The sequence below is a fragment of the Megalops cyprinoides genome, chromosome 10 (genome assembly GCF_013368585.1).
Source record: "Megalops cyprinoides isolate fMegCyp1 chromosome 10, fMegCyp1.pri, whole genome shotgun sequence".
NCBI lineage: Eukaryota > Metazoa > Chordata > Actinopteri > Elopiformes > Megalopidae > Megalops > Megalops cyprinoides.
In genome coordinates, this window is record NC_050592.1 from 14,532,218 (window position 1) to 14,592,287 (window position 60,070).

The 60,070-nt window shown below is 39.2% G+C and overlaps 4 protein-coding genes across 5 annotated transcripts; 3 read left to right on the forward strand and 1 right to left on the reverse strand.

Annotated features, from left to right (window-relative positions):
* Positions 1–1,832: 1,832 nt before the first annotated feature.
* ankmy2a (ankyrin repeat and MYND domain containing 2a) lies at positions 1,833–10,223 on the forward strand. Of its 2 annotated transcripts, none has more exons than XM_036539461.1 (10): positions 1,833–2,062; positions 3,361–3,425; positions 4,721–4,859; positions 4,972–5,070; positions 5,785–5,945; positions 7,270–7,484; positions 7,724–7,859; positions 8,013–8,141; positions 8,414–8,543; positions 9,056–10,223. In XM_036539461.1, the coding sequence occupies exons 1-10, from the start codon at positions 1,996–1,998 to the stop codon at positions 9,196–9,198; spliced, it is 1,284 nt and encodes a 427-aa protein (XP_036395354.1). In that variant the 5' UTR covers positions 1,833–1,995; the 3' UTR covers positions 9,199–10,223. The 2 variants fall into 2 exon arrangements, with proteins under 2 accessions (XP_036395354.1, XP_036395355.1); XM_036539462.1 differs by having other exon boundaries at positions 9,059–10,223.
* On the reverse strand, positions 9,201–15,416 carry LOC118784476 (leucine-rich repeat-containing protein 72). The gene is made up of 8 exons (XM_036538718.1): positions 15,399–15,416; positions 15,225–15,298; positions 15,057–15,126; positions 14,498–14,579; positions 14,135–14,248; positions 13,520–13,609; positions 13,112–13,227; positions 9,201–9,419 (listed from the first exon to the last, which is right to left on the reverse strand). Exons 1-8 carry the CDS (start codon positions 15,414–15,416, stop codon positions 9,201–9,203), a joined length of 783 nt encoding a protein of 260 aa, XP_036394611.1.
* A 4,968-nt stretch (positions 15,417–20,384) lies between these two features.
* Positions 20,385–22,394, forward strand: sostdc1a (sclerostin domain containing 1a). The gene is made up of 2 exons (XM_036539793.1): positions 20,385–20,589; positions 21,892–22,394. Exons 1-2 carry the CDS (start codon positions 20,385–20,387, stop codon positions 22,326–22,328), a joined length of 642 nt encoding a protein of 213 aa, XP_036395686.1. The 3' UTR covers positions 22,329–22,394.
* Positions 22,395–24,882: 2,488 nt separating this feature from the next.
* Positions 24,883–59,635, forward strand: crppa (CDP-L-ribitol pyrophosphorylase A). Its single transcript, XM_036539500.1, has 10 exons — positions 24,883–25,703; positions 26,719–26,995; positions 29,215–29,364; positions 31,239–31,343; positions 32,187–32,232; positions 37,090–37,187; positions 41,681–41,758; positions 42,692–42,784; positions 45,099–45,230; positions 59,304–59,635. The coding sequence occupies exons 1-10, from the start codon at positions 25,474–25,476 to the stop codon at positions 59,406–59,408; spliced, it is 1,314 nt and encodes a 437-aa protein (XP_036395393.1). The 5' UTR covers positions 24,883–25,473; the 3' UTR covers positions 59,409–59,635.
* The last annotated feature ends 435 nt before the right edge of the window (positions 59,636–60,070 follow it).

Consider the following 60,070-nt stretch of genomic DNA (forward strand, 5'->3'; position numbering starts at 1 on the left):
AGTGAAATATCCGAATGCAAATTGACCACAAAAGATGGGGCAGTCTTCTACTAAAGACAAGTATTACTTTTGGTGGGTATATTCTGTAATTATAAATAAATGACACATCACTCATTCTCAGTATAAAACATTGGGAGTATAAAGAGCCAAGTTTTTCTCTTGAGATATAATTTTAACAAAATGGAAGAAGATTATACTCCTAGTCATCAGAATAATCTTTAAAAAGTCTTTACTACATAGCTGTGAATACAGCCTTGGGCTGTGGATTTGCTGGATATTCCAAAGACTGGACTCACATGAGGAATCTGGGTTAGGATTTTTTTTTTTTTTTAAATTTTCAGATTCATGACCTTCTTCAAGACATGTATATGAGCAATAGAAATGCAAAGGAGACAAAAAGATGTATGTATCACATTAATTGGGGCACTCCCCTTGAAACTTGTAGAAGTAGTTGTCAATCATTAAATGATTCCATTGCAGAATGAAAATGTACAATTACGTTGACAATCATAACAACTGTAAATTGGACATTTTAATGCTTTTTACCTATTTTGCAATCCTATTCTGGCCTCAATGATATTACATCTAACTTCCCTATCTATGGCAACCTCTACACTCAGCAAAGGGTGGGATGTGGAACCCTGGCTGGCCTACTCACCTCTATTATAGGTGGAGCAAAGGCAATTAATTCTGCTGCTCGGGGCTCCTGGTTATCAACAGCTTGTTATTAACCCTGAACTCAAGACCAGAACCTTCTTCTGCCTTAGCTGTTAAATGTCATATGCTTTGACAACTGGTAATGACTGGAGAAGGATCTGGAAATTGTATTTCAGTTGCCATGTTGAAGGAGTACCCCCTTGTGGCCAAATACAAAACTCTAACCATGAGCAAGTCCTTATATACCTGTTGCAGTCCACTGACACAAACCTTTGTGCAAACGAGTTTCTTGTCTAGGTTAGCCTTCCTCTGAGTTGAAGTGACTGAACTCCAGGATCTACACGTAAACTCTGCAAAGAAATGATTCCTGTTGGATTCCAGTTCTAACATAATAAAACGTTACAGGACAGTCATTGTTACTCCATGAATGAACGTGTTTAAGTGTAGAAAAAGTTTTTAGTTTTGTAGAAAGGAAGAAATGTCTATGACAGAAAAGAAATATAAAGACAAGACTAAATTGCAGTCAACCCACAAATGCATATTTGATTTTACTCAAGCTGCTCATATTATTCAAGCTCACATTATTCTTCACACCGTAATCAAAGGAACAATAATCAAAATACTATTACTACTAACTACTAAATACTAAAATTGTGTATTGTGTAAGCAATTGTGTTGACAATGTTAGATATTTCTCTTAACCACGGCTCAGAATTGCCTCTTTGAAGCAGCTGTACTTCTCAGCTGTTCAGTGCAATTAAAACCGTTGGCCTTCTTTGATGACTGCTAAGATGACACTAAAGAGGCTGGTGAGTGCAGTAGTGAGCAGGCTTTATATTGGTTTACTTCACAGAAATGTGAAAATATGGGATAGGACTTCCAAGTGTACGCAAACAGGGAAAGAGCCAGTAAAAATACATACCAGACATCATCCCAAATGTTGAGAAAATGGGTAGAACAAATTTATGTTACATAACTTTTTTTCCAAGATAATGTGATAATGCATCAGTAAGTTAATATTTCATATTTTATATAAAACACAGTTATTCGTACGTGTATACGTCTGCAGGAACCGCTTAAAGTGTCTTGATATACTTTTAGAAATCAGACCACTCCTCCCCTTCATTTGCTCAGTGGTACGTTCCAAGGGACAGCTCAACACCCGTCGCCAACCGGTGAATGGGGACGACGCAAATTTTGCGCCGCCTTAAAAGATAACACGTTAGCTAGCTTGCTGGCTAACTTTCATAGTTGCTAGTTTATATTTCTCCAAAATTTGTCCCTATCTGGTTATAAAAATAGAAGACAATTACAAGTGAAGTACACGGACAGCACACCATGGCCTCTCCGAAAAAGGGAGATCTTTCTGCCGCCGAGAAGGAGTTATTCCAGGTTATAGCAGCAGGTAATGTCTGTTTAACGTAACGTTAGCTGTCAGCTAACGTTAGGAAGTTAAGCTACTGTACTGTATAGTTAGCTAAATTGAAAAAAAAAAAACATCTAAATTTTGTTTGCTGTTTTTGGACATTTAAAACAAAGGCCACTATGTTTTAGAAAGAAGATGTCACAGCTGTAGCTTCTGGTCAGTTTAGCTTACTCGCAGTCAATCTTATTTGCTGCCTACCACACATTAGCTAGCTCAAAGACTAGCTGCTAGCTAGCTAACTAGCTAATATCAGAAGGCCAGACGTGACTGCGATTTGACAGTTTACCAGGGCAGTTCTACTAGATCGTTACGTTGTTACATTACCGAACTGCAGATTGCTGTGAAATATATGCACTATGCACCATCGGCAAATAACTAGGTGTTCTGCCAGTTGGTGTTACCGAGCTTGCATCAAGTTAAATAAACGTGGGTATGTTTATATTTATATAAATGTATCCTACTCGGCAGTGTTAGTTGAAGTGGAAGGCTATAGCTAACTAGCAAGGATTTAAATGGGATTGGCTAGGATTTAAGTGCACCTAGCTCGCTGTCTAGACTAGCATGCTTTCTGTCAGCGTAGCATCAGCATTTTGTGGATAATTAGGTAGGTAGCAAGCAAGCCTGCCTGCTATATTCATCATTCTAGCAATTTGATACCAAACTAAGATAGCCAGACAGGTGACTAGCACGTGAGCCACACAGACTTTTCCGAATCATTCATATGTGCAACACCAAGAGGCCAGCTGCTCAGTGAATTGATCAATTCAGCATCTTATGTGCATGAAGTCATGGTTAGCTGGCTAGCTTCCTAAAATGCACATTTTGTAAAAAGGGAATATCTAACTAACTGAAAGATTAGTTAATTGTGAAATACGAATTTTCAGGCGAACTTCTATTTATTTAAGTGTGTTTATTATGCAAATGAACCCCACAGAAGGTCACTTTCGCAACTCTGTGCCTAACTCATTTTGGGGGGGGGGGGGGGGGGGGCTCATTGGGGGTAGCTACTTCATAAATTACACTTAACACATTTGTCATCTATTAAATAGACGCTCATTTCTATCATAACCTGCATTGGTTTGATTACATGACTGTAATTAACTGTTATGACTTTTTTGAGTTCACAATAGGCTTCCTCCGACAACACAATAGTTAGCTATAAATCAAGCATTACGATGCATGTAAAGTATCCTCACAGACAGATTCCGTTTGATGTACAACTTCTCGCTGAATTATTTGTGTGAGCCTACTTACACCTGGATTTCTCTTTGCCCTAGGGAATGTACAGGAAGCTTCACGATTACTGGGATGCAAGGATGTGCGAGTAAACTGCTTGGATGAGGTAAGAAAAAACTGAAAACAATGAAGTATTAATTACAACGGAAGATTGCTGACAACATGCAAATAGGGTCATGTCACTGTGCAGAACCTTGCAGGCCAGCTGTTTGCTTATGCTTTTTTATTGCACTTATTCTACACTATATGTAGGAAAGGAACTTCTGTCATTGCTGTCTATTATGTAAGCCAATGCATACACACTCCGCGAGCATATGTCGTCTATTGTGTCGTTAACATATGGCGGCGACTTGAGAGGCAGAGGTAGCACTTAAAGACTCATGATAATAACAAGATGCCACTAGATGTAACATACAGGTTTCTTCAGGTGCTTTTTGTCAGGGAGCAGAATAGTTAAAAACAGCAGTTTTCGATTGTCTGTCTGTCAGAATCAGATGTGGCTGCCTTTACTGCTTCACCAGTGAAAACGTTATCCTTTGTCTCAGCAGATCCTTTTTTAGCTGAGTATTGTTGCTTTCTGAAGTTGTGTAGTCTCCATATATAGTTTTTCTGTATGGTGAATATTACTATTACCAGTGTGGTTAGCAGAAACTTTTATCTATAGATGTAAATATTCTGCAGTAAACCTATGACATTTGTTTTCAAATTAAAATGACAGGGAAATAATTAAGCAAAGCAGCAGATGTCACATAATTCATAATTTGAAAACTGGTCTCAATAATATAAATACTGCTGTGAGAATGAATGAAATGGCATTTTGTCTGAAACCTTTTTTTAAAGAGATATGAACTTCGATCAAATGTGTGGTCAAGTATTCAAGGACTCGCTACCGTTGTTTGATTTACTATTGAAGGGAAGATATTGCTATGCTCTAGTTACTGCATGTTGGATGCAGTGGTTACTGTATTAGATTTTCTCCAAAACACAGTCTTCCAGAATGTGCCATGCAGTTCATAGAGACAAACAGTTATAGTCACAAGCGATGGGACCTTTATATAACAATCACAGATACTTAAAGTTCAGCTCCAATACTTAAACCTCCAAAAGTCAGAAATACCATATAGGGCAAATCTGTGATTTCTGAGCAGTAATTTTCACTTAACATAGTTATTTATTTGCCAGCTACCTGGACCTGGGCTAGATTGTATGCCTTTTATATGCCACCCATTTCAAACAGTTTTATGCTAGTTGCTTTGGTGAAGTTAACAGTAGCTTTGCTAAGTCTGGGGTTTGAACCCACAGGCCTCTGATGGGATCGGAGGTGGCACAGTGTCATTTTCATTTGCTGCTCCCCCTCGAATTCAGATTTGAACTTTCTCCGCGCTGTTCTCTCTTCCTCAGTACGGTATGACCCCGCTCATGCACGCGGCGTACAAGGGCAAGGCGGACATGTGCAAGCTGCTCCTGCAGCACGGGGCGGACGTCAACTGTAACCAGCATGAGCACGGCTACACCGCGCTCATGTTCGCTGGGCTCTCAGGTACGCCTCCAAGCGCTGTGAGCACGCCCGTGGAACCCCTGTCAGGGGTAGACAGTGGGTTGACCTGTAGCGTGTTATTTCAGCAAACGCGCTTTCCCTCATTCGCCCACAGGAAAGACCGACATCACTTGGATGATGCTGGATGCTGGGGCAGAGACGGATGTGGTGAACTCTGTCGGACGGACGGCAGCGCAGATGGCGGCCTTCGTGGGTAAGAGGGGCCCAGGATACAGACAGTAGATAAGAACAGTGCCAGGGTAGCTGGTGGTCAAGGTAGCGGTCAGGACAGAAATGTGAAGTAGTGATAGTCCCAGCTGAATAATGTCCATAAAAGATGTCTGTTTTTCAAAACGGTCGTTAAATACAGTTAGCCTATAATATCAATCACTGTTGCAAAGTAGTTTATAGGGAAAAGTATAATTTATAAGCTCATAATTCATAAGCTCATAATGGAAGCTAAATTTAGAACTGGAGACGTTGAATTGGTACCATTTAATATTTCTATACATTACTAATCTATATTTCCAAACATTTGAATGGACTTGCTCGCTAAAAGAAATCAGTTTATTTGGTTGTAGGTGAAAGCCAATACATGGTTATATTGATTCAGCTGTCACATTAGTTAGGCCTAGTGTTATAAAAATGTAATTAGGATAAATGCATTACTGAGCAGAAAAACCTTCAGAAGGTCTTTTTAAGTCTTTTTTTGACCAACCATAAAATATTCAGAGAAATTTGTTGAATTCGTTCACAGAGTTGATCAAATGGAATAATTAACTTAATGAAGAGGCATTTGTTTTCTGTTGTTACCTTTGATGCTACACAGCACAGATTTACACCAGTACAGATCATGTGATATGATTTGCAGTAGAGGGTAAGCCATACACCATCTCTCTCTTCACATTTTGATCTTTCCTGCTTCCAGGTCAGCATGACTGTGTAACAGTGATCAATAACTTCTTCTCCCGCGCGAGGCTGGAGTATTACACCAAGCCCCAGGGGCTGGAAAAGGAGCCCAAGCTGCCCCCCAAACTAGCAGGACCGCTGCACAAGATCATCATGAGCACCAACCTCAACCCGGTGAAGGTAGGAGCTGCAGCCAAGGCATGATCTTTGACTCAAAGTGTGCCTCATGTTGCATTGGCCAGGTTGGGGTAGGGCCCTATACTAATGGCTTGTTTCCATTATCCAGGGATAACTACACTACAGCCTCACTGGACCAGTGAGGTGCAGGTTGAAATGATGGCTTACAGTACAGTTAACTTTCATTGGGCTTCTTCATAGAGGATGTGGATGGGGAGTTTGTTCTATTAAATCCTATTCAAAGGACTCTACAGAGACTATGGGGTTTAACATCGTTGGTCTTATTAATCCAGTATTTGCTGTGAAGCCGGTTTGCTGTTTCAGACAAATGCATTGACTACATATGACACTTGACAAATTCATTATTCAGCCTAGCTGGCATCTGTTCCGTTTTGTGAGATGGTCTCTTGTGCATTCATCCACTGCATATAATCCACGCTCCTTGCATTAGGCCAACATTTTGTCTGCATCTCAATGCATTTACATTTACATTTACATTTATTCATTTGGCAGATGGCGCTGTATTGGCGCTGTATTGTAATGCTAGCCCCTGCTGTATCATTCATGTAGAGAAAGGAATTCTTGGAGCATAGGCAGTGGTAAGGTATTGCTGGGCTATCTTTTCCATACACTGCAGCAAATTAACATAAGCCAAGAATAATTCAGCAAGAGCCAATTCTAGCCCTGGGAGCAGGCAGGGGTGATGCCATCATGCTGTAGAACGTAGGTCTGTGAGGCCCCAGGAAGGTGCTGTGAGCAGGATATGTGCAAGGGTCAAGAAGCACTCTTCTCAGAGCTTTCACTACAACAACACCAAATGTTGTTATAATCTGTAAATTGAGAATTAATCACCCAACCTATCAGTAAAAATGAAACAACTATATCGTATAGAAATGAGTCAAAATATCTGATATGTGATGATCTTCTTACAGCTTGGGTTATCAGATGAGAGATGTGTCCTCTCATTTCTACAGTAGTGTTTCAGTGTAGGGCAGCAGAGCTGAGGAGAGTGCATCTCCTTGTGGTAGTGAGGAGCAAGAAATGCTATTACTCACCGTAGGCTGTTTTGTTACAGTGCATTCATATGAGACTACAGTACAGTACTCTCTTGCTGGATGTGCCATTAGAGCTTAGAGGGGCTGGAAGATGTTACCTCTCTCTTTATTCTAACCTCTTTAGAACAGCCAGTGTCTGTGTCCATCTCATGGTGGTGCCATTTCATAAGTCGCTTTTCTCTTTCACTGATATTGATGCGATGTTATTTGCCATGTTAACATCACCCTCCTTACCCTCTCTTCCTCTCTCTCTCTCTCTCTCTCTGTCTCAGATGGTGATGCTGGTGAAGGAGAACCCCCTGCTGGTGGACGTGGATGCCCTGGAGAAGTGTTATAGGGTGATGGATCTGATCTGTGAGAAGTGTGTGAAGCAGCAGGACATGAATGAAGTGCTGGCCATGAAGATGCACTACATCAGCTGCATCCTGCAGAAGTGCAGGACTTTCCTCACGGAGCGAGAGGACAAGCTGGACGGACTCATTAAGTGGTGGGCGTTCAGGGCTTCAGGATGGCACAGCACAGTTATTTGTCCTGTACTATATTGGCAGAACACTTTTATTCACGCAGGTTTACAGTGGTTGCAGTTATGTGGAATAGGATCTGTAAAGCTCTCTTTGCCATTTCTTTTTTCCAGAGCGCTACATGAAGTAAAATGTGACATGAAGTAAAATGTGAAATGGGGAGATATTGCATTAAAGGCTATTTTTCCAACTTTTTCTCTCCCAGCTTATTGAAAGGTCGGGACAGTGATGGATTTCCACAGTACCAAGAGAAGTTTATTCGTGAATGTATCCGGAAGTTTCCATACTGTGATGCGACCCTTCTTCAGCAACTAGTCAGAAGTATTGCTCCTGTGGAGATAGTGAGTATGCCTGCTTTTGGTGTGTATTGAAGACTGTTATGCCGCGCACTGGTTTGGAGAGAGTGCTGAGTCGTGTGTGTTGACAGCGCTTGTGGCATGGGCGACAGTTTCCTGCTTCATACTGATTTTGAACGCTTCCTCCCTTGTTGTCAGGGTAACGACCCCACAGCTTTTTCGGTTCTGACCCAGGCCATCACGGGTCAGGTGGGCTTCATGGATGCTGAGTTCTGCACAACGTGTGGCGAGAAGGGGGCAGAGAAGAGGTGCTCCATCTGCAAAATGGTACCAGTACCATTCTGCTTCCTGTCCCAGACCAGCTGAGAGGCATAAAGCTTTAGTCTTGTCTGTGATTAGATAAAAAGCTGTCATATGGGGACTCAAGAGCAGGAGAGTACATTGTGTGCAAAGAGAATATCAACACACCCATATGCTGTTGAATCTGCCGTAGTTAGGCGGTGTAACCAATTAAGTCTTTTAGTCACTTTGTGTTGAAGTAAACCCTCAAGTAAGAGCTCTGTGAAACACACCTCTCATGCCACTGCTTGTGTTCCCAGGTAATTTACTGTGATCAAGCCTGCCAGAAGCTCCACTGGTTCACACACAAAAAGGTGTGCAAGAAACTCAAAGAGCAGAGAGAAAAGCAGGAGGCGGAGTCGGCCAAGCTGAAGGAAAAACAGCTCAACGGTATGGACTGCTCTTTGGAGCGCAGTTTTCTCTCTGCTGGGAAGGGACTTGTGTTGCGTTGCTACACAGATGTTTCTAGTTTATTTGCTTAGCTGATGCTCATAACCTGTGAGATTAGATATCTTAGATTTTGTACACAGCTGGATATTTACTGAAACAATTTAAAATGAGTGCAAGACTTGAGCGCATAATGGCAGTGCCCCACTCAAAAACCAAACCTGCAACCCTCGGGATGCAAGCACCCTTCTGCTTACCTGTTGCTGTTTCTGTAGGAAAATAGGAATCAATGTGTCATTGTAAATACGACATAGTGCAATGAAATTTGGACTGTCTGATCCTGTCTGAAGCAGTGCCGTGATACTCGAACAAGGTGTTTCAGCTCTCTTGAAACCCTCACATACCTGTATGAATGGGTTAAAGAATAATGAAAGGTGTTCACGGTGTTAACAGTGCACATTGCCATAAATACGTGTGTCTGCTGGGGTCAAGTGACAGCCGTGTTCTCTTTGCAGCAGAGGACAGCACGGCAATAGAGGATGCTAGCAGTTCCATGCAGGACCTGTCTGTGGGGGAGGGGGAGGGATCACCCTCCAGCTCCGCCCACGTCCAGGATGACCCAGTAGTTTCCGATACCAATCCAGCCAATCAGGATTGATTCTATGTTTGGAAGCAGTGCTGCCCCCAGATCCCCACACACCAGCGTGACAGTAGCCCCCCAGAGGACGAATGGTCTGCGCAGAACAGCTCACGAGTCTGCTGGATCTCACTCTGAGAGAGCACATCCCGTGTTACAGGCTGTTCGGCTCCTCTGGGAACGGAGCACGGCTCCGTCGTGTAACACTGATGGAAAATCGGCACCAAAGCATCGCAGCTCACCTGGACATGAGGGACGGTCTGAGTCAACAGAGTGTGAACATTATCTCTGTTCAGCAGTTCTGGTTTACTTTTTCCACTTTTCCCACATTGGCTAAGCTGGTGTACAGCTGGATAAATGGTAAATCTCGCCAGTAATTTAGGTACTTTCACTCTTTTTTTTGTTTGGTCTCTGCAGAAATTAGAAGTAGGATTATTTTCCAATGCTTTTTGAATTCTAAAAAGCCCTTGTTCCTCTTCAGAACTGGCCTGCATTGAGTTGAGTATCTGAATGAGGTTTGCCTTTTTCAACACAGTGTTTGAGGGTAGATAAAGATAAAGTTAAATTTCTGGAAGACCACACTGGTCCTCTCTGAAGGTAAACTATATTTGATATTTACAAGCACAGTTGCAATTGTCTGATACATAGCTAACTTTACATTATCAAGGAGCTCATAAATACTTGATCATGTAGCCTACAGCAATGTATGAAAGCCAAATCAAAAGCCACTGCATCACTGCTTGTCACTTATTTTGAATGACTATTCATTTTATTTATTTTTTTCTTACAACTTTTTGAAACTACATGCATCATAATTAAAATGCATTGATAAAGAACATAATATGGAGATTCTCTGGGTTTGGAAATGTGAAACATTAATGTTAAAATAGGACAATCGATCATTGTTATGAAATGTGCAAATGTCTATGACAACTGGCATAATAACATTTCATCGTAGTATTGGAAATATTTAGTTTGTGGGTGTCTAATAACCAATAAAAATCTATATGGAGTTTCTGTTGTGGAGGTTAGTCAATTTTATTCTTGGTTCATTAGTCTTCTCTTGCATCTTCTGTCCATGTTTGGAGAGAGATCTTAGACTAAACAGTTCAGATTTTCAGTTACTCCATTGTCTATTTTTCACAAAAGTAAATGCTCTGCTCTGTGAAGAAGTCTGTACAATAAACTTGTTAAATCATCTGTGAAGGGGGCTTCCGAGTGGCTCATCTGGCAAAGGTGCTCATTCGAAGTGCAGGTGGAGTGCAGTGTTTCACACTGTTAGAGTGGAAAATAGTTGTTGTTGGCATGTGAAGATGTTGTGGTAAGGTGAGCCTAATGTACTCTTGGTAACTGCAAAGTTAAGGTGAAGAAAGGGGATAATAATGGATAAAGATTATTTGAAAAATAAAACCACCACTGACACATGCTGAGAATGATGATATGAATCAACATACCATACATTACATTTTATTATTTCAGCTTATACACCTGAATATATGCTGACACAATACAGGTTGTGCCTTGGTCAAGAGTGCACCAGCATTTCTGCACCTGGGATCGGAAACTAACATCTATATCTATCCATCATGTATCTCATTAGAAACATGGCTACTCCACTCAGCCAGTGTTCTACTTCTTTGCTGGCTACATTACTGTTTAATGTATTTTAAAAATGTATTTGATATTAGAAATGCAAAATACAGAAAACGATGAACGCATAAGTCACAGGTGGGAATGCTAGCCAGTTTTAATGAAATGTTTCACATCTAACAACATTTACATTTACATTTATTTATTTAGCAGACGCTTTTATCCAAAGCGACTTACAAAAGTGCATACAGTAGGTACAGCGACAGTACGGGGACAGGATGTGTACAGTTCCACAATGAGACAGTTCTCAGCTGAGAGCAAGGTCTGTTTGAGGACGCAGTACTATCAGATTTTTACAATTACAGCCTAAAGGGCAACTAGTACGATATACTTTCGAACGGCAAACTTCAACAACTTCAAAACGGCACAATGAGCGTCAGGGTTAAGGCGGCAACAAGAGACAAAATTTAAAAGCACAATTTAAAAAGCACAGCAATTTTTAAAAAAGCACAGCAATTACAGCACTGATGGGCGGGGGGGGGGGGGCAGCAATTGTGTGCTGGGTCAGTCCAGGTAGAGTCTGAAGAGGTGCGTCTTCAGGCCCCGTCTGAAGGACTGGGGAGAAGGAGCTGTCCGTAGCGAGACCGGGAGTTCGTTCCACCACTGGGGAGCGATGTAGGCGAAACGCCGATGTCTGGCAGAACGAGCACCTCCTGCCTTGACCATGCAGGGAGCAAGGCGTCCAGTTGCTGCTGAGCGTAGGGGTCGGGCTGGTGTGTAGGGCTGGATGAGTTCTTGGAGGTAGGCAGGGGCTGTCCTGTTGACTGCAGAAAAGGCGAGGGTCAGGGTCTTGAATCTGATCCTGGCAGCGACAGGAAGCCAGTGGAGGGATTTCAGCAGGGGAGTAACATGGGAGAATTTGGGGAGGTTGAAGATCAGTCGGGCAGCTGCATTCTGGATGAGCTGGAGAGGGTGGGTGGTGCATGCTGGGAGGCCTGCAAGGAGAGCGTTGCAGTAGTCCAGTCGGGGGAGAACTGTGGCCTGGATAAGGAGCTGCGTCGCGTATGTGGTTAGGAACGGGCGAATCCTCCTGATGTTGTGGAGGAGGAATCGGCAGGTCCGTGACGTGCGAGCAATGTACTCCTTGAAGTCCAGGTTGCTGTCGAGGGTGACGCCCAAGCTCTTTGCTGTCCGAGAGGACAGCAAAGAGTCATTGTTCTGTGAATACAGAAGGGGTTGCTGAATTCAACTGGCACAGGCGTGAGACTTTGAAAGAAACAAAGTTATGCTGTGTGAGTAAAAACAAAACTGCTATTTGCAGTTTTATCATGGTATAGTTTCTGCTTGGTTCCTGTGTACCTGATACTCTCTGACTGGACCCATGTGGTCTTGCAGCAAATCCAACGCTTTATTTGACTGAAGACGTAATTAAAACATTTCTGTAATTTGGGTAATGCTAATTCTGCATAATGCGTATGTCTGTGGTAGTCCTGTGTGGACCCACAACCTTTATCTTAACTAGACAAGGGCGTGTGGTGCTGCTTTGGTGTGGATGTACAGTGATCATGTGAACCTGATGGCAAGAGTGTTCAATATATTGCAGGTTCAATTTTTCCACAGGCAGCTGATCAATAAAAGGTTAGGGGATGGTTAAGGTTAGCATTCAGAGTGGGCGAGGTGATCTTAGACCTGTTGTTAAGGGCAGAATGTACCAGGATGATTCAGTCCTCTTTTGGTCTCACGCACCTGGTATCGGTTGAGATGCTGGGATCTTCAAGAAATGTTGCATTATGGGTCTCTGCATGAACCAGCACACAGGCGGAAGGGCAGACATGTCAAATATGGTCTGGGAATGGACAAAGTTGTCACTGAACACGCTGGCAAAGAAATATGAAAGCATCTTTCACACTAACGAATGCACAGGAGCATTTTATTAACAGTGAAACCTTTCACTATTAGATTTGTATTTTTCAGTTTTTGTTCTTGTTTCCTCCATGTAAGCCTAATTGCATGTTTGAGAGCAGCCAAATTTCATATTTTATATTACATAAATCTAACCTAAATACCTCTTTAGTCCCACCTGCTACAACAATAGCAATTATACATTATCCATAGTGATCAGAATCAGAATCAAGCAATTAACAGTCTAACTGCTAATATATCATACTGTTTTTAATTGAACATGCCTGGCAAGAAATTTTCAGTTTTACATACAGGTGCACTATTTCTGTTTAAAGCTCAGTAGTAGATTTTCTCCCCTGTTGAATTCCATTATACCACTTTTACACATTTATGATTCCCTCACCATTCAACATCCCAGCTCCTTCTACATGGAAAGTGTTACTTCCTGTTGTGTGTTGACAGGCTCTGCCCTTCTGCCAAATGCCAGAGACTGCGAGACACGATGCCGCTCGGGATTGAAAAGTCGAAATGCAGTGTCCCTCTCCTTCTGCTTCACCTCTGCTGGGACATTTTCATTTTGGAAAAAAAATCATCTGATCCATACAATGTCTGTGTTTCACAAATATTATTTTCTTACAGTACATAAAGTTTAGACCCATAATTCCCGCATTAAAAAGGAACGTGCCTTCATTTCTCAGTTAACATTAGATGCTTGAAATGATAGTGGGCTTGATTTTGCTTCAGGTACTTGCATGGAACCCTCCACTGAGCAGATGGGTTTTGGAAATTCATTACAATAGTATTTTGGAATGTGATTTTAGGAACAGAGATTAAATGTTTTGAAATGTACCTCTTCTATCCAAAATCTGAACAGATGGCAAGTGATGGATGATATAGGGACGATATTGAGGGTCATGTGTGAGGGGGTTCAGGAAAAAACCTGGAGGTAAGTACATTTCACAATGGCAGACATATCAGTTCACACTCACATTGCTTTCTTTTGATGTTATGCCTGACAGTGCTCTGACATTCAGACTACATGGTGTTAAGTTACTATAGCTAGATAACAATTGCACATTCCACTCCCCAGTGTAATTCTCAGCCTTCTAGTATGTGTGTAATTATATGCATGAGTATAACAGAGGATATGAGGTTAACATTGTACATTACTTAATATTAACTGGGTATCAACTGGTGTATGTGAATGTTGACTGTATCTATCTATCTGTTTATCTGTATCTGTCTGTCAATGTATCCAGTCCATTAGACAAATCACCATTTCACATTACTGTTGTGATAGATCTGCATTAGTACTCAGCTCACTCCCTTGGTCTCTGACAGATCTGGTCTGGTACTGGACTCACTCCTTAAATCCCTGATAGAACCACACCAGTACTTGGCTCACCCCCTGAATCTCTGCTGTAACTGTATTGGTACTTGGCTTTCTGGTACTTGGCTCACTCACTGGTAGTGTGGAGGCACTGCATTCTCCTTAGCTCTGTCACTGACTCATCCAGCCTCCTCAACTGGTTATTATGCAGCAGGAGAACCTGCAGACAAGTCAAGTGGCTCAGGGCACCTGCATGTGTGAAATGGATGAAAACAGGATCGTCACAAGATCTCCATGTGTTAATATTTAACACCAACACAGACACACACCCACATACACACTCATATACTTCAATATCCACATACTGTATGAAGAAACATCTCATAAAAGAGCATAGTCAGAGACACTGTTCACATTTAATTAAACAGTGCCAAAACAAATAAACACATATTTTTGATTACTATTACTCTACTACTACTATTACCTATTATAATGTACCTGAGATAGAGGTAATTTCATTGTTGTGCAGATGAAGTTCAGTCAAGCAACAATTGATGGTTTGGCAGGAAATCTTCTTGATCTGCAGAATTTAATGGGAATTTTGATACCACCAGTTTATTTTCATAAAAGCTGCCTTCATAGCTGCCATTATTAAATGCTCCTGAGCTGAGGAACATAATTTGATTATAGTTCTGCCAATAATTGCTTCCATAGACAAACATGTAAGTTTTATATACACATTTAACCTATGGTCACATATTACAAATATTAAATGGACTTTTGCAATCCTATACACGTATACATAGAATCGTCTTGCTGTAAATTAAATCACGTTTATTTTTTCAAGAAAAGGAAAATTTGGCGTGGCTGCTAGAAATGTGAACGAAACTGCAGTCTTCTTTTTCTTACAATTAAGACGATTGCATTACTAATACCTACGTTTTAACTTTTCCCCTTAAAATGGTGAAATATCTTTCTTTACATTACGATTTTTCGAAATATTTTTTCTCATTCATAAAGATCAGCTTCGGTTGATGTGGAATATCACTATGCCCACCTTATTGTCATTCAGCCACAAATATCTCAGCATGGGAAATTGTGACAAATCAGGCACATAGACAATTCCTCTGTAATAATTAAAGAAAGAAAGACAGAAAACGTTTACAATTAACAATTCGAGACAGTACTTGGACCGATCTAGCGTAATCTAACTTTGTGATCATACTTCTTGCCGAGGTAGAGCTGAATTACGTCGATGTTCCTTTTAAGGCCATGCCTGCGAAGAATATCATTGATTTCCTATAAAGATATGAAGTTATTTAATATTACTCTGTAAGTATAATCATACAGACGCAATTAATCCGAAGATTCCGTTTTCAGCATTAGTCTGGAGGTTTACCTTTCCATCCGTTTCCATTCTTACCGTGACGTGAGTTTGGCAAACTCTGTTACTAAGAGACATCACCCTCTCTTTTGTTTAACTGCAAACATGCAGATTAAACCAGGAAATAGTTCCTCGTATGTTACTAATGCATGTTGACACTAATTGTAAACGTCGTTTCAGAAGTGGTAAGACTTAAGTTAAGTAAAATGTGTTTCAAATGCTCAAAGTATACACAACTTTGACAACTTTGATTGGCTGGGATATTCAGCTATGCAGAGGATAAGATATAAGATAATGCATAGGCCTATCGCAAGAATGTCACATTAAATACTACAGTATACAGTGGCTTTGGAAAGTATGCAGATCCTTTCACTTTTTGCACACATTGTTGTGTTGTGGACTTAATCTAAAATAGATTAAGTGTATTCTTTTGGCTGTAAACCTACACGCAATCACCCATAATGACAAAGCAAATACTTTTTTTTAAAGAATTTCTTTGATAATTATAAAACACCAAAACCTAAAATATCTTATTTACATATGTAATTCAGACAAATGTCATTCAGACCCTTTGCTATAGCATTCCAAATTGAGCTCAGGTGCATCCTGCTTGCTTTGCTTATCCTTGGAATCCACCTGTGGCAAATTGAATTGACTGGACATGATTTAGAAAGGCACACACCTGTGTATATAAGGTCCCACAAGTGCATGTCAGACCAAAAACCTAGTCATGAAGTCTAGGGAACTCTCCATAGACCTCCACAATCAAATTGTGTCAAGGCGCAGATCTGTACAAGGGTATAATTCCATTTCTAAAGCTTTGAATGTTCCCAGGAGCACAGTGGACTCCATCATTGTGAAGTGGAAGACGTTTGGAACCACTAGGACAGGACTCTCCCTACAGTTGGCTGTCCGGCCAAGCTCGTTAACCAAACAAGAAGAGCCTTGGTCAGGAAAGTGATCAAGAACCCAATGGCCACTCAAACAGAGCTTCAGAAGTCCTCTGTGGAGGTGAGAGAACCTAGAAGAAGGACAGCCATCTCAGAAGCACTCTGTTAATTAGGCCTTTATGGTAGAGTGGCTAGACTAGACAGAAGCCACTCTTGACTCAAAGGCATATGACAGTCTGCAGTTTGCCAAACGGCATTTAAAATACTCTGAGCACATGAGGAAAAACATTCTCTGGTCTGATGAGACAAAAAATGAATTCTTTGGGTTGAACTCCAAGCACTACGTCTGGCAAAAACCAGGTAGCGCTCATCACCTAGCTAGTATCATCCCTACAGTGAAGCATGGAGGTGGCAGCATCATGCTATGGGGCTGCTTGTCAGTGACAGGGACAGGGAGACTGGGCAGAATTGAGGGAAGGATGAATGCAGCCAAATATAGAGAGTTCCTTGAAGAAAACCTGCCCCAGGTTGCACACAGCCTCAGACTGGGGCAAAGGTTCACCTTTCAGCACAACAACAATCTGAAGCATACAGCCAAGACAATCCTGGAGTGACTAGGAGAGAAGTCTCTGAATGTCCTTGGGTGGCCCAGCCAAAGTCCAGACTTCAACCCCATCGAACATCTGTCAAGAGGCCTGAGGATGGCTATTCACAGACGTTCCCCATTGAGTCTAACGGAGCTTGAGAGGATCTGCCAGAAAGAATGGGGGAAACTGCACAAATCCAGGCGTGCAAAGCTTATTGAGAATTACCCAAGAGGGCTCAAAGCTATGATTGTTGCCAAAAGTGTTTCTCCAAAGTACTGAATAAAGAGTCTAAATACTTACGTAGATGAGATTTCAGTTTTTGGTTTTTAATTAGCAATTACCTAATTAGCAAACATTTCTAATGTTATTGTGTGTAGACTGACGGCCAAAAGAATAAATTTAATCCTAAATACAAAGTGTGCAAAAATGAAGGGGTCTGAATACTTTCCGAAGCCACTGTACGCGTGCAAAGGTTTTTCGAGATAAAGGGAAATATTTGGAAGTCGCAAGAGTATCTTACCGCTAGAGGGCAGACTTTCTCTTTCAAAGTTGAGAATTTTGCTGAAAACGAATTTATCGGTTGTTGCTATGGTGACCATAATAATTGCAATATCCATATATTTGTCACATTGTTTCATAATGTTTTAATAAGCAAAATAATCGAAGTAGAAACCCATTATAATAGTGTTGCCTAAACAGTTTACCTTCATACACGAAGTGCATAAATCAAATACATGTACATGAAATCAAGCTCGCATAAACACCACGTATAATGAACGCAAAGATGACAATATTGAGCATTTGGACACAGACATCCCAATAACAATTATGGGAGTTATTTACTTGGATCTAAAACTGGCTCTACTGCCACAAATATTATCAGGAAAATGTTTGTGAAACTCTGAAAAGCTTTGAATAATGTGAAGTATTCAAAGCAAACAAATGATACATCTGTTAAAAGATTGATAAATTCACTATCTCATTGTACTACTCAGGTAATTAAAATCATTAAACATGAGAAATGCTGAAATCTCAATGGACCTCTCAAAAACAGTGACAGAAAAAATCAAATCTTAATGAAAAATAAATGGATTGTGACTCATTCTTGAAGTACTCTCCCTTGGGGATTCAAATTTAATTCTACATACCTATGACCTTTTTTCATGGCTTTGTTCTTGCTACACGCTTTTTGTCCTGCACGGGTCCCTTGGCCACACCTGTTATTTCCACATGGGGTCCTTACCTGGTAATGAACACGCTTCTGTCATGTTGCTTGTCAATATATTAATAACTCATGCCTTCTTTATCTCTCTCCCTCTATTATCTCACTCTCTCTAGGCCTATATGTCACAGCCATTGTGGTCACTGAGCGCATAAAAAGGGTTATCTCGGCTTTCTGCTTTTTGAGATGTAAAAAAAAATAAAACTGCACCGTATCATATGTACTGCTCTGATATTCCCCTTTCTTAAACCCGCCAACCAGACGTTTCTGAATAAAAAAGCCTTCCCATCTTTGTTTTCCATCAGTCCCAAGGGAATTCCAGCAGTTTTCTCTCTCTTTCTTTTTTAGGGAAGTGAGGTAAATGAGTCATGAAACCTCTTTTTTATCAAAAATGAGAACAGGGTTCTGAATGTGGTACCCAGTTTCAAGCAGATTCACTTTCATGAGAGTCAAGGATTACATATAACAAAAAGCTTTTTGTAACATTAATATATTTACAAGGTGACAATGTATGAAGACATGAAGTGAGATGCCAAAATTTCAAAGGCACTGGTATATCTTTTAATTAGGAACAATTCATAGTTGTGGTATCATAAAAGTTGAAAATGTTCTTTATAATTCTGTGTACAGCAAGGGTATAATTCAGTTTTATCTGTCCCATTTGTTCCTGGTCACAGTCTCAGTGTACACAGTATATTCAAGAGATAAATGAAAGATGAAGGCTTTGGGGATGGCCAAGTATCACAAGTATATGATGAGTCATATGATGACCTACTCACAAGTATCAGTTTTTTGAGTTCATTAGCAGATCTTAATATGTTAATATGAAGGAACATGATGATACAGTTAATGCTGACAAGAACTGAATTATTGCTTAGCTTCCAGAAACTCCCCTGATCGCCAAAATGCACAGCTTTCTCCTCACCCCTCCCCCAGACATGGTCTCAAACATTGCTTGGGCCCCTAGCTCTGCTACTTAATTCAAGTTTTTTTTATCACTTGACATTATGTGTGTTCTTGTGAAATAGATTTCTTTGATCACATGACTCAATTCTTAATCAGATATTGACTCTATACTGTCTGCCAGCTTGATGAAACAATGAAAGGTCCTCATCAGATTTACCTCCGAAATCAATGTACTTGAGTGCAATTGCTATATTGCCTTGCATGTCATATTCATTCATGTGAAATCAATGCCTTGTCATAAATCAATATGAGACACAGGCACACTAAGTAAGAATCAGACCAATGCCAAACATACAGTACTATGTAGTAACTAGGTAAATTTGTTGTTAAGTTTGAGTACAGATGTGAAACTTGAAAGAAAACAGTTACTGGTTAAAAGTAAGAGAAAAGACAGTATTAAGGGATTTATAGAATCTTTGACATTCTGTGAGAATATTATTGCGATATAGGTTCAATGGAATATTTGCATTACATTTTATAAATGCTAAGAGTAATAAATGATCCGGCATGTCACCTCAGATTTCAGTTTCAGATTTCTGTCAAATTTGTTAAGGATTTATCTTAACAGGACTCTCTCTGTCGGAGTTTAATTTCCTCTTAGGACACAGTCTTCAGACAGTACATACGATTCATCGATTCAACATAAATTGGCAGAAATGCCACAGGATGAGACGGTTAAAGATGGCTTCGTTTCCACTTTCAAAATAATGATCTTTTCTGATATTTCCAGGTGACTTACTGTACACAAGAAAATATACAACCTGTCACTTGAGCACAACTGACAACATGTGTTGAACAATTTTCATCTCTAAATCTAGGCCTCCTTTTAATTATGTCAATACGTACAGTTATTCATGCTCTGGATCAGTGTATGTATGTGTTTTTAATATCTGTGCGTAAATATAAGATAGGCAAACGAGATTAGTAACTGTAATGAGTATGCAGTAGCATAGAAGATTAATGTCTGCGTTTTTAAATCGCAAACTCTCATGATATTTGAAAGTGCGTTAGTATTGCTATTTATGCCACAACCGACCGACGTATTACAAGCACACACAACGAAAAAAATATGTAATTTGTAGGTCACCGCATTTATGTAGCGAGCTGCATTTGGTCTTCGGTGCACAGGACACGGGGCGTGGTGACGCGTATATGGTTACGCCTATGTTTAATTTGAAACTTTCCACGGTCCGCACATGAGGCAGCTGCCAAAACAAGAGGCGGTATATAAAAGTACCAGAGAGAGGTATCGTAGTACCTCTGCCACAGAGATCTGACGCTAAGCATCACTTCACTGACACAGGATCCTCTCATTTTCTTACCCCCAGAAGCAGTCATGCATCCGAACACTTGCGAATCGTGCCACTTTTTATTTTTGTTATGCATTCTGTTAAAGAGTTGTCAGACATTTAAGAATGATGCTACGGAGATATTGTACACACACGTGGTTAATCCGGTACAAGAGACTCCGAGTAATATATCTTTAAATCGAGCAAGAAACGGTGGAAGAGGCGTTGGTAACACTGCATCCGAGAGAACTGGTGAGTTGATTTGTTTTATATTGTAATATTTACGGGACTTTGCATGTTAATATGTAATTTCACTCAGTTTGACTGATTTCTCCTCATCAGTTTTGACAGCCTCTCGTCAGGTCGCGAAGTCTCGGCATCCCTTGCCTTAGCTACAACACTTGTAGCCAACCTTAATAAATAGGCTTAACGTTAATAAATGTTTAGATGCACAGGATTATTCAAACGGCATTGCAATATATAGCTAGAGGAAAAATATATTTTTCGTTAATGAAACATTGTATTCACGTATTGGGAAAAAAATGAGGACATTTTTCACTGTCGAGATATGATTGTTTGGGTCTGGTTGGGAGAAATCCGCAAATTTCCCATGATTGACTATGTTTATTTAATACACGTAGCGTGTATGGTTTCCAAGATTTGTGCAAGGTCTGCGGTTATCCCATAACGTAATTTCACATATGCCATACAGATGCTCCCAAAAGATAAGTTTGCAGTTAATTTCTCAGCAATTCGTTAAAAGGGTCCGTTAACCACACTGGAAACTATCTTATTCAGTTATCTTTTCATTGTACTGTTAGCCTGGGTTGGTTCCAACTGGCCATGCTAATGCACTCTGGAGACAGTATCAGATGCCTTCACTTAAATGAGATGAATTAAAATTTGGCGAAATGATCCACATTACATATTCTCCTGGCAGACGCCCAGGCGTGCGGGAGACATGAGAGAAACACAGATAATCCTTGACAGGAGAAGGTGTGTCTGTGCAAGTGAATGGAGGTGCGCAGCCCTCAGCTGCACAGGAAGTCTCCGATTATGGAGATGTTTGTTTTGAACCTTTACCTGGAGCCGCAAAGGCCTCTTCTCTTCATTCATCAGGCGCTGTTATTGAGAAGGGGGTACATTGTCTATGAGGTGTATGCAACAGTGTGAATGAGGCGAGAGTTGGGTTACAGTGTGTGTAGATGTAGCCCAAAGCAGAAGATTGTCCATGGTGTCACCACATGGTCTTTGATAATCCTACAAGAAAACCCTCTGCATTGACATGCTATGTATGGATTCATACTTTCAGTTAGAATAACCTCTATGAATGGAGCAACTGACTAGAAGAATTAAGGTGTCTGTATACTAGACAAAATATCTGTATTACATATTATATACAGAGGGTGAGTATGTTACATATTTTTCCCACAAGTGAAAGGAAAACCTAATAAGCGCAGCCAATTAAATTCATGTGTATTCCTCCAGTAATGTTAGAGAGAATAAAACATTTATTTTAAACGTGTGTATGCTTATTTGTTCTCCCTGTCACAGAACGTGCTCAGGTGGGATGCAGAGAACTACGGTCCACCAAGTACATCTCAGACGGCCAGTGCACCAGCATAAACCCAATCAAGGAATTAGTGTGCGCTGGTGAGTGCCTCCCGGCTCAAATGCTGCCCAACTGGATTGGTGGAGGCTATGGGAGAAAATTCTGGAGTCGGCGGAATGCCCAGGACTGGCGCTGCGTGAATGACAAGACACGCACCCAGCGGATCCAGCTGCAATGCCAGGACGGCAGCACGAGAACTTACAAAATTACTGTGGTCACCTCCTGCAAATGCAAGAGGTACTCTAGACAGCATAACGAGTCCAGCCACAAGTTTCAGGAGCCATCCCGGACCCAGCTCCTTCGCAAACCCAAGGCCAAGAGGAGGCATGGAAAGAGCAAGCACAGGGAGAACTGGCATGAATCAGAGCCCAGAAACTAAAGACTCTGACCATGGCCGTGGTCCAGGATTATCTCTCATTTGGACTGGTTTGCCACAGTATCTATGGATCACCCAAAGACCATGTGTGTATGGTATCGGAGCCAAGGCCATACAGTGACTGTATTATTTCCACTACTATCCCCTAATGTGGTTAAAGAATTCTGTAAAGTGACACTGAATAACAATGTGGTGTGGACCAACCTTATGACCTTCCTTGCTTTTCCAAATATTTCAACATTATTTAAAATATGTGTATAAATATTAAAACCTTTTCATTGCATGCAAATAATATTGACATTAATGACCATAACAGAAATAACAGTAGATATTGCATATCAAAAGACCCTTCATATGGCATTCAACAAACACATCACACATTGTAATTGTAAATATATGTAAATATATATTATAACTAGTTACTTTCCACAGTATGTTTACATTTTTGTATAAACTAGTGGTGGCCAGTGAGCAGGAAAGAAAATTTTTACTCTTAACTGGCAAATATCCTGAAGCAGTTTTTGAGTATTTTTCACAAAAAGCAAGTTTGAAAATTTAAGTAAGTCACCCAACAGCTATTCTTTTTAACTCAATTTGGTTTAATGTTGTACCATTGTGTACTTCACATAAACTATATTGAATTATAACAGAGATGGTGGTTTACATAGTTTACATGAGTTTTATCTTGAAACCAGTTAAGTAGCACCACCACAGATGATAATTCAGTAATAGGTAATCAAATGCTAATGCGTAATTGTTATTTAAACTGGTATGCTTGTTGATTGTGAAAAGCAATTATATCAAATTAAGGATAACTGTCAAATAAAACTAAATTCTCAGACTCCATTATTTGCCACTGGACATCAGTGATTTAAAACTTCTCAGCTTAAAATATTGTATATGATGTAATATAGATTTTGTACTGTGACAGTCAATACATTTATATCCTTTTTATATTTGATTAATTGTATCTAAGCACCAGTACAAATACTGAGGTATAGTTTGTAAGATTTATTTGTAATATCCACTGGTGTTGTTTATATTCACAACATACATTATGTCTTTCCAGAAAATAATAAATAGTGATATTTAATTGTGGATTTTTGTTGCATGTTATACTTTCTTCCCATTGTGCAATCACATAAAGTAGTATATTGCCAACACCGAAAACAGCTTTGTTATAACTAATAGACAGGAACTTCATAAGTCAACAAAACAGGTGTAAACACTAAACAAAGAGAAATGCAAGTAAAAGGGGACAATCAATGTAACCATTAGGGCTCTCTGTCCTAAACATTTTTAATGCATTTAAGGAAATATTCTGGTTTTGTGGTGATTGCATAATATTGTTAATTTGACTTCTGACAATTTTTAAATGTAAAAAAGTATCACATTTAGTCAAAGACTAAATGTATTGCATGCTCCCCTATCAGAGTAGTCCACACAGTTTACACACAAGATGACTTCATTCACCTCTTTTTTTTTATTGGGCTGTTCTGTGTAGTCTCTGATATGCCCCAGGAAGTATCTGCTACAAAGTACAGGAGGTAATACCCTTAATTTGCACCGTTAAAAGATTTTGTTCAAAAGAGAAGATTACAGTGTCTTTTAAAATGGAAACAAAGTGGCAAAATTCCCAAAGGGGGAAAAAATCCTTAATATATTCAACTAGAAAGAACATGCGCATGCTTCTTCTAAATGCTCCAAATACCGTGATCTTCAAACGCATACCTTATAAATTACGATGTTTAATGGGGATTCTAAAGTATAAGTGTCACATCCCTAAGGGAAATGTTTTCTTTGTTTTTTTTTTTAACATTTATCAGTTACAGAGACAATAAAAGCAACAGCACATTGCACACCATTTCGGAAGCAGGGGGTGAGGATGGCAGCACAGGAAAACACACTAAAGACGTTCCTGATTCACTGGGTTAAAACTGTGGCCTGGGGACAGATGTATCCTTGTCTACATTTTACAGATTTATGAGCCATGCAGACGGTTGAAAGTATAGAGTTCCGGTACAGCTGTATGTGCAAGCCACCCAGCCCTAACTGTGACATAGATTACCTGAAACGTGCCAAAATGCTACATTCAATACAGACAATTTAATACTGAATAAAATTTAATATTCAGGCTAACATGTTGACATATACCTATACTTGTAGGCTTTAGGAGAGCAACATTTATTTTAAGTAGAAATAATCTTTATATTGTAAAGATGGGTACATTTCAAAAGTGTATAGATTTCATAAATTAATATTAATAATTAATAATAAAAATATGTATTCACAAGCTTGGACCACACTTTATTTATATATTGCTATGATTCCAGTACAAACTGAGAAATCTGCAGCTGCATCATAGTTGCCACCGGGCATCAAATGTGTTAACACGCCCAAATACAAAAAGTGGAAAGTCATTAGTTGGGGAGTCAAAGATTTGATCCGATTTTAAGGCAAGTAATTTGACAAAAATATATAATTAACATTCAATTGTTAAAACTGCATTATTTACAAGCTCTCCGTGTAATAACAAGCACAATAAATAATTAAAAATTATACCCTTGATTTGGAAATAACTATGAAATTTCTCAGGCACGTGGTAATTGTACCTTACAACTATGCAGAGAGTTGCCTGAATCATTTTCCTTATATTGCCAGTGATGAGTAACAATGATAAATTAAACTATTTTCATGCTGTAATTTTGATGTTCGTGGGAGATTAGTCCAACAGTCAACACAGCAAAACGGTGATACTGGAAATGCTCTTCTGTAAACAGACATCACAGAGAAAATACCGGCCGGCTACCTACTATGCATGTGAGAACATGACACTATTAGCAAAAATCTCTTATCACACTACGAGGGCTTGTTAAACATGTTAAACAATAGACTTTACATTTATCAATAAATTCTGATTAGCAGCTTAGCTAGCTAGTTAGCTCCTTGGCGCAAGCTTATTAACCGACAGAGAAGCCGACACGAGTGGTTGTTGTACAGTAAAGCGAAGATACTGCCACTGTCAGCTTATCTTTTAGTTCGGCTAGGACTATGAACCATATATTAGATCGATACGAGGCATTAATTCTAATCAGCTGTGCCTCCCGCAAGTTTAAGTAAGACACCAATTTAACCGATATATCTGAAAATGGAACGTAAAGGAGACAACATAGACAGGCCTCTTCATCCAGCGGGTTTCGTGACATGTGAGACCGGCTCGAACGAAGGGCTTCCGGAACGTGGCAGCATTGATTTCACGGTCGCTGTGGTATTACCTGCCGGCGGATCTGGGGAGAGAACAGGACTATTAACCCCCAAACAGTTTTGCAAGTTCCTTAACAGACCATTGATAAGCTACACTATTCAAGCTTTTGAGAGGTAACTGAGCGATAAAAAATGTTTTGCTTCACAGTTTATTGACTAATGAGTATTGCTGTGATTTGAAGTTAAGTTAGCTACGTTAGCTGTATCTAACGTCAGGTATGTGTCACTTCTTGTAGCAACAGTCTAGCGATGCAGCTTTTTAAAGCTTCTTTCTTAAGTCTTAAACCCTACCGTTTGTAAAGCGACAGGTCTGTCATCCCCTCGAGTCATCCTATGACTCGAATATACTGCATTAGGCTAGGCAAGCTAGCTACGTATTCTCCTGTAAAATGTACAGCCGCGCACTCTGGTTAGCAGGCTAGGTAACGTGAGGAGTGACAATACTTACTGTACGTAGCTAGCTGTAGTTAATTAGCTTGCTTGCTAGCTAGACAATTTTGTATGAGTTGTGGAATGTTTTCACTCCCATTTTGAATAGGTTGTTTCTGTGGAGGTGGTGTAATGTCAGGTTGTTGGCTAGAAAATGTGGGCATCAAAATACACAATTCTGCAAGTATAATTCATTATAGAACACTTAAGTTACAAAGTGTTATCAGGTTAAAATACCTGGTTGGGGCGGAGTCCTGCACCCTGCAATTTGTGAGAAATTAGTACAAACTTTGGATGCATACCATGTTTATACAGTTCAGAGAATTAACCAAGCAAAATGTTTTCTTATGATAAAGTCGGCACAGAGTTACACAGCACGGACTTTAGCAGAGTAAAAGAAATTAAGTGTGAAGGTAGACATTTGTATAGGCATATATGACATTTGTATAGGCATAATGATAAATTATGTTGGATATGGAAATACTTTCCTTGATAGTAAGGTAGGCATGATATGCTGAAGTAGGTCTGCAGGAGCAGATGCACTCATACAATGCATCTTAAAGTACATGACGTGAAAACATTTATCCAAATAGAGACAAATATGAAAATATAACAAATGTAATTTTTTTTTCTGATAGGGATAGAATTAATACTTTGTCATGAAGTATGCATTGGTAATCCTCTTTTTCTCCTGTTACAGAGTAGCCTGGATTGAAAACATTGTTGTTGTCGTTGCCAAAGATAACCTTGATCTGATGGTGAACATTGTTCAACAGTTTGGTCACAAAAAAGTTACAGTAGTGCTGGGTGGATCAACAAGACATAGGTCCATTTTCAAGGGACTTCAAGCCTTCCAGGGAAGGGGAGATGAGTCGCCACTGACAAAACCAAAGGTGGTCATCATCCATGATGCCGTCAGACCCTTTGTTGAGGAAGACTTCCTTCTCAAGATAGCCATCGCTGCTAGAGAACAAGGGGTGGGTCCATCATTTGCTGTGTTTTTGTGAGTGTCTGCCTTGCTGTCTTTTTTCAGAACATATCTCTAGTTTCCCACCTCTGATTGTTTAACAAAGTGAACTACAGCAAACCTGAAGTGAGTTAGAGTTGCATTGGTCCCGGGGATGAGTGTGGGGTGATGCAGACTGAATGCTCTTTGCTGTAGAATGAGTGCAACTGAGATGGCTTTTGGTCTGTGCTCTGTTGGTTTGATCATAACCACGGCACTTGCTTGAATGCTTCATTGCAGGATTGCAGGAGCTAACTATATGATCCAGCAAGGTGAATGCGATAGTCAAACGTTTGCATTACAGAGCGCATTTGAAACAGAAAGCATCAGACAGAAGCAGATGGATCAGCTTTTTTCAGGTTGCCTGTAGGCTCCTCTGTTTTTTAATCCATCAGGATGCAGTGCTACCTATTCTGTCAACACTTCAGACATTATCTTTTTCAGTCAGAGTGGCATTGGAACAATTACATTCTCACTGGCTTTTGAAAGAGTGTTGCTTGCTTTGTTTTAGAGCATGAAATATTCAAATCTTATAATTACCTGCAATTGGAAGGACTTTTAAGCCATTGCCTTACAGAATTTAGGCAGATATGAGCTGTATTCTTACAAAGGTAATACAGGCTGGTGTAATTATGTGGCTGTAGGATTCTGCAGATGACATTAATGGTTTGAGGCTCATGTCTGAATCTGTATGCATGCTTATACATGTAGATATACTTGTAGAAACCTGTAGTAGATGATACCATTTCTACTCTCTTTTTTTAAAAACAATGATTGTTTGGTATTGCGTGCTCTGCATGACATGCATGAACCCATTTCACCAGGCAGTTGCTCATGGTAATGAGCCTCTCAGAAATTAAGGATGTCATTAAATCAAAGATAGTGCCTGAAAAGTACAACACAATTATCTGTGGAGGGCACACACCACAAATGAAATATTAGGTTGTTATAAAACTCCGTAATACATTTTGTAAAATGCATTATGTGAAATACCTTTACAGGCACTTCGTAAACATTTACAAACTCTTGTGATAACAGACATTTCGTGCCATGGTGGTAATATTGCTTAGGGACAGAGCATATCATAGTTTATGACCCATGATTGTTTATGTTACTATGTGGCACAAGTGGGAGTGAATGCAGTGAATTAAAATAAACAGTCATGGGGTAATTCATAGTTCACTATGTTATTAGATTGGCCATGAAAATTGCACTGCATTTGAACTTAAGTGGTGATCACTGTGATGATGGCCACTGGTAGCCAGTAGTACAAGGGGCCAACTATTGCATTTATCAACCCATATAGCCATATACCTCATAAGGGAAATGACACCAACTAAGCCAGTTTACAGGGCGTAATGGGCTCATTGACAGTGGGGAAGGTCTTTCAGGGGGGCTTTTTTTAGTATTTTCTTGCTTGTTCGATATGTGACTCCTTAAGCCAGCAGTTGTCTGGATTCAATTAACATGCAACTATCCCAGATCATTCTGGGTTGTGAGTCTCCAATGGGGACTATGAGATTAATATTGATTTTAACAGCATGTGGAACACATACAAAACATTTGCTCCTTTTCCATGTCTAACTCACAGAGCCAATGATATTAAATGGACAAACATTTTGGAGTTAGCATTTACATAGTACTGCAGAATGCCAGACAGGTGATTAGAATTTAAAGTAATAATGTAACTGTGATTCAGCCTGTATTTCACGTAGTAATGGAAAAATTTGAAAGTATTTACTACATGTATGGTATAAATTATGTATTCTGAGTTTGCATCTGAGTCTTCAAGTCATGCTGTACTCAGAAATAAACTGGCTTTGAAATATGGTTTATTTTATATTCAAGTGTAAATGTGTTAATATTGAATAATTCAGAATTCAGGAACCAATTTGTGATTCAGCTATTTTTTTTGTAACACTTTGTATGAAGGGTACTACATGAGACTGCATTCTCATCCACATACTTATATGCTCAAATGATACCACAGTGATATATGTGTACCAAGTTAAAAAAAAGTCATGGTGATGTCTCCTGTTACATCCATGCTGACATAGCTCACTATAACAGTCTGTCAGTTGCCATAAGTATTTATGAATCTTTATGCGCTTAGAAATTATTACGTAGACAGTATGTATTTCTTATGAAGGACTCTTCATCGAAAGTATTTTGTTTTGTTCTGTTTTCTAGGCCTCTGGAGCTATAAGGCCTCTTGTCTCTACAGTGATTGCTACAACATCTGAGGGGTATCTGGACCATTCACTGGAGAGGGTCAAATATAGAGCGAGTGAGATGCCTCAGGGCTTCATGTATGACATCATCTACCAGGCTTATGTGCAGGTGAGGGGCTTCTGGTTTCCATATTACTGTTATGTGCTTAATGAAGGCACTTGAAATGGTCCTGTGAAACCCCTCTGCATTAATGAGTGAAACACTGAAGCAGAATACTGTACATATACTGAGAAAATAGATGAGTAACTGACTTATAGGGGGCAAGATTTAATTTTGTGATTTTATAATTGGCAGGTATCTTGAAGGCTCTTAGCAGTGAGAACCGGGAAACCACTTTAATTAGTTTGTTCCATCACAGGTATCCCTAACCTTGGTCCTTGGCAGAACCAAGTCCAGTAGGTTTTGATGGTTCCTCCCAAATAACTGTTTGAAATGTTTCCCAAAGCACAGGAAAATGGCCGTTAGAATAAGATTTATGCGTGCAGAATAATTACTGCCTTGAAGTGCCTCTAAGATGACAAAAGGCTTTATAACACTCATACACCACACCAGTGCTCTGCCATTGTTCATTGTTCACTAGATGTGCTCAAACCTGCAGGCTTTCACATTGAAGGTTTTGTGGAATAGTTGCTATCTTTTTCACGATGGCTTGATTATGTCTGGCTGAAAAAATAAACCGCACAGTAATTCTGGTCTGGCAGAGTGCTGAATGTTTGTGCTTCAGAACAAGAAAGTCACAGTTTTTCCAAAGATTAGGTTCCTTCAGAAAGTAATTAACATTCTTGGTGATTTTAGAAATGACCATGTTAATACTGTAACTGTAAAGTGAGGTTGTGTTTCATGAATGTTTATGAATATTTTTGAGAGAATAATAAAAACAAAATGACCTTGTATGTACTAGTTGGTTAATATGATGGTTCCTAGCTGAAAATGCTGACTTTCCATTTTTTTCATGTCACGTAATATTAATTTATGACATATGTCGCACGTTCAGTGGTTTTGTAATTTAGCACATCTGTTGTTCTAACAGCTCTGACTCTCTGGGATTGCTGTGTAGTGCTGACTGAACCTAACTTTGCCTGATTTGAACAAAATTTGTTTTCAGTTATTTTTGTTCCTTGTGCAGATATATTTTAGTTTGAAACCCTGTTTTTCAGAAAACCAGAACAGCTCTTTCTGTGTTCTGACAAGGGAAGTTGAGGTAGTGTTAAAAATGAAGGAAAAAAGTAGGCATTTTCACTGAAATCTGTGTGAAAATTGAACTGGAAATGAAGCTAAAGGAATGGGGGGGCTTTGTGCAGCAGTTGGTATTATATTAGTATGACCCCCACTTTTTTTCCTTTAAAGGCACAAAGGGTAAGGTGTCTGTCAGTTGAACGCTTTAGGACATTTAAAAAAAGTGTCAGAGTTTGAGAGAGCCGCACATTTGCTGTGTGAAGGCCTGACATGTATTTGAGACTAGTGGTACTCGGGGCTGAACAGACAATAGGGGGACACACAATCCCGTCCCTGATGTACCCCTTTGTGAAAAGGGAAGCGCTAAAGGTTCAGTTACTCCAGGACCATTCAGATTTCTCATTTTATTTCCCTTCCAGTAACCAAGCCCAATGAAAACCCCATCTCTTTAAATCACATAAAATATTGCTCACTTATTATCTCAGGTAGCATCTGCACCATCCATTAGGTATGAGGTAATTGTGCAGGTAATCTGGTGTTCATTACAATCCCTGGTTTTTAAGCATATCTGGAGAGGAGAAGTGTAGACTGTGTCTTTTCTTCATACAGTCTGTTAGCATTATGCACATTCTGCTTAGATTCCATGCTGTATGCACAGTAAACCCAAGTTTATTCAAGTATTTGCACATAGTGGATAAGCAGTGTTCCCTGTTTATTATGATGTCAGAATTTTTGAGGGTTCCATGTGTGGCGACTGTGCAGTGACATTGTGAGGATAACTCAGTGGATTGTGTTTCTGTCAACAGTGTAGTGAAGCAGACTTTGAGTTTGGGACGGAGTGCCTCCATCTGGCTCTACAGTATTGTGGCACCAATGCCAAACTCATCGAGGGCCCCCCTACACTGTGGAAGGTGAGCTCCATTTCCAAGTGGTGCAGGGCACAAAGAGGACAGGAACTGCTGCTCTGTGTGTAGTTAGCAGTGAATCACTCAAACACACGTGGCAACTGAAACAAAAGAAATTAGAAATGGATTGAATACCTGACTCAGAGTAATTCAGAATTAGTGCAGAATTTTGTTGTTGTCAGGAAGGTAGTGTGGAGCTGTGCTCAGGACAGCAGTGTGGAGCAGTGGTCAGGAGGGTAGTGTGGAGCTGTGCTCAGTACAGCAGTGTGGAGCAGTGGTCAGGAGGGTAGTGTGGAGCTGTGTTATGGGCAGCGGTGTGAACTGTGATCAGGATAGGTGATACAGTGAAACATTGCTTTTGTTTTTGTGAGCAATCAGCAGCTATGTGCAAAAATTTCAGTCTAAATAAGCACTTACCAAAGGATTTATTTGCTCATAGAACAACCTTGTTTACCTCTTTACTGTCGTCAGCAGAACACCCATATGAAAATGAAATATATTGTAATATATTGGGAAATATGTTTTTCAGCTGAAGAATATATTGCAAATACATTTAAAATATATATTCAAAACAGAAATATATTATACCAACATGCCAATGATTTCCATATTTTCTATACAAAATATAAAAATATATTTTTATGTGTTGTTTTTTGGATGGGAGTATTGCACAACATTTTTGTACCACTGGTTTTAATCTGTTTCAGAACAACTGAAACAGCAATTTCCACATAAAAATAGAAATATTATATATATATAGAACAAAATATTAACAGTATGAATATGTTTTTAGGCAAAAGCTTGGTTACTGTGTTTACTGTTTTAAAACTGTTTTTATTTTCCCACTAGGTGACCTACAAACGAGATCTTTTTGCAGCTGAATCAATAATTAAAGGTTTGTCTCCCCATGTCTTTCTGTATTTTCTGGTGAAATTATCCCACTTTCAGTACCACTGGGCTACCATAAAATCCATGGCTCAGGGATCAAAAATACTCAAAAGTAACAAAAACTTGACCTGGACCCTGACTGTATTCCTCTTGTCACTAGTGGTGCTTAGAATTATTAGAATGAGAAGTTAGAATTCTCTGTTTTATTGTAAAATTTTATCATTATGTCAGTCTTCTTATTTTAATCTTCAGATGTGAGTCAGTATTGTGATTACATTATTTATATCATATATGCCATAACAAACAATTATATTTAATAAGTGCCTGTATTAATGTTTTGGAATTGTGTTAGTTGAAAGCTTTGAATGCTGACTATTATCCCAATGTCAGCACTCCAGGCAATAAGATTAGCACTCCAGAGTTTTGTATCTGGCGAGTATCATGTTCCATGCTACTTGAATGAATAATTAAAAAGAGGTGGAAAATGCGTTTTTTTCAAGCAGGCCTGAGAGAGAGAGAGAAAGAGAGAGAGTGTGTGTGTGATTGTGTGCGCATACACGTGTGTGTGTAGACACAGTGAGGCAGTGTTAGTCTTGGCAGCCAGAGGGGGTGTTTGCACACCAAGTAGGCCTTGGCAAGCAAGTTGAAGCAGGGTGGAACCACAACAAGACAAATACAACACAACAAGACAAATACACAATGAAATAACACAACGTCTCATCTCTGCCTGTGTCTGGGCATGCACGGTGTGCCAGGGTGGGCCCTTGACAACGATGTGAATAACACAGAATCTCAATGTTTGTCCAAGTAGTGTGAGACCACCAGAAAAGATGGTCTGCAAAGAGCTGCAACCACTTTGGTGGATCTCTGCATCATCAATGCTGCTGATAAGAGTTTGGCCAACACAACAACAACTCGGAGTGCCATTTTCACTCTCATTTTTGTATTTGGTCAAGCTCTCTAAGAGGTGTTGGTAGTTTTTCTGATAGCCTAGCTGAGCTGTACCAGATATTATGCAACATATCCCACATGTTGTAGTTTGGAGAGTTGACTTTTGATGTATTTCTTGAGTTATAAAACAACTCCAGAGATGTTGGGAGCTATATATAGACACACTTCCTCCCTGTAAACTAGCAAGCTATCTACTCAAATAAAAATTAAGAGCACAGTGTGAATGTGTCATTCAGTATGAGCTTCAAACTTAAATCAAGCACAATTAAACTATGTGTCAAATATTCGAAAATACATTGCCTTAAACAAGGAGATAATAAAAATCAGAAACCTTGGTTTCTTACTGTTGACTGCACTGAAGATACTTTTATCACTAACCAAAACAATAATCATGCTTCACTTAGCATGTAAGCTTGACTGATGTGTCTGACAAAGAAACATATATGACTGATTGACATTAGGTCTGGATGTCTTATCACTTATTGCCAAGGGTCAGCAGGTATTGCCATGCAGTGTGAAAGAGTAAAGAGGACAGTCCTGGTGTGCAGGGTTACTCTGTTTAGTGTCCTGTAACATGTTTTCTGTCCTTATGTGTTTATCCAATCATGTCCATTTTGAATGAAATCCGAGTTGATTGGACTTTATCTATGACTCCACCTATGCTAAAACAAGGTATTCACTCTGGAAAAACCCCTCTTGAGTCAGTTGATCAGTGAGGGACACTGCTGTTTTTAGGGCTCCATAGTAACAGTTGCAATACTCAAGCATTAATGGTTCTCAATCCCCTGTCTTGAGATTTTTCTACAACTTTGATTAGCAGATTTAAATGCTACTCTTCTGTCCTCTGTACAACATATACGCCATGCTATTGGTAGAAAACTAACAAAATCCTGTATCAGCATAGCATAAATGTGTTAATTTAGGGCAAACTGCAGGACCTGCTATGCCACACTGTTGCCCAGGCAGTGGTTGAATGTTAAGTATGGCATTGAACTCATAGCAAGAGGCCTGTGAGTTCAAATCAGAAGTGAGAAACAATTATGCTGCCTCTCACAAAGGTAGTTTTCTCACCTGAATTATTTCATCAAATATCCAGTTCTGTAAATGATGCAGTGCTTCCTCTTTACAACTGCTGTTGGGATCCAGATTTAACAGAGTTTCTGCTGTGTAGAAAAAAAAAATGTATCATAATTTATGATGGAAATATGTGAGACACTCCTTACATTATGACAATAATTATGTTGGATTATGAATTATGAAATGTGTCATAGGGTGGTAAAGGATCTGCAGGGCTCCATCCTATAAAAATCAAGGAACGTGAATGAAAAAGAGGGAAAATAATAGGACTTGAACAAGGAGTCTGCAATGCAAGTAATTCAGCTACATGAACTACAGCCTTATGGGTGGGTGTGTGTCTGAGTGCGTCAGAGCCATACAGCTGTGCACAGATCCCACTCCAGGGGCTGCTGCTTGTGCCAGGCTATAAAACACTCCCTTACACGCTGTCTTTATCAAGTGTAGGACTGGATGTCCTTCTGAAAGCTCCACACCCCAAACCAGCTCTTAAATAACGACGTGTTATCAGTGAGTTACTGTCTGACACACAGTGATGTTAACTGTTTTTTTGCAAACCTCTCTCAACATCTGTATTCCTATGTGGACATAGGAAAGTAAACTACTCTAATTTCATGCCAGATCAACAATTAGTTGACTGAGATATTGACTTGATGATGTACAGGTGATAGATGAAACAACGGAAACACCAAACAACATATGAATGTTTTACTAACTAATAAGGAGCTGGGCCTTTGCCTTCAGAGTAGCTTCAGTCATTCTTGGAATGCTGTTATATACAAGTTTTCAACTGTTTATAGAGGGATATTGGCCCATTCTTCAAAAAGGAAAGCACTCCTTGAAAGTTGAAGGAGGGGGAAATCCACTCTGCATTCTGAGTTCCACAACGTTCCATAAAGGTTTAATGATGCTTACATCTGGTGACTGGTTAGGCTATGGAAGGTGTCCGACTTCATCCTGGAATTCACAAAACTACTGTAAGATTTTGGTCCAGATCCCTAAACCACTCAGTGCAGCATAAGATAGCACAGATCCTCTCACTTAAGGCATTCAAATACGTGTATACCAGACCTCCTGTATTTCACCACCTGTACGCTAATTACTGTCGACCCTGATCAAAGCTCTGTATCAGTATAAAGGATGCTTTCACTGAGTGCTCGGGGTTCAGTTGGACTCCACTGAACCCAGAGTGCGTTTCACTTAGTTCTGACGACTGTCATTCCTGTAAATAAAGAAGTCTTTTCCACGAAGATCGGAATTGCACCTTGTTTTTCCTTACACTACCCTTGAATCCACTTAGCAGTGTTTATGGGGGCAGAGTTATTACCAGACCCTGTGAGTCCCACAAGTTGGTGGCCCACACCATCATAGATCCACCACCACATTTAACAGTTGGGAACAGGCAATCTCAGATGTATGGAAAAAATGTAGGAAAAAGTAAAGGATTACTTGTCAGACCATATTACTTTCTTCCACTGCTCAGAAGTCCAGGTTTTGTGCTCATTACATGGAGTAATGCACTGTTGCTCATTGGTCTTGATTGAAGGCGGTTTCTGAATGGCAGCCCTACCTTAACTATCAGCTTTGCGACGCTCATGACATACAATTTTTGTTGAGAGTGAATCACAGAGGTGTAGATTCATTAAATAATGAAATAATTTTAATTATTTAACATTACATAATTTTGCTATTTCTGTGACTTGACACACCTGCAGTCGGGGCACCAACTATCTGACCTTTCAAAATCTGTTCTCACATTGCTCTAGAAACTCATATTTAAAGTATTGACTTGAAAACATTTATCATAGCAGAAACGTGTTGGTAGCTAGAATTGACATCAATATAAAACACATGTAGACTCCTTTTTAATTGTGATTTATTTGCTTCAAAAGTCCTTTTTCATTTGGAGTTTCACTTATGGAAAGCCTTTAGTTTATCTTATCTATAGTTTAACATAATATTGTTTAGAGATTGAACCTAATTGTGAGATTTTTGGGAGAAAAATCAGAAGGTGTTCTGAAAGTGACTTTTACTATGTATACATGTATGTTCCATAATAAAGAGGCGGGTTACAGTGCAATAGCTAGCCTGATCTAGAATGTCAACATTTGTGAATCTTACAAGTGTGCGGCAACCATGAATGCATGACAGCTTAAAATTATGTTGAGTAATACTGACACTAAAGTAGTTTGTTTTGTATTTTCTTGCAGCTGTAAGTATTTGATTTGATTCAAGTGACTCATCATTCCCAAAGTTCAAAGAATGGCTTACAGTAATACTCATCACCTTATAATATTGGGTGGTACAGTGTACTCTACATTTTTATGATCTGATGAAAGTTCTCACTCCAGTTAAACACTTTCTAAATATAACAGGCATTGTTATAGATATGGAAAACACAGACAGCGTTTGGTCAATGACTGGAGTCCTTCCTGCTAAATAGCATATTTTAGGACAAAATACAGAAAAATTAGCACTTTTTTAAATAAGGTTGGAAGAATGCTTTCACAGGTAAACCTATCATTATAGTTAAGATAAAATAAAAATATTTTGTATTTTGGAAGCTTGTTGACTTTAAAAGGAAGGTTAACAGTAATTCTAAACATCTAAGGTATGCTCACCTCATAGGGGAAAGATTTTTTCATCTTGCACTTTTCAACCTTGAATTTAGGCATTAGCTTGGAGGAAATCCATGTATTGAGTGTGCTAAGTCGCTCTAACAATGTTCTCTCTTTTTGTCAACCACAGAGATGTAGGGAACTGTTCTGAGAAGAGATTAAGGCCTGAGTCAAATTCAAACAAAAGCCCCGAATTTTCTCTCTCTCCCTCTTCCTTTCAGAGACTCTTTCCCAGACGGCCTGTGTTGTCACAGGTGTGTGCGAAGAGTCTACACAGCTAGCACACGAGCTGCAGAATCGTCTTGGAGCGCTGGATATGGTACGTCAACGATGGCAACTTGCTGCCTCAAGACCTTTGAGATTGACTTTGGCTTACCATTCTCTTTCCCCTGGCTGTGAATGTCCTGGTTGGATCACCACAGTAGCTTTTACCCAAGGGCGTAATTTTGCATATGGACGATATGCAAAATACAATATTATTGCATATACAATATTTGAGCGAACTCGTTCGCATTATCTTTGGAGTGAAATCATATTACAAAATTCCAATGTCCCCTCGGTTGTTGTGTCCCTACCAATGTTGAGACCAAAACTACCCCCTTGCTTTTACCCCCCCGTCGGCATCAGATGTATGTATCTCAGTTGGGTGGCCCTGGTCGGTTCGGCATCTGTGAACAAATTTGCAGTGCAGCTCAGGGACGGCTAACACTCATCTCCCCTTCTATGCGTTCACCTCTTCCTCCCCCAGCTGAGAAAGAACAGATGAGACTCACTGTGCTCATACTTCATGGGAATTAGGTAAATCCCCTATATATAGCAGTACGCACTATTTCTCCTCCTTGATTTTAGAGATGACCCTCTTCCAAGATGGTCCCCTTGTTTTTTTGTAAAGGCTCTTCCTGGGATATTAAAAAGGATACATCTTCTGTGGTAGTTGATGACAAAAGGAAATGTACTGTGCATGACGTATTTCACTGTTGCTGCCTGACGCGCATCCCCCTTTGTTGTCAGTCCAGACTCCTTCATCATATTTTGTCAAACAGCGAGATCTGCTGTCGGAATCCCAGTGAGCTCAGGAGATATATTGGTTCATCACGTTCAGGCTGATGGAAAACAGGTCCGGGTGTGTTTAGGTGGCCTCTGTACTGGGCTCATGTTCCTTTGCGCACGTGTTTGATTTAGATACATTACTCCCGGGAGCTCAAAGAGAGAAGAACCAAAGTGCAGTGCAGGTGAATGGAGGGAGGGAGGGAGAGGGAGAGCTATAATTTGCCATTTGTGTATTAGAGTGCACTGAAGTTCCTGGAACATTTTTGTATTTGTTGTGATTTTTGTAGGGGGCCAAGCAGCATAGGTGTGTTGGCACCTTGTAGTCATTATTTTTTTCATTCATTTAAAAAAAAGGATGGCAAATTCATATGGTTCATGAAAAAGTCACAAAATGTGGCAGGTTTATAGAGAGCTGTGAAAGTTGTCACCAAATAGGCATTCTCATGGTGGTGCTATGATGTTCAATCAATATTTGTGCTTTCATAATAAACAAATTGTGTATAGTACATTTTGCAAAATATTTGAAAATGCATCTGCTCATACTGAAGGTATTTTTTAAATATTTAAAAGACATTGATATATTTTCTCTGCATCATGTAAAATGTACATCAATCAATCAATCAACCAATCAGTTCAGGTCAATCATGACCAAAAGGCAAACGGTAACTGCTGGAATGAAATTTGGTACACATACTATACGAGACATTGGTGTATGTTGCCATATTTCACAAAGCACTGTTTAAGATACCAGACTTTCAGTGAATTTGCCAAATGTATATATGATATATCGAATGATGCACTTGCCTGGGGGCATTGCATAAAATTTTGCATAGATTTTTGTAGTCTTTGCACACATTTTAAAAGGGTTGGACATGAATCTATTCTAAATGTCCAGATGGTTTTGTCTGCTTGCTGCCACAATGGGTACCAGGTTTACTTTGTGATCTAGGTCTCTGGTTCAAGGGTGGTGGGATAGGTTAAATACTTCATACATTTTTTCAAGTGTGGCATAAAGCCAGTATACTTTCCCCATGAACACATAAGTCCTCCATGTCTCCATTTGCTTCTTACTTGGCCCTCATAATCACCGCTGGCAGCTATATTTATTTATTTTTTTCTATTACCACCTAATTGGCCACAAGATGCATAAGCTGTACTTGCTGCTGAATTTACTGACGTCAGAAGGGACAAGCCAAGGTAAATTTCCTGTCCAAAAGATGCAGTGGCAGGCCTCTATAAGCTCATTCAGTCTAACTCAAATAATTCTGAACAGGTAAGACAGTATTGTAATAACATCAGTACGATCAAAGAGACGTCTATTTGTTTGACCTTTTTTGTGTCACTATGAGATGCCGAGGGCTCCAGACCACAGGGATCTGCAAATGTGTGTGAATATACACAGTCTAAGCAATTTGTCTGCCTGCTAACTGAATGATAAATGTTAAACCTGGAGAGGGGGGGGTAGTGAACTTGTGCTCATAATCATGGTTGTTTTGATTTTTGTTTTAGAAACACAGCTGGAATTGTTCCATGTGAAAATAAATCCCAGCTAGAGTGTTTGGGTGAATGTAGCAAACATGTATAAATCATGCTTGTCAGGACCATTGACTTGCTGTATGTGCTCAGTATACCCAAACAGATGCGTTCCCTTGGATTCATTTTCAAATACCTACTGTTTTCCCAAGACAACTTCAGAAATCTTCACACATTCCACTTCGTTTTCCTGCTCAAATCATGCCTTTTTTGTAGACTTTTGACATTTTACTACCATTTGGAACAATGACAAATGAGAGTGCATGACATGACATAGAGCCAAATGTTGTTTGGGCTGTCTTCTATATTTACTTGAAAATTAACATTAGTGTTACGGATACTAGATTTTACATGGTGTGTGTTGATATCCATTTAGAGGTTTCTGTATATCCACGTATAAGATTGCTGAAGACATAACTGTAAGATGCAGAATGCTGATTTGTCATAATTGTTCCCAGTTTTCAGTAAATTAGCTTGAAAACAGATACTAGATTTTACATGGTGTGTGTTGATATCCATTTAGAGGTTTCTGTATATCCACGTATAAGATTGCTGAAGACATAGCTGTAAGATGCAGAATGCTGATTTGTCATAATTGTTCCCAGTTTTCAGTAAATTAGCTTGAAAACCTTTAATGATTTAAGAAAATATGTATTATCAATATCTTCAGAATGGAATGGAAGCAGCTTGGATTTGACACTTCCCACCCTACATAATTTTGCTCTTCAGTCATGTGTTTGAGTCTTTCCATTGCCTGGGTGAGAATTTCCCCATGGTGGGTGGGGGGGGGGGGGGGGGGGGTTATCTTGTGAGCTGAGTGGAAGTTTGTCATAAATGGGGCATTTCACTTCTTCAGCAGTGCCCCCTTATCTTTCATGCTGTGCACTTGATATGAGACAATATATCTCTTTATACTCTTTAGATGAAAAAATGTGGAGTTAATCATCCACTGTTTAAATGAAGTTGTAAACAGTCATTTTTCATAAGTTATCAAGCATCAAGCACTAGCAAAAATGTGTGAGAAACTTTTCAAATTGGAGACTTGTGTCAGGTAGGAGGCATAGTTCTCACTGTGTGTTCCATTTAATTTTGTGCTATACATGCTATATCTGTTTCTGAATATTTTAAGTACATTTTCACCATTCCTAATCTCGCAGATGCAGTATTGCAGGTCTTGTGAAGAGAAGCTTTTGACACGTATTAGCTAGCTTTGTTGTCTGCATGTGGGACCTTGTATGTGTTGTTCTTATGGAAGCTTTTTGTGGGTTTGAGCAAAGCAGGAGCAGAACGCTGCCTATCTGCACTTAACTAAGGCTCGACTAGATTTTATGCTCAATGGCGTGCTCAACCTGGTTTAGATCAAGTCAGAAAACAGAATCTCATAAATCTGCATTTTTTGGCTTATATGGCTTTTGGTTTAACCCACACTCAGCTATCTCTCCAGAACAATTAAACCTTTCCATGTGTTTCCTATAACAAATTCATATTTCCCGTTTGCTTTGTTATTCTAACATTCAAATTGCACAATTCCGACCATGTGCCAAGCTCAGATCACAACTGTTTATATCTGCGTTTATTTCCTCTGTGCTCAGACGTTGATGCAGCACCCAAAGGCAGATTGATTACTGAGAACAGTGTGGTTTTGTTAGATAAGTGAAATATTCAGAAAGCCACATGCATCTCTCCATTTGTTTGGGAAGTATAAATCCTTTTTAAAGAGATACTAAGAGCACTAAATTACGCATTTAGGGCAAATGAACAGCAGAACAGTCTTGCTTGTGCTGGTAGAAGTCTGAATATATATGCATGAGCAATGGAAGAATGCTCCAGACAATCTTATTTTGCCACAGTGTCACAGAGCTCTGTGAGCCTGAAAACTTTTCACTGGTGTTCATATGGGGATTATTCGTAAATGTGCAGTCAAATGGGCTGCAGACACTGTTACAGTACTATGTGTCATTTACTACAAAGATAACACCCTTGTGATACGAACAAAACAATGCAAGCCTATTTTGCAGGTGTGTTCATTGAAATTGGTTGAATTTTTTTAGGCAGAAAAATGTATTGAAAGTTTTGCTAAAAACATATAACTGAATATGTTGTTGGACAGAATGCCCAAGTAGTAGAACTAGCTCGAATTTTGGAATGTGGGTATTCAAGTTTACCATTTGATTTTATCAGGGAGCAAATGTGGTCTAATTTTGATTCCTTTTTATTTATGCCAAAAAGCAGGTGGATATCATCTCAACATCACTCAGAAGTAGTGGAAATTTCATTTCAAAGAGCTGGAACTTCATCCATGTCACAGTAAGTTCTGATAACATGCAGATACATCACAGATGATAAAATGTCAGTGTTTCTTCCATCCCATTTGTCTTTTCCTCTCCTATTTAATTGAGAAATGTCCTTAGTGAAATTCCGTGAACATGGAACAAAACATGATTGTACAGTATTTTGCATACATTTCTTAATAAAAATAAAAATAATGTGATTTGCATCACTTATCCTGCACCCTGTGTCCTGTGTTTCACTTTGCAAATAAATGATGTTGTATGGAACAGTGCCATGGCACATTAACCAAATTCTCTCAAACATAAAACATTTTGACTTTGTATTTGTTTTGTATTTCTGTGATAAGTACCACTGTGAAGGCCACGATGCAATTACAAACACCACATCTGTCCTATGTGTCTCATCAGTTGATACCCATGATGCTCTCTGTCTCATTTTGAAGCTTGCCCAGTGCTGCAGTAACATCTCCTTGCTGGTCTAAAGAAGGCTGTAGTCTAAAGAAAGAGGCTTTTTCCATTGGCACAGTTGTTTTCCTGTCATGTTGATTCCAGACACTTAAGATGCACTGTTCTCAAAATACTTCACAAAGAGCAGTTCTCAAAATTTACATCCAAAATGTCTTTTTTGCTGATTAAGTACCATTTCAGTTCATTTATTATGATATTACATGTTGACAGTGAGCCTAAACTGACTATAGGAGATTGATTCTTACATGTTAATGTAATTCTGTCTCACTGTTTTTGATCACTGTCTACAGATCCTACTTATGTCAGGTATTCTTATAAACAGTCTGCGCAGTGTAAAATGTAAGTGAAAATGCAGTACTTTTTCCACAGCAATCAATCTTCTGTGGCACTTCCTTCACTTTAAAATGGTTTCTGGATGTGAGCGTCACCTGCACCTCATCAAAGTCCCCTGTTTCAGCATCTGTTTGTTCTGTTCCCATAGGTGAGTAACTCTTACTTGGAAGATGTACAAGAGCTGGTGAGGACATTTGAGGAGAGTGGCCATGCAGTCCTGTATCCAGTTGTTCTGATTTTGGTAAGATTTGATGAACGTTTTGTTGAAAATTTTATTGTGCTGGTAGGAGCGATGATGCAGGCATGTTGCTGTGATGTCAGAGCTGACTAAAATTTGGGATTTTCTCCAAATATTATGTAGCTCTCCTTTCTCCCATCTGATATTGGAATGTGCCCGTCTGAGTTATTTTGCTTCTCATGTAAGGGGCATGTGGGCTTAGAGATGTGACCATAAGCCCACAAACGTCAGAGGAATGCTCTGAAGTTTGTGATCCCAGTGCCTATCGAATTGAAACTTTCTTGGTGTTGTTGATGTCTGTCAGGGTCCCTTCCCACAGACTTGGATTGAACACTCTCATATATCCTCTTAAAAACAGACACCATCTGGAAAAAGGAAGTAAATGTATTTTTAGACAAATTGTAGAGTATTGCTTTGAAGTTAATTCACTATTCTTGTTATTGTTTGGTCTTTGCATGTGGACTATGTGAGCTGTGTTCTACCTCAGCACTCCACAAATTAACTACCTTGCTGTTTATTAATAGGATCTGGGTCTCTTCCACTTTTTGAAGCTCTTAGTGACTGTCTTGGGACTGAGCAAAACATTGCTTTCCCCTGAATGCAAACTTATAATTGATCCAACACTGCTGAAAGGAAACATTTTCCGCAAAGGAAAACCATTTATTTTCTTTTGAATGTGACTTTTTCACCCTAGGAATAATATGATTCCCAAAACAAAGCACTCAAAAAAAAGCCTGGAGCATTAGGCTTCTGGTTCATTTCCAACATACCTCCCTCAAAACAACTCCATCTTAATCACTCCAAATGTCATACATTATAACTTGATTAAACTTGCACTTTGATTTGTTAAGGATTGCTATTGCATTTCAATTAACTTCTAAAAAGCCAACAAAAAGGCTGTGCTTGCATGGGGCCATATGCCAGGATGCTTGGAGGTGGGATTGACTCTTTGCCATGCCAGAGTGAAAGCATGTGTGCGGAGCAAAGTTCACTCATTGGGTGAACTGTGTTGTTCAGGTAGAAAGGACCCACAGTATATAGTATATTATTAAAAAATTATTCTGATTTTCACTGGCCCTGTGATTTTCACGGCGGCTCACAAATGCAACACAAGCCCAGATAAATTTGAGGCGGCTCCAAATTCCTCTTCAAATTGACCGTGCGAAGCAATTGTCGGATTTTACAGTTATTAGAGTAGGCCCTAAAGACAACAGTTTGTGTAATATGACCTGTATCAGATGGTATTTATTAAGTAGTTAGTAGCTATGAAAAATGATCTCCTGGAATAATCAGAGTTTCATGTTGTCATCAACCAACTCATTTTTTCTTTGGGATTATCTAGTTAATGCTGAAACCACATTTAACTTGACTCAAAAATTTTAAAAAAAGTATGGCTGCAAATGTAGTGTTTGGAATTTTTTCTGAAGAGAATAAAAAGAACCATCAGTTCCCATGTTTGTGTGAGGTTACGCACACCCACAGTGGTGGAACCGCTAATAACGTGCTTCGGTATGCTAACGCAAGAAATGCATTATTACATTATTGACATTTATCAGACACTCTTATCCGGAGCCACTTACATAGATCGTAGTTTTAGATATTTATGCAGCTGGACATTTACTGAGGCAATTCTGGGTTAAGTACCTTGTTCAAGGGTACAGCAGCAGTGGAATTGAACCAGCAGCCTTTCGGTTATGAGCCCTGCTCCTTACCACACGTGCAATACCACACTGCTGCCGCAAAGAATATTGTTATTAAATTGTTTTGTTTGTCATTTGTTTGGGGACTCTCCTTCAGTGGAGTCCACCTCTCTGAGTTCATCATCGGCAGGAGTGCATTATGTATGTAGCACTGGCTTAGTGCATCAGCTAAATGACATTATGGTGATCAGTACTGTTACTATCAGTATTAATACGTGTGACTTTTCCATTCACTAACCATGTCCATCAGTGCCACCATTTGGTGAAGAACGTAATGGTCCTAGAAACCACAGAATGGACGGACAGAATGACAAAGGATAAAGGCTTATTTGCCAAAAAGAGCACCCACTGTGGAATGATCACTTGGTTGCACTTTATCAGGGGAGATTATAATAACCATGATAAAACTAAGCCTTCCCTGGCACCCATTTACTTAGAAATGTGACAGAATTACAATCAATGTTCTGTAAAACAGGCATCTAAAGAAAACACGAACGTGCAGTCATAATAATCATAATGAGTTTTGAACAATGCGCTTTAATTGCTGCAGTCTCCCATGTCAGGGATCCTTGGTGCTGTAGTGGTGTTCTTTACGCCACGCTCTCCTGTTTTGATAGGTGCAGCTGGACGTGTCAGAGCAGTCCCCTGTGAGCGAGAGGATGGCAACGCTGGGCGCCATCAGAGACGTCGCAACGGAAGCGAAACGGAGAAATATTTTACTCTACGGCATCCTGCTCAATCACGTACAGGTATGCCTTGCGCTCTCTTTATCTCTCCTCATCCCTTTGCCTCTTCAAACAGCCTAAGTAAATTAATAGTCCCCTGGAATGCACTTTTGTAAAATGAAAGAAAAACAAAGAGGAAAATATTTCAATCCATTCTCTAAAGTCTTGTCTCCTCATGTAGCTGCTCTTGGGGCAAATTGCACTGTCTGTGGTGTGTGTTGAGTGGGTGGGCGTTGTGTGGGTAGTTACGAGGGGGAAATGTTCTTTGAAAGAATCTTCAAGCTCCTTTATTTTAGGGCCCACTTTATGAATGATACATGCTATCGACGAAGAAAGGCAAAGTACAATGTAAAGTATGTATGGCAAGTACAATGAAAGGTCATGCAATAGTCTATACTCCATACCAACCAGAAAATTTGGAAGAGCTGTTGCTGAGTTCTCATTAGCACTTTTTCATTAGCAAACCCCCCAGTCAGTACACTGAAGTGCAGGGGTCATGAGGTTGTTGTCAGAGTCTCTTTGTATCAGTAAATATTAACAAAATTTTTGACAAAATTTTGTTTTCTTGTGACTCATTTATTGCAGAGGGCTCAAAGTCATTATAAAAACAGGTATATAAGAAAATTATTTTTAAAAAAGCTATTTTTCAATTAACAATGACACTTTGTATTGAAGCTTATTTTCCTTTGAATTTAAAATGTTAGCAATATTGCTCATTCTTACCAAAAAGACAAGCATATATTGAACATATAGCTTTTACAACTCAAACGTGTCACACAAAAGATAGCATGTTTTCAAATTGTTGTGCAGTTTGTGTAATGGGGGGGATATTAAAACATATGGCCTGTACTTTGGAGACATTTACTTATGATAAAGACTTTCCAAAACCTAGACACGATAAACTGCAGTACTTCATGCAGGGGCCATTACATTAGAAATGAATTGCAGGAAGAAAAAAAAAACACTGCCCTGGGCCGCGGTTCAGCAAGCGAACATGATTTTTCTGTTGACATTGCCTCGACAGCGCTAGTGGGGCTGACACAGGCAGAAGATAAAGTAAGCTCCTTTCTCACACAGTCAGTGAGGCAGCACTGCACATTACAACCCACCATCAATTTTTTTTGTCTAATTACAAGTAGTGTTTTATATTCTTTAGTTTGAAGCACATGCTGTGGTCGATAAAACATGTAAGTTTGATTGCCCTTTTCTCAAAGCCACATACCAGTCCTCCTTTAGTTCAATAAGAGTGATGCACGGTTGTCCAGCCATCAGTGGAAACGAGGAAAGGGAGTGAATTAAGATAATATGTTTTCATGATGATGCAATGCAACTCATTGTGAGATAGTGGAGTGGCCGATAAAGACACAGCATAAATCATTTTCTTAGTTTATTGTAACAGAGATAATTTTCCCCAGATGGCTTTATTCATACTCATCAAAACCATTGCCAGTTCTCCCTTTTGTTTTGACCGTGTGTACAATAATGCTATACTGATGGGGAGTTTTAAATCAAAGCTTCTGTATTTTTAATTTGAGCATGAAATAATAACTGATACTGACACACTTTACTGTACTTGCACATTTTGGACCTAAATATGGATCTAAATATGGCATCTCTCTCTGTTTTTAATATAAAGCATGATTTTTCAACAACAATCTTGCTGTCAGAAGAGTAGAGTGATGAATGAAATATAATCAGTATTGAATGAGGTCTGGTTTGAAATGTACTTTCATATTTCATAAGAACTACTCTGTACACATAACCAAGTCTTTTTAATCATTCAAGAACAAACATCTGCTTTAAACTGTTCAATTTCACTGCCACTTTGGTTTGGTGCTTCAATTTGAGTTTATGCTGTTCACAGACAGTGCATCTCCACTGAAAAAGTTCAGAACCTCATGACATGCCAGCACTGCCACTGAATGTTTTAACTCCGTAATCTTTTTCAAGTATTGCATATTCTTTGTTGCTGGAAACAAAATGGCTGGTAATGACCTCTGTATATTAATCATTTTCATTGCTTCTGGTCTTCAAATAGTTTTATTTAGTTACATTTTTCTCCAGAGAATGCACTTGGTTTTTGGTATGATAGAATTTCACGACTTGTTTAAAAATTGAATTTTTTAAACATGTGGAGAGATTAGTGTAAGAACACACTGACATTTGATGATGATCTGTAAATACACTGTTATAAATAGCTTTTGGCATTTTATAAAAAAAAAAAACAAAAAAAAACAACACTATATTTGTCTAGATCTTGAATTGCTTCCCTTCTGAAGTGTAGGCCTTTGTCACATTTAATTTCCTTACATATTTGCCAATACCTGCATGCTGTACAGTATTACCACAACACCTTTCTTAAACAGTATAACGCAAAAAGGAGAACATACATACATACTATGCACACTATACACAACATACAGTTCGAATAATGTGTTAACATACACCGTTTCAAAGTTTTGTTTGACATTGCCTGTGAATGGAGAGGTACGGACTTGGAATGATTTGTGCACAGGAGAATATAGTCATTGCTGAATTTGATCATGGCTCGTTCCTGTGACATATCTTCCTTACATGGCCTTTGTAGCAATGTAGGCTCCCTGATTTAGTGTGAAATACCTTATGTTTGTTGAAATTCCCTTCTTTTAAGGATGTTACTAAATTATGTTATTCCTTGACTTCAGAATGGCCTGTCATTAACTTTGCATTACACTACAATTGTTTACTTGTGATTCCTCCAGCCTTTGTATTGTGACTTAGGCTTGCTGCTTCAGTTGCGAATGGAATGTGTTTAGATTCTGAGCATGAATTAAATTGGATGCTTTTTAATACCACATTAGACAGCAAGACTGATTCAGAAAATAACTCAATACAATGGCATGTCATCTCTGCTACTAATTAGAGTTACATTGCCAAAACTGAGTTACCATTTTCATCTGTGCAAACCTTAGAACTGCTCCTCAGTACAGCCAGGTGTTGATAGGTGTTGATGTATAAATGTATAAACATCCTTGATTTAACAAGAATAAGGAATGGTAGTTAGGTAGCTAGATAAGTTGGGAAGAGGGACAGATCAAGGCAATAAGTGAACATCCATCTTTTATTTAATTCTTGAGATAAGACAGTTTCAGTGAAATTATAAAGCCCCCTTTATATCAAAGAATTTTCCCCACTTTTAGGGGATATATATTTGTTATTCAGATATGACGCTTCCCTTTGAAGCAAGTGTGCATTTGTGAACATGACCTTGGAGTCAGGCCTGACCCTGGAAAGTTGTGGGTTCAACCCCTAGTTGAGTCATACTCAGGATAAAAAATGGCACCCATCTTGTCTTGGCAGTCAGTGTTAAAGATAGATTAAATCGCCCTGTGATAGATGGCCATGTTGTCCAGAGGATTTACACCAAGATGTTCTGCATATTTCACAGAAATATGCAGAAGCTGTGACCCAAAGTCTTGGGCTGTCTGAGTCATGAAGACTTGGGCACAGCTACCATTTGCCCTCGAGGGGCCGTGAGAAGATATCACCCGGATCTCCCAAAAAAAAACAAAAAAAAAACACAACACTTTTAAAGTGCTTAATATAAAACATGCGTTATTATATAGCCTACTTAATGCATTCATTACATATTCATAATGATTCTTCATAACGCTTTATAATATTCAGCATGAACATTTCTATACATTCATAATTGCTAATAATAGCCTGCATAATACACAGTGACAATCTACATAATGTATTATATGAAGAAAAGATGATGTGCATTATGTACTCCATAGGTGTCATTCATGTAAGTTCACATCCTCTGAATGTGACTGTCACTTCACTGGGGGTGTACAAAGAGGGCTTTTTGAGATTAGATGATCAGTTCCTCAAGTATCTGTACATATTTAAGGACAGTAATCTCAGGGGTATTGAGATTAACATAATAGGTCAGAAGATTATGAATATGTATCGATGCATATGCAAATATTATAAACCATTACAAATTGTTTTGATGTACTATGAATGTTATAAATACATTAATACATATTGCATTGCAATCATATACTTCAAAGAAAGTGTTAGAATCACTTTTAAATTCTAAAATGACACAGGTAAACTAGATGGAAAACCTTAAACAGCTTGAAATCCTCTGCCTAATACATGATATCCCTGTTCTTCACAAAGTGAGGTCATGTTCTCAGTTGGCGGCACTCAACCATTCAGTGAAACAAAATTCAGAGGAAAAAGCAAAACTTCTTCAATGCATCTCATAAAATAAGTAAATAAAAACATGATTTAATTTATCTTAATCAACTGAAGTTGTGATTAGGGCATGAAATACCAGTATGTTGCGGCTTTGAACCTCAAGAAGTTAGTTAAGGTATGAGAAGAGCCTCGTACCTTAACTAACGCTGACAGATAGCACCCCGTGTTGGTTATGCATGGCTGCCTTTATGCATCAGAATGACACTGGAGTGACTTTTGGCCAGGGCACATGGTAAGAAAGCCCTTTCTCTGAGCTCAGTCCTGGGCGATGGCAGTAAGGTGATCTGGTGGTGTGAAAATGGTGATTGTATCCCCTATCAATGGTTGCCGCGGTGATAGGAAGTGACACTGGATCTCCCTTGCGTAGGGCCCTGGTGGCCTGTCAGTCGCTGAAAAGAGTTGTCACGGTGATATATGGGGGTTCTAATCCCTGTACTGAGAGCCCTCATGTTTACCCGCCCGGTGCTTCCTCTTTGTCAAAGAGGCCAGACGAGGAATCTTAAACCTGAGAAGAGATTAGCCGTCTGTAAAAAAAAAAAAAAAGAAAATGATGGTACGCGTCCATTCACCTGCCCTAGTATCCCTCCGAATGGGTAGCTGTGAAACATAACACTTCTGGATGGGGGGGGGGTATTACTGTACTTGTGCCCTTTCAGGGGCAGGTTACAGGTCACGACTTTGCACCCAAGCCTTCAGTACCAAAGTGCTTTTAGGGTTCAAGTGATGGTTTCAGAAACATTCCCAGTGCAGATGTGATTCAGAGATTTAACAAGGATTTAACACACCAAGATGACTAATCTTTAACTACACAAAGTCTAGCACTTCCTGAACTGCCCAGTGTTACAGCCTTGTGCTGAGTTCTCTGAGTAAATCATTTAATGAATAGACCTATAAGGATATAAAGTATCTTCCTGCAGACGTCACCCTACAGCAACAGTTTTCATAACCTTTAACATTTTGTGATACACAAAAATAAAACAGTACAGTTTTTATAATATTGTAGCTGTACTATCTATACTGTAACAAAAATAGTTCTTTCATCTAACAGCAGTAGTGTATATGTTACTCTCAAAGTATGTTGTGGTATGTACAGTATATTCTTTAGCTCAGACCTGTTTTTGAGAATGTATTTGTTGTGGTGCACTCGAGAGCAGCTAAATGAATGGTAGAGATAAGGGGATGAAATGTATGGAGAAGTTTGTAAATGAAATATTAGTGCAGATCCGAAATGCTAAATCTGTTTTGAATTACTCAAATAACATTTCCAACAGTGCTGACAGGTTTGGCCTTCTCCACTTGTTAGTGTCAGATTTATGTTCCAGTATGTATTCCAGATTCACACAGTGTTTTCCCCCATCATGCGAGTAATTGTCTCACTTTATTATTTATCTCGTGTTTATTGATAATTTCAAATTCCTTGTGAATAGCTGTGGAAGCGCTAATGAGTGACTCTGTTTTCCCATTGGAGTGATTAAATGTATTTTTGATGGAATCCCGGAGAGACAAGCTGCCTCCAGTGATGGATTTGCAGAACATCTGAAGTGGACATTCAGTGCTAACATGAACAGGTTATCGCTGTTTTTCCCACCTACAACCATTCAGATGTTTTATTAGTACGTGTGAAACTAAACCAGTGGAGTTTGGCCATAAATTAGACATGTTGAAGCTCTGTTTATCCAGCTTTGATTCCTCAGATTCAAAAAAGAGTGCAAGAAGTCCCTTTTCAATAATGCTGCCGCTGTTCGCTTGTTATATTCAGTTGTAAAATAACATTCCAGAAGGGAAACAAGTATAAACAAAGGATGCCTTCTCCAATAAAATAAATTCCACCCAGGTCCTTGAGATTAGTTTGTAAACATTTAATCAGTCCAAGAATGGAATATATTCATGCGTTTATTTATAATTCAAATATATGTACACACATATACCGATGTGTTTATTTTTTGACTATACCTCTGCTTGGATTTTATTTTGACCACCCAAGTAAAGTCAAGTAAAGAGTTTCTAAGCCTCGATAATCTTTTGGAAAACAAAGCAGTTGCTGGAGTAGGCGTTAGCCTTTCTGTCTGCTTTCAGGGTTTATACTATTGTTTTCCGTTAAAAATACATGTAGCCATGCTACATTCTCTCACTCTTTCTGCTTGCAGCAGACCATGCGGTAATAACAGTACCATCTAGTTTGTCATACTGCCATTACAATGAAACACGTACAAAGCTCTGTTAGTCTACTCGGAAAATTAGGATAAGATACAACAGTGTGGCCCTCACATTAAATGCCATTTTATCTGATTTTGAGAGCAGTTTTACATTGCAGTGCGCAGTCTGAGAGTTATCTCACGTTTTCACACCTCCGATCCTTCGGACAACGTCGTCTCTGCATCTAACCACAGTTTAGTCTGCGATATTCTGTTGTTTTGACAGCACTGTAAAAACACGTTGTTGCACAAGCTGTTTGTATCCTTGGCTGCGCTGAGTTGTGACTGGGATCAGACAGAATTATGGAACTGTGCTGAGGGCACTGAACTTGTGACCAGTATGTCGTGGGATCATAACCAGGTTGTGGCCCAGCTCTTTTGTCATTGAACAAAGATCTATATTTAACCTGAGTTGCCCTTTTAAACTGAGTCGCTCTTTTAACGTAAAATCAGTTGTCATGTTCATCTGAAAATGATTTTCAGTTTATTGCTGGGTAGGATGTAATAATATTTAAAACCAAAGCTGATTGTGCATTTATACTGATGAGTGTCACGTTATAGTTATATACCCCCCTTAACCAGCCTATTTAATTGCCATTTATAGTGTACATACCAAAGAGTTAAATGTATGAAACAATAGAGGCTGATATGCCTTTTATAAAGGTTCATCATTTTAGCTTTTTCCAATGCAGGACTTGAACGTACAACCATCTGATTACAGCCTGTTAGACCACTACACCACACTGCCTCCCAAAGGGTACACTGACATTAGCCTCCATCTTTTTGTCTGCAGTAATAAGAAGGTATTGTTACATTCATTGTATAGAAATATGTCTCTTGGTGAGTCAAGTTTAAACAAAGTCATCACTCACTTGAACTTGTTGACATAATGCAGTGTTTGCCCTGAAAAGACCAGCTTCCTTTATTTTCTTAGCAGAAATAGCCTGTGTGGCAGCTTATGTCTGGGGTGTGCTCAGCGAATTGAAGAAAAAGAAATCATGCTTTACAGGTGATAACTTTGCTGTTTGGTTAACCAGCAGGAATTCTATAGATGTTGTATTTGCTCGGACAGAAAGCGGAAATTCGCTTGGTACCCTGAAAGTGATTTTTCATCATACCTTGACTGGTTTATGTGGAAGGAATGTGCTTGTGTCAATGGGTCTGTGGAAGGGCGACATCTCAATAGAACCGCAGTTGTACCTGCCAGATGATTTGAAGCAACTTGCAGTTTTACAAAAGCAGGGATAAAGACTGTAAAGCCCATCCACACTCAGACAATATGTGGCCCTTTTTAAATGAAATGAGGCTGAATGTGAATGACAAGGTAATCAGAAATACAGACATCCAGGCACCGGGTCGTGCTGGGTTGTTTTTTTCTGTTGAAGAAATAACAAACCGCAAGGACCCAGCAAAGTGTACTTTAAATTAAATATTACATGGTATGTAAATGAGAACCTCAGTACTGTAGATTTCATTTTTCAGAATGCCTTGTTTACATTTTACTGATCTCTTATTGTTTTAGTGAAGATGCTTTGGTAGGAGTGTTACAGGAATCCCCACTCACTCCTTGTGTTTGTCTATGCTTTATGTATTTCTCCCTCCTTTTTTATATACTTCTCCCTCCTTTTATGTGACTTACAATCTATCTGCTGGGTGAGGTTACCTGTGCTATAATATCCTGTTGGATTTAAGCTCTTTTTCAGTCTATGAACATGAAAGTAATCTGACCTACTGCTCTCATTGTTTACCCCCCAGCAACTATCTGAATGGGATGTTGGGGGGGGTTCAACGAATGAACCCCTCAGTTCCTATAATAATATCCAGAGAGTAATGTTCTGTCAGAGTCAGAAATATAATACCCTTTAAGGGGCATTTTTGTCAAGTCCCTTTATGGATTTGTTCTATTCTTTCCTCTGTGACCAAATTTTGCAATCTCTGTGCTAAGGGTGGACGTCCAATAAAGGGACCTGGAGTTGTGCATTATGTAAGATGTTTACAAGTATGCCTGTAAACAGAAGACTTTTGAGGTTTTCCTTCAATCTCTTCCTATACTGCATTCAGGACTTTGTTGGTCAGTGATCACACTGCCCTCTTGTGGCGATGTTAAATTCTTACTAATGGAGTATTGAGGTCATACTAATTCTGAATGATGAAAATGAGAAGTTGTTGTTTTAATGAGAAAAATAATTGAGTTGTTAAGATGATGTCATGTTATTCAACTGCTTCTTTGAATGAACTGTTTGGACCTTTTTTAGCCGGGAGTGCAATGATGGGACTCCCCAGTATTCCTGGTGATCTGCTGCTAAGTGATTTCCATGTGATTTCCTACTGAAATTGGGAACCTCACTTGTCTTGGCCAGGATTCATGGGAAGGTCAGCAGAGCTCTCGAGCTTACCTCTGACAGCAGACTGCAGAGGTGAAGTGTGATATGACAGAAACATACAAATTGTCATTGTTAAATGCTGAAGTGAACATTTTCCTTAATCCTTTGTGCCTTTCGTATGTGTTGTGAGGATATTAGTGATGTAGAGGTAAATGCATTTTGTGGTATTTCTGAGTGCTGTTAGTCAAGGGTTCCCTGTTGTGTGACTTTCCAGTGTGGTTGCTTTCCTGTATTTGAGAAATGAAGGCATATCACACACTCTACATATACACATCACAACAGATCATAAATGTAGCAGTGAATCAACAATATATATAGTGGATATTGTGTGTTCAATATGTGCATGTATGTGCACATGTGCACTTGCATGCATGTGTGTACTTGTGTGTGTGTGTGTGTGTGTGCATATGTGCGTGTTTGTGTGTAATGATATACAGTATGTTTGCCACTGTTCTGTGTTGTGCTGACAAGTTATTTTTAGACAGAGACTTTACATTCAGTGCTGATTCCATCGTCATGACAACGGTCTGCTCTGCCAGTCTATATTTATGTGACAACAGCTTAATTCGAACCATCTTTTCACAAACTCTTCATCGTCAAACTGTTCTGTGCGGGTAATTAGCAATTTATTCAGCAATTTACTTACTGCAGGAACATACAGACTTAGTTATATTGCGAGGGACAAGTGTTTGTTGTACCGTGTAGTATGTGCCTACTGCTTTGTTTTGAACAAAATCAATGTAAACTAATTCGTTTCAGGAGCTTAGTTGTGAATAAAATAGATGTCACCACAAGAGTGAACTGTATTGAAAATATTTTGTAACTCATGCATGATTAATACATGTTATTTCATGAAAAGATGACCCTACACATTTTGGTTTTACGAAAAAAAAAAAGTTTTCTGTCATTTTTTTTTTGGAGTGATTTTTTAAGGTATAGCAGGCAGACAAAAACCTTGATTTAGTTCAAGCTCCATTTAAATACATAAAAAACATCAAGAAGGGAATATCCCATTGGGTGTACCTTTTTATATGAAGCGATGAAGTACTAATTCAACTAGAATCTCAAGTCTTAAAGGGAGGGATATAAGCGCAGTAGACTGACATGTCAATCACACAATTGTAAACATGGGATCACAGCAACCAGAACTCATCAGCTGCATAAGTAGTCATTATCTTTGTAGGTGTGGTCAATGTTTTTGTTGTTGAGTGGTGGGGACCATGAGTCCTGTTTGATTCCTTTCACAGAAACAGTTTTATCCACATTCTGTGGGGAACGGTGGTGTTTGAGGGTGTCATGCTGTATAGCATTCTGCACTGATCCATCGGCATGTTTACATTTACATTTATTCATTTAGCAGACGCTTTTATCCAAAGCGACTTACATAGGTTACAGTTCTTTACAATGTTATCTGTTTATACGGCTGGATATTTACTGAGGCAATTGTGGGTTAAGTACCTTGCCCAAGGGTACAGCAGCAGTGCCCCAGTGGGGATCAAACTGGCAACCTTTCGGTTACAAGTCCTGCTCCTTAACCACTATGCTACACTGCCGCCCTGTTTATTGGCTAATGTGGTGGTAATTAGATAAGCCATCCATACAATGTAAGGATCAGTGATTCTGCAGCATTTTGCAAGGCTGGGAATCCTGAAACAGGTGGTTTAGCTAGAGAGGTTCTGCTTATTCACCATATATCCAACTCAGTGTTCATCCTCAGAGTTCACATACCAAAACACTCTCTGCTCAAACTAAAAGGACTAAAGTGAATTAAAATTTCACATTTCTTGCTCCCTGCTTGGTGAGCATTTTGTGCCCATAACAATGGGCATAATGACCTCATTATTGTTGGCTTAATTTTGCAGTGGCTGTAGTTTGAGCACTGAATCCAGTCATCTTGTTCTACCACTGTAGTTATAGTAAGCAGATGCAGTAGGACCTGTATGTCTCACACTGTATGCCATATCATGGCATTCTAAAACAGCTGCTAGATTGACATGCACACACACATCTGAATATAGCAAGTAACAGTGGACTATGTAAACTATGTAATAGAGGCTGCTAGGTTTTAATACAAATTGCTGTTGGACTGTTGCAATTTCCTGTACAGAATTTACGTAAACATTATCTTGGGTATGTTTGATTTATTAAGTGTGTTCTATCAAGAAAATAGAGAATACAGCTTTATATATTAGCTATCCTAGACCCTAGATGAGGTTACTACTAGAAATACGATAGGTTGCTACAGTACTCTGTATATTGGCTGGTCTTCAACCTCCCAAAATATTTCTTCACTTCTAATGTCCCTCCACTCGATCCTGATTATGGATAGCATATGGTTCAGACCACAGATGCTAACCTGCTTGGCAGCAAGGGGAATTGTTCCTCCATATCTACAAACACACACATACATGCACATACACACACAGATATGAGAGTAAAATGGGTATATATATATATATACATATATATATATATATATATATATATATATATATATATACATACCAAGTAATGAGAATGAATTTCAGATTGTATATAATATTTCACTGAGTGAGTCATTGGGCAGAGCAGTGTTCTTAAACCATGCTATTAACATTTCCAGACATAATATTTTGATATAGCCCATAGCTTTGTAAAATTTATATACCTTTATAATTTAAAATTTTAGCTCTCACAATAGCTGGATGAATATTGGTGGGAGGAGTTAAAATAATTGATTCCTTCTGCCAACATAATGACTTTTCTGAGGCCTGCCTATTGTAGACATGGTTTGGGTGGGATGTAATGATATTGAGTCGACTGGATTGGCCTCTTCATTTTCTTGGCATTTCTTAGCTGCCAGCTTTCCATATAGTCTTCAGAAACCCAGACCAAATGTAAGCTCCTTTCAGTCAAGGATTAGGATCTTTGCTTTACAAGTTTTTCCATTCTGAAAGATGTAGACAATCTTAATTTTCCAGTGAGGAATAATGAGCTGTCTTGTTGCCTTCACTAACTGTATTTGAAATTAATTGTTTTTGAACTAAAATGAATACTTCTGGTAGTCCATAGACAGTATGGGTTGACAGCTTAATATTTCCATTCCATGCAAAGTGAAATATTTCCTATAAAGTAACACTTAAAATGTCCCGTTTGAACACTTACCCTGTAAGTAAGTGTTGAATTGAATATTGCATTGTATTTTATGGAGTATGATTCATATCCTAAGGATTGTATTATTCAACCGAGAGTTGTATTATCCAGATTTCCTTAATTCTTTGATCAGCCCGGGTGATCTTGAAATATTGCTGTTTATGGTGTTTTTCATTTTGTCATGTTCTTTTTGCACAGTAGTCATAACAGCAGACACCTCAAGAACAGAGCTGTCATTAAAACTGGTTGGTTGATAAAAAATATCTGAACCAATTTTCTGTAAAATACATTGAAGATGTAGCATAGCCTTTATGGATTTACCTTTTTTAATTCTTATTATGTTGTGTTAATTTGATACAAAAAAAATAATTACTCGTCCTGACGGTTGCTCATGTGAAATGACTTCTCAGCTTACCCATTAAGACGACATGAACAGATTTTGAATCACTCGGGGTGCGTTTTATGGTTCTTAGCTGTAAAACGGAGCTGCGAGAATGTGCCCTTGTGCAATCTGAGGAGTTCCCGAGCGGGCTTGGCTCCATGCCCCTGCTGGGCTTGTGCGTGATCCTGTAATGAAGGATACTGAGTCGCTGTCAGGGTGGAGGAGTGCAGGAGCTGGCACACTCTGCTTACTGCTCACAGATGTCCTGGCTCTTCACCCAGCACTGCATACTTGTAATTAAGCAAAAGAACAAGGGCCTACCCTACATCAAGAAAACAGGAAAACCTTTTCTCTTCTTTGATGTGTTTAAAAAAAAACAGGGTCAAAATTTAAAAAATGAAAAAAAAAAAAACATTTTAAAGCACAGGAAATGCTGAAATTACACACTCTGGAACTTGTTCAAAGCTATCATATTTTGATTCAATAATAACTTTGTGTTTCTTTAATCAATAAATGAGCACTGGTTTCTTATCCAGTTTTTTTTTTGACTGAAATACCCTTTGAGTGGAAAATGTGCGTAATGCGACTCTATGGAAACTGGTTCTTATTAAGGGGCACGTTTTTAAGAGTTTGGACTTTCTTAGCTTGTGTTTGCCATCATCCTTCCAATCCCAAGTGGATCATGTGTGTGCTTCACTACATTCCTGAGGAAGAGTACTCTTCCTGTGTTCCATGATGATGGAATGGCTTTTTAAAACTCTGAAAGCATGCCACCGTAGCCCATTGTATAATGGCTCTGTTTTTCTGAGATCAGTTGCAATGACAGCAGTTGTTTTATAACTGATGGAAAGATAATGGCTTGGAAAAATATAAATGAAAGCAATTAAATAACCAACTTACATTAAGGAACAACACGGAACCACAGCAGTAGTTCTTTTTTTTACATTTTCTTTCTTTTGAGCACAGGGGTATTCTGCCTTACATCGTAAGATGGAGTGCTTTATTGTCTGTGTTGTTACAAAGATCTTGAAAATATCTTGCACTGTGAGCTCTGAAAAATGTCACTCCTTTTGGCTTAAGAACATTAGTTCAGTGCAACACATTATAAACATGAAATGCTTTAATTTACTCAGTTTTTCCCCCCATGAAAATCTAACAATAATTGCTTTCATCTGTTGATTGATCTCACTATCACATAACATCAGAGTCATGATAAACCTCAAACTGAACTGCTTAACAAGATTTAATTTTTGAAATTCAGATGTTTCTATTCAAAGTGTTTGTCTGGTCTCGCTCCAATAGAAATATTGTATTGCAGAAGAACAGGATAAATGTTGCACCAAGAAACTGTGACTGCTCCCCCTGCAGAATATTCTGTTAAGCTTAGACATTTTAAGCTTTCTATTTGATTCCAGCAAGAGTTGTACATATATTTAAGCACAGTTTGGCTCTTGTCAGTACAACGCTGAGAGCAGACATTACAGGTATAGGTGTAACACTATGTGATAGTGGAACTGTAGCAGTTAGAGACAGAAACTAACAAGTAGATGTGTGAGAGTGTGAGAAGAGATGGTGGCAAAACAACATTTTAACACGGTGCTAATGGAGCTGTAACAGAACCAGGACAGAGGTTCACAGACAAAGTTGTAACAGTGAGATCAGCAATCTACAAATACAGATACAACAGTGAGAGGAGAGTAGACACCTATGGTCGGTCTGCATGACTGACAGTGTCTGTCTTTCCATGTGTCAGGGTGCGGAAAAGTGGCAGGAGGCCATGGAGAACCTGTCCCAAGTCACTGCTGCCCTCATCAAGGAGCGGAACCCTGCCCTGACTGGCCAGCTGCTGTGGGTGTGAAGACCTTCTCCCTGTCACTGCTCAGTGTCTTTGGCATCTGGGTGAACTATGACGTGTTTATTTCATATGGCCTTTTGAGACGGCACTGTACTTTACTCTCCCCTGGAGAGACACTTTACCACACTGCTGATGAGGGCCCCGACTACAACAAGGCAGGTGGTTTTCATATATGGTCTAATGAATTTCGTACACTACTGTCATTATCTGTGTATTATTAAAGGTTTGCAATTCACAACAGCACATTTTCAGAACCTGTGTTTCATTTCGCTCTTATTGTCAACCAGCTGGAGTGGTCCCCCATCAGGTGTCCATGTTAAGCCTTGTGTTGGGGGCGACAGTGGCTCAGGAGATAGAGCAGTCGACTGGGGATTAGAAGGTCCCTGGTTCGAATCTGGCTCATCCTGGCAGAGTGTCGAAGTGTCCTTGAGCAAGACACTGAACCCCCAACAGCTCCCAGTGGCCAGTTGGTAAGCCTGTATAGCAGCCTCTGCCACTGGTAGGTAGATGTGAGGCATATAACTGTAAAGTGCTTTGAGTACTCAAATGAGTAGAAAAGCGCTATATAAATGCAGTCCATTTGCCATTTATGCTCAGTGAACCCTTGCACCTTTTACGGATTATGTTATGAACATAACTGTGTCCCATTACTCTGCACTTCCACT

What these genes read in the sequence shown, in the direction of transcription:
- sostdc1a (XM_036539793.1), top strand. Translation starts at nt 20,385, where the DNA reads ATGCATCCGAACACTTGCGAATCGTGCCACTTTTTATTTTTGTTATGC. An exon ending in CACTGCATCCGAGAGAACTG is followed by an intron (nt 20,590 to 21,891) that starts GTGAGTTGATTT and finishes TCCCTGTCACAG; the next exon opens with AACGTGCTCAGGTGGGATGC.
- LOC118784476 (XM_036538718.1), bottom strand. An exon ending in TGAAATTACCTCTATCTCAG is followed by an intron (nt 14,249 to 14,497) that starts GTACATTATAAT and finishes TCACACATGCAG; the next exon opens with GTGCCCTGAGCCACTTGACT. An exon ending in GCAGTGCCTCCACACTACCA is followed by an intron (nt 13,610 to 14,134) that starts GTGAGTGAGCCA and finishes ACTTACCTCCAG; the next exon opens with GTTTTTTCCTGAACCCCCTC.
- crppa (XM_036539500.1), top strand. Translation starts at nt 25,474, where the DNA reads ATGGAACGTAAAGGAGACAACATAGACAGGCCTCTTCATCCAGCGGGT. An exon ending in TCTACCAGGCTTATGTGCAG is followed by an intron (nt 29,365 to 31,238) that starts GTGAGGGGCTTC and finishes TTCTGTCAACAG; the next exon opens with TGTAGTGAAGCAGACTTTGA. An exon ending in TCCTGCTCAATCACGTACAG is followed by an intron (nt 45,231 to 59,303) that starts GTATGCCTTGCG and finishes TCCATGTGTCAG; the next exon opens with GGTGCGGAAAAGTGGCAGGA.
- ankmy2a (XM_036539461.1), top strand. Translation starts at nt 1,996, where the DNA reads ATGGCCTCTCCGAAAAAGGGAGATCTTTCTGCCGCCGAGAAGGAGTTA. An exon ending in GAGTAAACTGCTTGGATGAG is followed by an intron (nt 3,426 to 4,720) that starts GTAAGAAAAAAC and finishes TCTCTTCCTCAG; the next exon opens with TACGGTATGACCCCGCTCAT. An exon ending in CTGGACGGACTCATTAAGTG is followed by an intron (nt 7,485 to 7,723) that starts GTGGGCGTTCAG and finishes TTTCTCTCCCAG; the next exon opens with CTTATTGAAAGGTCGGGACA.